The sequence below is a fragment of the Parasteatoda tepidariorum genome, chromosome 4 (assembly GCF_043381705.1).
Source record: "Parasteatoda tepidariorum isolate YZ-2023 chromosome 4, CAS_Ptep_4.0, whole genome shotgun sequence".
In the NCBI taxonomy this organism is placed as follows: Eukaryota; Metazoa; Arthropoda; class Arachnida; order Araneae; family Theridiidae; genus Parasteatoda; species Parasteatoda tepidariorum.
This window is the reverse complement of record NC_092207.1, coordinates 90,889,927-90,953,431: the sequence shown is the minus strand read 5'-3', so window position 1 is coordinate 90,953,431 and position 63,505 is coordinate 90,889,927. Positions and strand designations below refer to the sequence as shown.

Sequence of the window (63,505 nt, the reverse complement as noted above, 5' to 3'; positions counted from 1 at the left end):
GTGATTTTTAACTTTTGTGCAATTTCTTTATAGTGAAGGTTTGTAATAAATTCTACTTATTTTGATTATTTCTATAAAATATAATATTTATCCCTAATATAGAATATGGATTGCTGGTTAGTATCTACAAAACTTCGTACCAAAAAAGAAAAATGCTTTTAAAAAAATACATTCATTTTTTTATTAGTGGTACACAGCGTTACGAAAAATTTAGAAAGGGTACACAAAAGTCATAAGTTTGGGAAACACTGTCTTAGAGCAACTCAAAATCAAGAACGATTAAATGGACTCGCATTATTAAACATTCACCGAGAAAATGATTTGGATGTTGAAAAAATCATTTACAGATTTGCCGAAGTTTGTAAAAAACGCATCACATTTATAAAAAAGTAGTCTGGGAGAAATGTTTGAAAAATGATTTTTTTTTGCATCAATTTAATATTAACAATTATTATAATTAAAATTGTAAATGAATCTGTTTAATACTCTATCGAACTTTCTTTAGAGTTAATTTTTTTACAAGTTCAGTAAATGACGTCAACGGCATCAGTGCTATGTTATCAAATTAGCCTTTCTAAAGTTATCTGAAACCATGCGGTTTATTTTGTTAATAGTTCTGCGAAAATAATAAGGCACAATTTTTTTTCTAAGACGTAAGAAACAAAAGAATTTAAAAATTCTTAATTTTTTTTTATGGATCACCATGAAAAAATAATAAATAAAATATTGTGTGTTACTTATAAAAATAGTTTATAATTCTCAGGAAATTTTTTGAGTATTAAGTGCAGACGATATTTTAAGTTACAAATTCAAGATACAAAAATGTACTTTAGCTGAATAAACATACCTTTTTTTCGACGCATTGGGACCCGCAAAACATAGGGAGTAGCTGCAATTTCGGAAATGTGGTCTCAGTAGTTTGGTTAGGAAAGCGGAAAGTTAGGACCCTTGAATGTTAATTTCACTTTCTTGTTTATTTCACTATATCGCAAGAACTATTGAGCGAATTGAAAACTTTCTCCACGTAACTATAAAATTCATAAATCAAAATATAACTTTAAGTATATATTTAGTATAACAGGGGTGATTGTGAACCCCAAGTCAAAATTCCGGAAAATTTTTTGAGTTTAAAAAAAAAAAAAGTTTAAATTGAAAAACATTTAAACAAGGTTTTTTTTCTCAGTTTACTTAAAATATATATTTAAACTTTTACACATACCTATACCATTTATACATACCTATGATGACCTGGAGAAGTAATTAAAATTTACAAATATGTCTTTCTTTCTTGAGTTTATGATTATAACAACTATTTACTGATAAAAAATTAATATTAATCATGAATATAAGTTTATAAAGTATCTCTCTGGCTCTCCCTTACAAACAAATAAAATAAACTGTGTTTTTAAGTTCCCCCTTTGAAAATTTGATTTCCCGAAACTTCTGTGATCAATGAATTTTTGAAACGTCTGGACCTTCAATTTCCGGATCACTGTTAGCAAAAATTCCGGAAATCCGGAGCACAATCAGCCCTGTTATAATTTATTTAATAGTTGAAAAACTATTGAATTGTAAGGTACACAGTTTTTTACATCATTTTAAAGAATGCAATTTTAAATGACAAAATTTGGAAGAAATCAGTCGCATATTTCTAAGAAATCGAATTTTGGAAAAATTCTTTTCTTAATCTTCTCTCTTACTTTTTAAAATTCGATTTCTCGGGAACTATTTGACAGATTTCAATTTCATTTTGCCATTTGAAATTGCATTCTTTAACATGATGTAAAAAATTGTGTACCTTACAATTGAAATTTTCTTCGACTGTTAATAAATTAAAAAATAGTAAATACTCACTAAATTTTATTTTCTGCATGCAGGGTTCACACTCTTTTAACAAAGCAAAAATCAAGGATTTTTTTTTTTGAAAATATGAAGGACTTTTTTGAAAATTAAGGACCTTAAAAATAATATGATTGTTTATCATAGAATATACATATGCAATCAGCGACAATGTCAATTATTTACCTTTCTTAAAAAAGATATTTAAAAAGTTATAAAAAATTATTTTTACATTCAATAAAAAAACAATTTCATTATAATGCAAGTACCGATATAATTGTATAAATTAACAGTGTTCGTCAAAGTAGGAACAGGTAACTTTTGCATACATAAAAATATTTTCAGATTGCTAAGAGTTAACGATTTGTATGAAAAACTAATCCGCATTCCATTTCTAATGATTTCATTCAAATTAAATTGTAAAATTAAAGTGCAGAAATTAAGATTCACATTTTTTTTTTTCCGTATATGAAAAAAAAAAAGAAATAAAGAAATTTGGAAAAAACACTGAAAAAAATTATTACAAGTTTTTATATTTTACTGTGTCACAATTTCAGTTGTGAGCAATTTTGCTTAATATTCAGTTATGCCAAAAAAATTCTTTCTTTTCTATTAATAGAATGTTACATGGGTATATATGAAAAGATTTAATACTAAAAAGTTCAATTAGAGTTACGAATGAAAGTAGTTTTCTTAACTATGTCATGTATAATTAAGTCCCATTTCAAATAAATACAGGCCTCACCAATATCTAAGCACCTTCCACTATTTTTCCATTAGGCTTTTATATTCATTGTAATCAATATTTTATAAAATTTTTTATAGAATAAAAGCACAATTATGCTTGAAAAGATTTATAATTTTTAAACCAATATGCTTTTTATATTAGTTTTCGGTGGAATACATAAATAAAAGGGTCGAAACGATTCTTCAAAGTTATCAACACATTCTTATGACCAGAAAATTGCTAAGGTTTCTAATTAACAAATACTGATAAATTATTTATTTTTTCATCATTTACAGATATTTATTTGTAATATTTCTTTATCATCCTCTATCATTCTTAATATTATTCTCGACTATTATTAGGATTTGATATTTTATTTATACCCTAAATTAACAGTTTAAAACTGAAAGTTGTATTCTTTTATTATAAAGTAATCCGGAAATATCACCTTATCAGGTAATGTTAGTAAAAACAATAATGAAAAGTTAGGAAAAACATTTTGAAAACAGTATGTAACTTAAACATTTTAAAATTATTACTAAACAGCAAATGCTTTATATTTACTTTCATTATGAGCTTTACATAAAATTTATTCCAGCCCAGACTGTTATTTTGAAATTAAGAGTTAACTTTACATATTACTAAACAATCTAACAAGAAACATGGTCTAATTTTAAAGGAACCCAAAATTGCAAGAATTTAAAAAACAGTATATTAAGTTGCAATGTTAAATGAGCAAAATGATTAAAAAAATCTAAATTTAATTCTAATAGACATTAATAGCAAGAAGTTTGGGATCTTTTAATTGATTAGATTTACATTTTTATGTAACTATCTGCTTAGTTTTTGTTTTGGATTCCAGTTTAAACATTGTTTCTGATACTTCTTATCTTAGGGCTCTATGTTGTTCTTATAAGCACCTGCGCTACCAGCAAAACCGAATTTCTTGAATTCTGTTGATTTTAAAGGTTGATGTGGGTCTTCTACTTAGAACTAACTGCCCTCCCCCACAAAAAAAAGGCATGATTCCATGTGCAGTATCCCCCTTGTCCACACACTATTATTTTATTTTGGAATGCTTCACTCTCCTCATAGAGTATCATTCTAGTCAAAAGGAATAATATATTAATGAAAGGATATGTTTTCTTGCCTGTAACTCCCTCACACACATTCCTTCTAGCCTCTCTAAAATGCTCTACTCTCGATGCTGGTTAAATTCTCGGTGATAAAAGAACAACTTTTTGTTTTAAATATTTTTGTAAGACCGAAAAATTGTTCCTGTCAATTACAGTGATGCTGAAAAATTAAGCACTTTTAAAAACCTTGTACCAAAATTAAGTACTTTTAAGGGCCAAAATAAAATTTTCCAAAATAAAAATTAAGCAGTTTTTAAGGACTTTTAGGGACGGTGGGAACACTGATTTGGAATTCTCTTTGGCTAAACGAATCTTATTATTGTGTGTAAAAATATTTCAATTCGTTTCAAATTTTCAGGAGATATTTCAAAATAAGCAAAAAGTAAAATTAACATTCAAGGGTCCAAAGTTTGGTCCGTTTTCCTGACAAAACTATTGGGACCATATTTTCCAGATTGCAGATACCCTCGATGTTTTGGGCCTCTGAAATCAGAGACCGTCAAAGAAGGGGATGCTTGTTCAGTGAAAGCGCGTTTTTGTATTGTATTTCATAACTTAAAATATCGTCTGCATTAATCGATTAACATATTTGAAGTCACCCCTTCAAACCATTAAGATTGAGTCCTAGAACATGAGGATCCGATCATTAGATCAAATTTTATTTTGGTAGCTGTTTATTTTTTACTGTACTGTACATACAAATAAGATGATACAAATGTAACAAAAAGTAAAATGAGACTTACTCATTAACACAACACATGCAATTTTTTAGAATGATAAAAATACAATACTTATATAATATTGGAACAATAATAAGAGATAAAAATTGCACAGTATAAAACAACTATGACAGAATTAATAACAAATATAATTCCAAAATTGGAAGAAAAAATGGATATTTTATTCTTGTATAGAAATTTATACAAGGATGAAATTCCACATTGGTTGCAACATATGAAATTCAAAACTAAAAAACATTTCAATTTTGTCAAAGAGAAAATATTTGAAACTTATATAATTATTAATGTGTTGTGATGCACACAATTTAAAAACTACAACTTAATATAAGTTTTATTTGAGCAAATAAGCAACAATTACAATTTAACAAAATTGTATTAGCTTAAAATACATAATTATAATAGTCTTTAACAAGAAAAAATTATGAATAAACATGATGAACATGATAAACATAACATTATGAAAAAATTATGAACAGAACATGAAATAAGTTCAGTAAAGTACAAATATGCCTTTATGCTATCAAAAGGATTATTGTTTATAAGACGGTTGCACAATCTATGGTTCACAGGCTGAAACTGGCCCCTTAAGTGTGTACCTTAGTCCCGGAACAAGTTTAGATGTTAAAAATATATAAGCTACTTAAAAATCTGTCATGTGATTGTTGGGAGAAATTATCTGAATTCTTTTTTTAAAATGTGTATTTTTTTTCTTTTTGTACGAAAGATAAAAAAAAGAGAGATGTAATTTTTATGCACAAAAGTAACATTTATAAAATTTAAAAAATAATTATTTTTTTATCGAATAAATTTTTTCCCCTCATAAACACAGCAAAGAATTAAAAAAAAATATATTGAAAAAAATAACATATTTTACAAATTTCGAGGTTTGGGAGTAGTCATGGCGTTTAAAAAGAAAATTAAAGGTCCTGAAATTCACATCAATAAATGATAAAAGAAGAAAGATGTTAATTAACCGTACCTTTCAAGATTCCTGTGATGCAATAAATAATATCATATTAGAAATACAGAGTATTTAAAAAACCAGGGGTTAATTACCAAAAAATTGACTGAACAATATAATTACCAAATCAAATAGTGAATTGAATTTCACCTATCATAATATCAGGATTATAACAAGAATGATAACTGCGAAAAAAAGCATTCATTGAATTTTGCAATTACAATTTCCAGTTTCTTTATATTTTAGTATGAAAATATCGGAATAACCATGTGGATATGAGCAATAACTAATAAAATGTTGACGAAAAAGTGACTAATAAATACACAAATGAAATTTTGAGTGCAATAATAATGCATAAAAAATTGAGGAGTTTTAAAAATATATTGAGAAAATTTGTAGCAATAACGATGGAAACTTAGCACTTAGCGTCTCGACACGAATTGTACACATCAAAAAGTGATTACTCAACTGCGAGATTTAAATTTTGTATGCCGTAACAATATTAGAATTTTTTAACAAAATGTGAGAAAATTAATTGCATTAACCGCACAAGGAAAAAAAAATCGAACACGGATTTACCATCATATTGGGTGATTACAGAAAATAGAGGTTCACAATTTCCTTGACACAAATTTATTAAATAATTATGTAGTTGAGAGACGGAATTTTCAATAAAATTGCTACTTACTAAAATAAAAGTTTAGAAAAAAAAAGAGAAAAAACACCCTTTTTTTCTAGTGAAAGATATTTGGATATTCACAATTACTTCTTAGATAATCAATTTTATACTTTTGAGTTTGCCTCAGTAGTTTGCTCAGCAATTGCGTTTTCCTATAACAAATTTGCGTAAAAAAAAGTCATAGCTTGTGAATAAGATCTCAGGAGAATGAAAAGAGGAATAGATGTCTCGCTAACGAGATTCTGTCTGAGTAACAAAACTTAAATTTTAGATCATCGGAATGCCGACATAGTCAGAATAAGAATTATTGATTTACAGAAGTCCACAAATCAACTGTCTCGAGATATGAATAATTTCATGAATTAGAGAAAGAATCACATGACTGAAAAGAAAAAAATAAGCAATTTTTTTTCCACCTTGGAAAAAAGAAAATTAATTTGTTTTAATTAATTTTTTTTTTAACTTGTCATCCTGGGTTTTTATTTATTTATTCACTCAATGCAACTTTGAACTTTTATGAAAACAATTTCTTTTTACAAGTTTTATTTATGGCTATTTTACAAGTACAGTTATACGTTACTCATGTTGGCAATCAACATTGCACTTTTTTTATAGTTTCTGTGGTCTGCTATCAGAAAAAGTTTGTGCAAACATAGCTTACAGTTCATAATGCATCTCACACGCACAAATATTTATTACATTAATTACATAGTTTTGTACTTAGGAAAAATATTTCTGAATGAAAAAATGAATGAAAAAACACAACAGACTGATTTCAAATTGAAATTTCCATTCACTCAATAAATGCATAGAAATAGCTGATTATGGAAAATGAGAAGCAAGTTAACAAAAATCAAGCAAGACAACAGAGCAAAAATTAGGAAATAGACAGCTGTACTAAAATATGTTATCAAATATTCAGCCTCAACTATGGATTTTATGAAGCGGTAGTCTGTAGAAATATCCTTCAATCAAAACAGATATGATTTTAAATAATAAAATTAAAATTGAAAATAATACACTTGATAATGAGCAAGTTTAATTTTTTTTAAACAATAAATGAAGGTTACAATTATCAATATGCAGTTAACTTTCTCAAAGAAGGAATTAATTGGAGTTAGAAGAAAATTCTACTTTAAGACTTATTCAAATAATCTCATTAAAAATAAGTAATGTTTATGGTGTATGAAATAATATAGAAAATCTATTTTTTATGAAGGATACTTTACGCATAATACTACTCGAATGTATAACTTTTTTATTTGGTAGTATCAAATAAAAAAGTTATACATTTCCCCCATAAATAACTATAGTGATTTGTTTTTGGTACAATAGAAAAGAATCAGTTAAATAAAAAAAAAAAAAAAAAAAAAAAAAAAAAAAAAACAGTTTCTCTTTTATATTTGTATTACAATCAAAAGTTTAATTTTAAAACTTTAAGAGGGGAAACACAATACAACACTCAATTAAATATTTGGACAATGTAAAACTATTCAAATAATCTGATTAAAAATAAGAAATGTTTATGATGCCTGAGATAATGACATAACAATGGCACAATGGAAGAGACAAATAAAAAAAAAAGTGATTCGTTATCCTCATAAAAAACACCTAACTCTTTTGATTCGTTTTCAGTTTAATATACCTGATGAATTGATTTGTATCTTCATCAACATCGTTCACGTCAGTATCATTTGCATCCAAAAATATTTTTTCCATGAGCACAAATGTGTTAAATGATTGTTCAGGATATGAAATGTTAAAGATGAAATAGGAAGAGAGTAAACAGAGAATTGCCTCAGGAAAGTTAGAAGCCTCACAAAGTATGAGTCCTTCAACAATAATTTTGTAAGTAATTACGTCTTCAAATATTTCAGACACTTCACAGGGAGCTTCAATGCGAGGGTAGTTATTTTTTTCACAAGGCTGTAAAATACAAATATGTAAGCATAAAATTAGGAAACATAATCGAAATGTAAAAAAAATATATATACATTATTATGCGTGTGTACACAGGGTGTCCTTGAATAGACAGGGTGTACATAATAAACACAGGGTGTCCCTGAATTCATGAGACTAAATTTAAGGGCAGGTAGGGGCACCACGAGAGCTGAGAATTTCTAAGCGAACCACGATTGGAAATATAAATGAGATGCAGGGCTAACCGTGGGAGGTTTTCATGATTTTCATTTCCATGTAACACAAATGTGGGTTAGTTCCAGTATAATGTCTTCGGCAAAGGCTATTTCGTCTCAATGCTTAATCCAGGTATTCTGTTATTCTGAATTTAGTTCAAAATTACAAGATTACAGAGATGAACATTGATAGTTGCATACCTATGAATGGGTTCTTTATTGCTGAATATAAAATAAAATGGATATTTGTCTGCATTAGAACTGGTATTTTTATTCATTTTGATTTTATATTTGCTAATGATTAATCTCAAAAACTGTATTTAAAATAAAAAGAACAAAAAAAACCTGTTTCAATGTAATTTAATGATTTGGCAACCAAATATATCACCAAGTCCTTAAATATAGTTGAAACGTGCATTTTTGTGATATCAAAGCAATTTTGACACTTATCGTTAGTTACAATCAGTAATATACATATTAAATGTTTTGCAATTCTCAATCCTAATGATGCACCTTATCTACATTTAAAGCTTGGCCTATGTATTCATATTCAGAAAAACACTTTTATGGAAAGTAAGAAAAAAAAAATGTTTTGAATCAATACGCAGCTTTTTATGGAAATTCTTATTTATGTTGAAACTTTTAGATATTTTAAAAGATTATGAACATTATGATTAGTACCATCTGTATCTACAGAAAATTCATACTAACTATAGCAATTAAAAGATTTTCAAAACTTTATTAAAAATATTAACGGTAATTGTAAAAATATTGGATTTATTCGCAAATTAAAAACTTATTGGCAAAAATTACTTGATAAATATGAACAAAAATATTTGCACACTATGCATATTGTTTTAAAAAGATGTTTCTCAGATTTGTGAAGTAAAAAATTTTGAAATTGTTGAAATTAGAAAAAAAAAGAGTAATTTTTAACTTTCTCATCTAAGTATTGCTAGCAAAGCTTTTGCATGGGTATTAATACCACTTTTGTCAACAAAAAAAACAATTGTTAAAACATAAAAGCTTAATTCCTAATTTTTGAGAAATAGTTCAAATTTATGAATACAAGTTCTTTGCCGAAAAAAATAAATAAATAAACAATAGCAATAAAATAAAATAAATTATAAGTCAATGAAATATTTTACTTCGTCCTCAGTATGCAGAAAAGTTCGTCGCTCTCTCACAACATTAGAAATTGCAAGTAAAGATCCTACTTGTCGTGCATCTGCAATCAGAAAGTACCATCATAAATACTTGTTTTTTTCCTCATGACATTTCAGAATATTTATATAATATCAATTGTGTAAAAAATGGGCAACAACATGTGTAAAACATTAATTTAGTCTACCATTTTTTTGAAAAGTATGAAATACTCAATTAGATTAACATATTCTGATAAAACCAGACTAAGTTTTTAAACCATAAGAATTGAAAAAAATTTCCTTTTTTGAAAATTATTGACCAATTTGTTAAAATTTTGTATATTGTCAGTTAAAATTATTTAATTTAAAATTTTGTCTCACAATCCAAAATTTCTCAAGTATTTTTAAATAAAATAAAAAATAATTATTAAAAATTACATTTTAAAAGAAACTATCTTTGCATTAAAGAAATTTTGTAATGCTTTACCCGTTTTCAGCCAAATGTGCGTAAACATACTTTTCAATAAACATATTTTTTAACACTATGATGCTTATTTTTCATTAATTTTACTTTTCTACTATTTTAAGAGTTCTGAAGATATCAATAAAATATTAGTAATTCAATTAGAGTAAATACTTTTGTTTGAAATTTTTTTAAACAATGCTAGTTTTTTAACTTGAAACAGTTATTGACAAATTCAACTTTTTCAACAAACAAACAAAAAAAAAAAAAAAAAAAAAAAAAAAAAAAAAAAAAAAAAAAAAAAANTTTATATTTTTTATGAGGGATTATAGTTTAAGTTCTGTAAATAAAATAAAATGAATGTCACAAAAAAAAGGAGAGATTAACTAAATAAATTGTTCATTTATTATGTCAATAGTGCACATATGCACCATTTTATTTCTTAAATAAAGTATTATTTTTCATGCACAAAACCTTTTTTAAGTTTTCATGAAAATTTAAGCATATTTCAATGAAAATAATACATTTTTATGCATGACCTAAAATGGGTTAATTGATTTTAGAGATATGACAAAAATGCAAACAAAGTAAATTAACTTTAAGGAATCCCAAGCATTTGGCCCATTGTCTGAATGAACCTATTGAGATTACTTTTCTCACAGATAATTTCTGCATTCCATATTTTGCAGAGTTAAAAATCCAAATCTGTGATATAAAAAAATAAAATAAATAAAGGGTATGTCTATTCAGAGAAAATAGTTTTTCTATCAGATTCTATAACTTAATCTAATTTTTACAACTACTAAAAATGGTAATGAATACATAAAAATCGGATTATCAGAACAAAAGTCATTTAGAGATAATTTTTCTTTATTTGACTCACTGTACTCTACATGCTGTTCTGTAACACAGCCAAGATATGAAATTAAAAGTTTGACCTAGAGGTGAAATGGGTTACTGGTTTAAACTACCATGGACTGGTTTATTTGAATTAAGGCAACAAACAACAAACATATGGGTGAGAAAAAAAAACAATTAAGTAACAAATTCTCGGTAAAGATTAGAAAAGGGGCGTTTGGCTCAAGTAAGTTGTAGCAAGAGCTGAATCAACTAAAGAAGGGTTAAATTAAAGAGCCTATTTCTAGATGTGATTGAAGCATGTAGATCGGTGTTTCCCAACCAGGGTGCGATAATGCTCCTCAGAGAAGTGAGAATACTCAGATGGGCAATGAGTATTCAAAAGAAAAATATTTGTAATTAATGATAATGAAAAAAAGCCAAGGAATGGCTCCTCATCTGGGTTCCATCAACATATTTAGTAGAAGAAGATTTAGTTCGGTCATCCAGCTTCTCACAAAACAAAGAAGTTGAATGTACATTTGCTTCAAAGGAGACCCATGTTCAAATCTGACTAACAAAAAGCCTGATATTCTTGTTTTGAATGAAATCCACCAAGCACAAGTCAGTCACTGCATAGGTAAAAATAAACAATTGAGATTTCAAATTTTAAGTTTTTTTTTCTCACTTTTTAGTTGTTGATGTTTTCAATTTTTCTAGATTACATTAAAAAATAAATTTAAAAAATTTACTCCTGTTTCAATTATTTCGCTTCCTAACATTGCATCTTTTTTTCTTATAAAAAAGGGAAAGAAATACAATATTTTTTTTTGAACTTTCTGAAGAGACTGGATAAAAATGCTTCATTATTTACATTTACTTTAGATTAAAATCAGGTATAACTTAGCATACAATAGCAACAATGTAAGGTTTTTTATTCAATAAAAAAAGGGGGTGTGAAATGTCAGTCAACATTTAGAGGGGGGAGGTGGGCAACAAGCAGTTAGGAACAACTGATGTAGACTGATATTTATTTAACACATATGATTGGTCAAATACAAAAGTGGCTGAAAATTTTCTTTAAATTTATTTATACCCATTTATTAGGTTATATGTTACATCCTATAACCATACAACGCATAGTGAGATAAAAAAAATAAACTATGGTGTACACAATTATAAAGTATCAGCAATATATATTTACTTTGCTCCCACAGATTTGGACAATTCTTGAAAATTAAAAAAATTGTAAAAAAATAAAAATATTTATTGGAAAGTTATAAAAGATTTGAAAATTATTACTTTTTATATATTTTTGGAAAACATAGAGTTTAAATGTAACAAGAATGCTATGAATTATAAGCAGAATGCAAAACTTATTCTACCTTTGCCTTCTGTGGAAAGAATTAGTTTTGCACACTCTACAAATTAAATTGCGTAACTACGAATTGCAATGAATGATTTTAAAATTGGGTGAATACGAATTGATGTGTGATTTTTAAATAACATGAATTTGAACCATCATATTTAGTTAAGTTATGTGAATACTGTTAGAAATATGATTGATAATCGTGTCAAATCAGTGGAATCTATGCCTGTTGTTTACCTCTAGTTAAGCCATAAAATGACATTCTAAAAGTTTGACGCCAGGGCTCATCGTGACTGGTAACAAACCACACCAGTGAGACAATGTTTTCTTCGCAGGAGAAGCCAGTTACTACTCAACTCTTCACCTACTTTTAAAATATTTGATGCAAAATGCTCAGTAGCTAGCAACTAATCAATGATGCTGAATTTTGATGTTTAAAAAGTCATGACTTAAACTTAATGCTCACTCCCGTTGATTGAAAAACTACTATCATGTAAGATTCTTCTGGGAAATCGGGACTCGGTTATGTGCAGTTCTAACTACGTTAACTTTTTCATCTAATCATTTGTAATTTAATTCAGTTTTCTGAGTTCAGTCGCTGCATGAATCAGCCTATTTATTTATTGATTGCTGTCAGGGAAAGAAGGGTCATACTCATCTATCAAATATGAATATTATTTTTTAAATCTCCTAAATATGATAATTAATGTTTGGCATTAAAATCGTGTGAAGCTGAATCATTAAATTGAATTTTAAGAAAATGTCAATACAAATTTGGAATTTAGATTTTTAAATAGCGTAAATAAAAATTTTAATGTGTGATTTTTAAACCGCATAAATATGAATCATGAAGATTGATTTTGAAATCAGTTGAATTGATGATGATTGAAATGATGAGTAATTTTCAAACTGAGGAAATATGAATCGGGATTTGATTTTTTATATTGTGTGGAAACTACCAACATTGTGATTCATAAAACACAAATCCTGTTTTTTATAAGTTGCCTTATGTTTTTACCCATCGAGGGTATTAAGGAATTTGTGTTTTTTTTATGGAAAAAGAACAATATAATTTTTTAAAGAATTATCATTTTTCTTAAAAATAGTGAAATTTGGGTACTTTATAGGAACCCAGTCCAGTTATATTATTTATGTCACACCTGCAGTCAAGAGGGTGAACTTTTACAGTGTAGTAGGAAGAGAGAGGGATAGGGGTGATTCTTAATGCTCTTATCGAAGTTAAAGTGGCGAAGTGGAAAAACAATCCGCTTCCACTACATCTGCTACCAACAGACGAGAAATACATTCATCGCCTCAAAAATTTACGAAATATTACTAATTTGGAAGAAAAAAATTAGATTTTGAATTTATAGGATAAATTTGGCAGATTCCGTGCAGTCTTGAATATTCAAAATGACAAAAATCGCCAAACTAAAAGAATCATATTAGCGGGTCGCTGCCAATTAACAAAAGAAAGAATCACATTTATGAGGAGATCTTTTAAACACATAAAGATTAAAAAATGAATTAAATTATAATTGGGGAGCATTAATCTCTACCCCATGGATAACAACTGGTTGCTGCTTGAGTGATTCACTTTCATCGAGTGATTTAAATCATGCTTCTGTGTTGTCAAAATAAAATGGGAAATACTTACAACTCTTTTGACTAACTGTACTTGCTTTATCATTTGCCTCCTTAATAGTTTTTGCTAAAGGATGATTTTCCTCGACAAGATTTATTATCGTTGTGCTGTACTTTTTAATGTTAGACAAAAATTCTTCAGCTTTCTTATCGTAAAAGATACGATTGAGTTCATTGATAACCTAAAATTAAGATGAAGATTTATAAATATTTCTATAATTTAATTTTTTATTAAATTCATTCATTTTTTTATTAATACATTGTGTATAAAAACAAAAAGAATGGAAATGAGCAGGATAAGTATTAAATTTTAATCTGAGTTAAAATGTTCAACGATTGAGCTTTATACACAATCTACTGTATTTTGCAACAAAAATATATCTTAATATATTTTCAACCCATTTCATCAATAATAATATAAAGAGTTTGTATTTCAATCTGAGTGTCTCTCTTATAAGCCCCGGAAATGCTTGAGCTAGTGTCCTGAAATTTAGACAGCAGGTTCAAGGGGCAAAATTTCAATTAGTACATTTGGAAGAGACACGTTAAAAAAAAAAAAAATTCATTGTAGGTTTAACCTGATGCATTTTAAAAAACGATTTTATTTTTTAAATTTGCACTTAAAAGAGAATGCCAGTGACGTTTACTAGATTACAGCTCTACTAAATTAGATTTTAGAGAAAAGGAAAACATGTTCACAAAATGCACACAACTCAAATTACTAACTTATGTTATATCATGAGGGGCAAAAGAAAATTTAGAATTTGTATTCTGTATTATTAGTATTTCAGAATTAATTAAAAAATACTAATATGATTATTTAAAAATTTTCCTTTTTCTTTCAGTATTTAAAAGATGAAAGGGCAAAATATTGAATACAAAAGAGGTGGCTTGCATGTAAAATTATAAAATTTGGTCAATAGTTGAAAAAGTCAAGGCTAAGTTTAAGATATGACAAAAATGNAAAGGATGATTTTCCTCTACAAGATTTATTATCGTTGTGCTGTACTTTTTAATGTTTGACAAAAATTCTTCAGCTTTCTTATCGTAAAAGATACGATTGAGTTCATTGATAACCTAAAATTAAGATGAAGATTTATAAATATTTCTATAATTTAATTTTTTATTAAATTCATTCATTTTTTATTAATACATTGTGTATAAAAACAAAAAGAATGGAAATGAGCAGGATAAGTATTAAATTTTAATCTGAGTTTAGGGACCGTTCAAAAAGTATGTACATCACGAAAGGGGGGAGGGGATTTACTATTTTGTACGGTTTTGTACGATGGGGAGGGGGGCAGGTATTATTCAAAGTACGTACATTATAAGAATACACCAAATTTAAATTTGACTTTTTCCTACACATGTATTCTACATATGTTTGCTTTTGCATTTTTTTTCACACGGCGACCACTAGTTAGAATGAGTTCTCAAAAAAAGTTGTCTCCCAAAATAAAAAATTGCAAACACCAAACTTTCCCTGATTGGTGGTATTTCCCCGTTGGGTGTTATTGTTTAAACAATTTAAATGAATAAATTATTTTAAATAAATATTTAATTTCATTAAAAACATAATTATTTTAACTTTTATCAAAAAGGGGGGTAGACTAATAAAATGTAGGTACTCTAAGGGGGGGGGGGGGGANAAGACCTTATGTACGGTAATGTACGAAGGGGGGAGGAGGGGTTTAAAATTTCTCCATTTTTGTGTACGTACTTTTTGAACGGCCCCTTAAATGTTCAACTATTGAGCTTTATACACAATCTAATGTATTTTACTTATAACAAAAACACATTTTAATATATTTTCAACCCATTTCATCAATAATATAAAGAGTTTGTATTTCTGTCTGAGTGTCTCTCTCATAACCCCCAGAAATGCTTGAGCTAGTGTCCTGAAATTTAGACAGCAGGTTCAAGGGGCTACTTTAGTTCCGTTCAAAATTCAATCAAAAATTTCAATTAGCACATTTGGAAGAGACAGGTTAAAAAAAAAAAATTTCCCTCGTAGGTTTAACCTCATGCATTTTAAAAAACGATTTTATTTTTTAAGTTTGTACTTAAAAGAGAATGCCAGTGACGTTTACTAGCTTACAGCTCTACTAAATTAAATTTTAGAGAAAAAAGCAAACATGTTCACAAAATGCACAACTCATATTACTAACTTATGTTATATCATGAGGGGCAAAAGAAAATTTAGAATTTGTATTCTATATTATTAGTAAAACAGAATTAAAAAAAAAATACTAAGCATGGTTATTTAAAAATTTTCCTTTTTCTTTCAGTATTTAAAAGATGAAAGGACAAAATATTGAACACAAAAGAGGTGGCTTACATTCAAAATTTTAAAATCGTTTTAAATTTGGTCAAGAGTTGAAAAAGTTAAGGCAAAGTTTAAATTAACTTAATAATTTAATAATATTCTTCACAACTAGAATCTCCGAGAAACACTCTTCACAAAAATGAAGGAAAAAAAAATCAAACTTTACCTCGTCTGTTGAAAACAATAAGGGATATTTTTCTTTGACCAGGTGTAGAATAGGATTTTTAAGTAGAATGAAATGCCTCCTTTCCTCAAATGTTTTATCCATCAATGAACGAACTTTTACGGCATCTTTTTTTTCTGAACGTGCTAAACGCTTACTTTCGGTAATCAAGTCTTTACTAGTTGATGGTTCAGGTGGGTTATTGAATATCCCCTGATCTAAAAATAAAAAAAAAAATATTAAGATCAGGAAGCAGTAGAGCATTTAAAAATTTAGAATGCGTATAGAACTGATCTAAATTTTTTTATATTATTTTAAAAATATTTAGTGAATGAATGACATTTCTTTCATCATATCGTTTCATCAATATTTGTCTTCAAATTGATTAAATTCACAGCCCTTAATTTGATTTTAATGCATGCATAAACTGAAAACGAACTGAAATAAGGTTTGAATTATAATAAAAATGGAAAAAGGAAGGAAATAACTGCAGAGAATGTTTATAAAAAAAAATATATACTTCTTCATTGTTGAATGTGGTTATTTATATTCAATGCAAAACACTAACAGAATTTTTCCTAAATGCATATCCTTTCCATAATTCATTCACTATATTGTTATTAGAAGAACATTGTTCTGATATTTGTTTCTTTGCTAGCATTTCCATTAAATAATATTGTAAATAATGGAAATTATAAAAATAAAGGAAATATTAAATAAATAATAGATTATTAATTAGATATAAATTTAAATACAGGTTTTGAAAATCATAAATAGTTTAAAAAAATTCCTAGCTCTAGGAACCCCTGTCGTCCTTCCACGTAACTCCAGGGATCTGCGGAACACCATTTAGAAACTGCTGGTCTAAGTAATATTATTTTTAAATATATACCCTTAAAAAAACAGCAAATAAACTAATAAAGAAATGCCCTTTCTAGTGGTAAAATATCCAAATTTAATATTGCTACAAAATATATCAGGATGTAACTTAAGTTTCCGGCCACAATGTAACTCTCTCTCTATGTAACACAAAGAACTTGGGGAAGAAAATCCACATTTAACAACCCGAGAGCAAGCTAAGGAGTAAGATGTTAGTGCCATATCCATTAATTGCACTCCACATCACACAAACTCGACATACAAGTTCACTCATTGTGCGAGACATGAGCAAACACAAGCAGGTAAGAACAGTTGGGTCCAGACTGTATTAATCTACTGTAATATCAACACAAGGACAGCATTCTGGACCAGATGCAACTAGTGATGAAAACTGGATTAACTTCAACACAAGCTGGAAAATGGTTGGTCTTTGCTTGCTTAACACAGCTGCAAAGTCGTAAAGCACAATTTGACCAACGATAAAATCAAAGATCTTTGTATATAGTGGTATTGCTAAGATATTACTCACTAATAGCATTTGTGAAAATGTAAAGTCATTGACAGTAAGGTATACAACAAGATGCTAGTCCATGTTGACGTTGCTATCAAGGCAGAACGTCAAAGCTGAGTTCTGGCGCTAGAAGATACTGCTCCACCAAGATCATGGGATTGCCAAGATATTATCGACAAATAGTATCTGTAATGAGGTGACTCAGGTTTGAATGCCATTGATGGCAGATCGATTCGAATTCTTTACTGACCACAGCCCTGGCGTAAAATATCCTCAGTGGTAGACGGATCATGAGTAGAGCCCCCCTTGCCGCTAGGCTAACCGTGGGAGGTTTACCTCTCTATGTAACACAAACGCAGGTTAGTTTCATAAAAAAAAAACCCTCAATGAAGGCAAATTTTTCTGAATACTTGATCCAGGAGTTCCCTTGTCTTCTGGATTGAGGTTAAAATTACAAGGCTATGGAGTTGAAGGCTGTTCACCGACGACGCAAATAAAATAGTATCTGAGAAAAGGTAAAATCACTGACAGTTAGGTATACAGCAAGAAGATAGTTCATGTTGACGCTGCTTTATGCTTGCATTTAAACTCGAACAGGATCTTTTGTTATACCCTTATACCCCATCAGCGCTTCTTTGTACTTCTACTTTTTTTCACAGTATCTTGCTTCTGCTATCTTCGACTCAAAACAGGATTTGAAAAATGAGGTTGATCTATTCTTTGATTTGCAGCCACCAAGTTCATGGGCTTAAAGCCTGGGAAAACTACCAAAATGTTGGCAGAAAATTATAAACTTGGGAGCGGATTACAACTTGCACTAAAGGTACTGCTCTCATGTTTTTTCTAATTTTAATAAGAACTTTTTTTGGCAGAAAACTTTAGTTACATCCTAATACATATTTATTTTTGCAGTAAATAACAGAAAAATAATGATATAAAAACTACACATTCAAATCTGCGTGGTTTGCTAGCAACCTAAGAGAAAACATAGATTTTTCCGAAATATATAAAGCAGATTTTTATGTTTAAGCAACTGATTATGTTTTAAATGGATTTTAAAACTATTTTGACTGCCACGAGAGGCAAATAATTTAATGATAAATAAATATCTAAAATTAGAGACTGTCGGAAGACAAAGATAGAAAGAAAAACTAATACTAAAATATTCTTGAAAAAAAAAGTTAAATAATTGTGTTAAATGATAAATAATTTTCATGTCAAATAATATTAAATAAAACATATAAGCATATTGAACCAGAGCTTTAATTAGTAAAAGTTAAAAAAAAAAAACTATCTTTACAATCTAAGAAAAATTTATATCTTGATTATTGCCATAATAGGGTTCCCACTCTTTCAACAAAGCAAAAATTAAGCACTTTTAAGGACTTTTTTTTGTTGAAAAAATTAAGGGCTTTTCTGAAAAATTAAGGACCTTAAAAAATAGTATGATTGTTTATCATCGAATATCCATATACCACCAGTACCAATTATTTACCTTTCTCTAAAAAAAAAGTCAATGAATAAAAAAAATAATAAAAGACAATTTTATTATAATGTAAGCACTGATATAATTGTATTAATTAACAGGACTTTTTTAAAAAAATATTTTCAGATTGTTAAGGGTTAACGGCAAGTATGAAACTAATCCGTATTCCATATTTAATTATTTCATTAAAATTGCATTGTAAAATTAAGCACAGCAATTTTTTTCACAAAAAAGACTGAATAAAGAAATTTGGGAAAACATTGAAATAATTATTACAAGTTTTTATATTTCGCTTCTAGACATGCATCAAATATTTAGTTGTGGGCCAATCTTGCTAAATACTCAGTTGCGCCAAAAAAATTCTTTTCTATAATTAAAATGTTTCATTTATAAGGGTACATATTAAAGGAATGAATACTAAAAAGTCGAATTAGAGTTGTGCATAAGAATAGTTTCTTAACTATGTCATGTTAAATTAGTTCTATTTCATGTAAAACAGGCCATACTAATATCTAAGCACCTTAATTCATTCCACTTTTTTTTCTTCTTAAGATAAACTTAATATATATTTTTTTAAATTCATTGCAATAAATATGTTAATAAAAATTTTTATAGAATAAAAATAAAATTATGTTTGAGAAGATTTATAAATTTCAGACCAACATGCTTTTTATTATATCTAGATGATAAAAGAACGATTTTTTTTGTTTTAAAAAATTTAACTGAAAAATTGTTCATATGAACTATACCGATGCAGAAAAATTAAGGACTTTTAAAAACCTTGTACCAAAATAAAGTACTTTTAAGGGCCCTTATTTTCCAAAATAAAAATTAAGCAGTTTTTAAGGATTTTTAAGGACCGTGGGAACCATGCATAATTTTTTATTTATTTAAATAACCCAGATAAAACCTTAGTACTATTAAATATTATTCTCCGCACAATATACATAAAAAATGTGTATGTCTTAAATAGAAATGATATTTTTTAAACTATATATTAAATATAAATAAGTTTATAACAAGCAAAAGAAATACCTGTTTGGGTGTAGGTAGAAGTTATCTGAGGTGTAGCTTGGAGTTTTTTGTTTACCTTTTCTACAGCTTCTTCGGGCCCTCTTTTTCGCTTACGACTTGTCGAAGCTATGCTGAAATTTTAATTTGTGTTTTTTTAACATTAATCTCGGTGATTTTAATATATTTAAATAGTTTAAGAATTCTTAGCATTTAATAGATCACAAAGCTTTTATATAAGTCATAAGAATTTGATCAATATTTATGAAGATAATGATGGAAGTCTGAATATTTTCTGATATTTTGTACAATAAGAAATAGTTTGTTTAGTAGCATTCTTTTTACTTCACCTGGTTAATAGCTTTGTAGCTTTGGTTTTATCGAAAATGTAGTAAGCATTTAGTTTCATTTAAACTTACTTACAGTACAGGCTCTACTATCTGGGATGTGCAGGAAATTATCTAATTTTGAATGTGTGAAAATTTCAGATACTTGAAAGAAGAAAATTTAAATTTTTTACATAACCTTGTTTTCTGCACACACACATACAAAAATGCTGTGCCAAAAATGTATACATATATTTATACATCACAATCAACACTGATAAAAAAATGATAAAGGGTGGAGAAATATAAAAATTGATGAAAAAAATTAAATAGTTATCTTTAAAGAAATAAATACTAAAATTGCAAAATGGGAACAAAGTACAAGAGAGGAGCGTTAAAAAATCATGCCATCTATATTTATTACTAAATGCATTCAGCATTATGAATTACAATATGTACTTGAAAAAAATGCTGCACCACAATAAGAAAGTCTATAGTCTTTACTAAATAATAAAAGTCAATAATAAAACACAAAGGAATATCAGAATCCCTGCAGAACAGGGCTGAAAAAAATCTATTTTTTTCTTTTCTTCCAAGATTATTATTGTAAGATTTTGTTGCAAGAGTATAGTTGTCAAACTTGTTTTTATACTAAGATTATTTAGTAAATAATCATATATATNTGAAATGAAGCTATTGTTTAAAATTTCTTTGAAAAATAAAATATATATATTGACGTTAAATACAATGCGATATATATATATATATATATATATAATAACAGGGCTACATCCCTGTTATCATTGTTGTATTCATCTTTAATAATGCAGGTAAAAGCCATAAAAAGTTCTAAAAAGGTTTGTTTAAAGTAAGGCTGGTGGTTATAACAGTTCACATCCCCACTCCACAAGGGAGGCTGTGTGGAAAAGACTCCGGATGGTTCCAGCAGTTGTTTATTGGAACACATTATTCAGCAAGAGACATGCGAAAACCTTCGGTCTCGAATTTAATACTAACAGAGAATGATGTAATTAGGTTCCAGTCCTACATACCATTGTAACTCTACGCATTATAGAAAATCATTTATTGCTTCCAAATATGGAAGTGAAAGAGGGACAAGATTCTAAAAATAACTTCTCCTTTGAAATGTAAATCTAATTATGATTCAATGGTATGTTTTCAGCCTTGAAGTCCCAAAATAGAATTTCAACACCTATTCTTTACCAAAGACATTTAATGAAAGCGAAAGAGTTTTAATGTTGTTATTAATGCAAAAGTATTTACAATTTTTGTATTACATATATATATGCAGTGTATAAAATATACTAATATAATGTTGTGTGTACTCAGTGCTAATATATTGTTGTTTATGTAATGTCGCTAACATATTGCGTGATGTACTCAGTGTCATATATTTAATTCATGGAAATATTAAAAAAAATTTTTCACAGCTTTAGATTAATGTAAGAACCAATTTGACAATCTTAGTAACAATTGAAAAAAATATATATTAAAAAGAGTCCATAACCATGTGGAAATAAAATTGACTTTCTAAATTGTTGCATATTTTTGGCTTACAAATAAAATACACAATTGAGCAATTTTATTTTGAGATATCTGTAAGAAGTAAAAAAAAAGAAAATATTTTTTAATTTTATGAAATACAAAAACAAATTTGCATTCAATTAAATTTGAATAAATGACTTGATAATGAAGGTTTTATAACATTTTAGATCAGAAAAACCAAAAAACATCTTGACTTAATGTGTTTTAATTGTAAGTCAGCAACCTTCTTACCTGTCTGAAAATTCATCAACCACATGAAGCAGAAATTTCCTTTCTGGACCAGACAACACCCTATTTTCTGTTAGCTTTCGTTTTAATTCTACTATATCAGGGACTTTGACTGGATCTTGATCTGTTAACTGTTCAGCTACATCAGGGATATTGACTGACTCAAATCTTGTTCTTTCTGGCCTTTAAAAAGACAATAAAATTTACATGACAGTCAAAATTATTCGCAAAATCACAGGCAAGATTAGTCCTATTTCCATTATAAAACTAATGAAACTACTCAAAACTGAACAAAATAATCAGAATAGCTGACAAGTAATATTTTTACAAGAATATTTTGTTTAGATTATTTATTATTTTTCAACAGCAACCATATACATTAAGATTTTCAAATGGCTATAGCTTGCAACAGCTTTATTTCATAGTGTGCATCAAGGTCATGTGTAAATTTGTGGTTTATAATTAAGTAAATAGCAAATCAGTAGATTATGATCAAAATATGTCTCGCTATATTGAAAAAAGTTACACTCAATGTTAATATTTTTTTAAAAATTATATTAAGATATTTTCAACTGAGATAGAAATTAAGAAAATATAATAAGTGTTTAAAGAGAACTACAAAAATATATCACTGCCCTACACAGTTGGCTTGTTTAAACCTAATAGTTTTTTTTAATTAAAAAAAATCAAGCCAATTTTTTTTATAAAGTGATCTTTTTAAAAGTTTTATATGAATAGTTTTAGGTTAAATAGAGCCAAATGGAAAAAATATTAAGCTTTCTTATAAAAATTTTCAACTTTTAAGTTTAACTACTAATGGAAATCTACATTCTTTAAATAAGCATACACATATAATTTTCAAATGTTTAAATACAGCTTTCCTGCAAAGATATTTATAAAAAAAAAAATTGATGCAATAAAATAGTTTTAAAAATGCTTAAAATAAATAGCATCACCAAATCAATTTTTTTTTCCAGATTATTTTTAAAATTAGTTAAATGAAGTAAATATTGAACAAGTTAAAATAAGAAGGAGAAACTTTTTTTTAATCTTCCTTAAGACACAATGCGCTTGTTACAGTCAAAAGCATAAATGGAAATGAAGTGCTTATCTAAGCTTTTTTATACTTTACTTTTCATTTTATATTTAGAAAATTTTCTACAATCATTGTAAACAAATTTGTATTGAATCATGGTTTTATTCATTTTTGTAGCATTTTCAAAATACTTTTGTATTAACAGAATAATTCTGAAAAATATTTAGAATTCATTTATAATATTATCATCGTTTATTTCCTTTGGTACAGTATACATGTATCAGATAACACTAAAAAAGGACAAAAAAACAAACTAAAAAAAGTATAATTTGCTCTACTTTAGTACAATAAAAGCAAATTTGTGTTGAATCATGGTTTTATTCATTTTTGTAGCATTTTCAAAATACTTTTGTATTAAAAGAATAATTCTGAAAAATATTTAGAATTCATTTATAATATTATCATCGTTTATTTCCTTTGGTACAGTATACATGTATCAGATAACACTAAAAAAGGACAAAAAAACAAACCAAAAAAAGTATAATTTGCTCTACTTTAGTACAATAAAAGCAAATTTTATTGCGAAATAATAAAAAAAAAGGATAAAATATACGATTATTAATTCCCTTGAGATTTATTCCGAATAAAAAAAATTTTTTTAACAATTTTTCCAGTAGAATTCTATTAATGGAGTACTAAGCAACTTATAATAGTTTAAGATCGATATTTAGGAAATTTCAATGATACTATTAAATCATTGAATTAGACAAATTATCAGTACTAATAAGTTAAAATTCCTTCCTACCAATATTTATTTAAAATTCGCAATAAAGTTTACGACTTCTTTAATTGCATATTTTCAAGTGGGAGTTCCATAATTTCAAAACGAAAACACAGTGAATATACATCTTAGCGTTTGTTTTCAAAGTAACTTTCTAAGTGAACTATTAATTAAAACAAAGAGATATTTGATCAAAAATCCAAATCTCTCACCACTCAGCTCAAATCAATTATTTTAAGTATTGCATTAGTATTTGTAGAAAATGAGATGTCGTGAAACCACACAAAAATCAACATTAGGACAAAAAGCTAAAAAAATAAGGACGAAATATTTTTTTATTAGGAAAATTAGAAATTTCAGGACAACTACAAAATCCGATATAATTATAATTACAGTTCCATTATGTTAAAATAAATGAACAAAAGTAGTTATATTTTATTTATTTTATTATGAAACCTTTAGTTCTAAAACTATTACTATTTTTTATGCAACCCATGTCTCGTTTGTACTTTTTCATTCCATTATTTTCAAGTATTTTTAATTATTAATACAGTGAAACCTCCAGGAAATCTATTTACGACGGTTTTTGGGAGGCACATAATTTTTTCTCATACAATCTGTGTTGAAGAAAACTATAAGAAGAGACCATTAAAACCTCTCCCATCGACTGGCCAAACATCTGCCCTACATGCGGAAAAAGTCAAATAAGGAAACAGGAAAAATATTAAAACAAATAGGTAGATAAAAATGCATTCAAAATATTTCTGTGAAGCTCTTTTTGATGATACAACCTCATGTTGCAGTCAGAATGCATTAATGACGATGCTATCAATGATTTACTTTATTTGACCCTTATTAGAAAAAACATATTAGAAAAACAAAATAGAAAAAAAGTCAGTTTAGAAAAAACAAGCATCTCAAACAAACAAACCTCTTCCCATCTTTTAAAGCTAAGTAATTTTTCGGATATAAAATTAAATGCAAATTTAAACAAAGAACATATTTATTTATTTAAAATTGCTTTATCGTTCATAATTGGTAAATTTGTTTTTACACGTAATTATATCAATTGGGATAATTTTTACTGATGCTAAATTTAATTCATCTATCCGTCTTTCCACACCAAGAAAATAACACTGACTAAAATTAAAATTGTTTGCAAAAAATCATGTACCTTCGATAACGATTTTGAAGAACGATCCTCTAAGAACGACAATTTTACGGTGGAAAGGAGAGTGGTCGCTCCCGACAGGTTTCATTGTAATATAAAATGTATAACAATATATTCCCTTAAACATAATAAAATTAGTGTTCATTCAATTTATATAAAATAAGAAATGCGCATTTCATAAAATTTGATTTCTACTATTATAAATTGTATACCGCTCAATAGTGAAATTAAATAAATAATACGAAAGCAGTAATCGTTTATTTATGTCGCAGTAGAGCTTTATTACTTGCTTGGACTTTTGTCGAAGTACAACATTTTTATATTATAGATAAGCAAGTGGAGAAATCACTCTTAAGCATATATTATTAAAATAAAATTTCAATGTTAAGTGCTTAAATAATAAAATTTGCATGTTAAGTGGAGTTGTAAAGTAATATAAAAACGTACTTAAAGTAATTAGATTTTTTTTCTATTATTATCTTAGCATAGTTAAGGAACAAAAGAGATTATTGAAAAGACATTATTGATTAAGGAATTGATTATTGAAAACATTAATTAAATACGTAAATGGAATATAGTTAAATACTATGAGATATTTTGTAATGGTGTAGTTCATTTTAATTAAGGGCTTTTAAACATTATTCAACATATTGTTTTAACCCCTCCCCTCCAAAAAAAAGGTTCAAACCAAGAAAACCAGAGGGGGAAAAAAAAGAACTGGTTCTGTACTCATTTTTACAGATAACAAGTTTAACTAAATTTTCACGATAAAATCTCTTTTGAAAAAAAAAAAGAATTAAATTATGATGAAATAGTATATTTTGTGATAAAAACAAAAAACCCAAGATAAAAACAGCATACCTTTCAATCGCTGGTCAAACAGAGCACTGATAATTTCCTTTATGGTTATCCAAGTCAAATTGTAGAGCAATAATTAGTGGAAGAAAAAAAAAACTGTTTGGTTTACCATGTTTCAGGAAACATCAGTACTTTTATATGTTTTTAATACTCAATATATGAAAAATCATAAAAAAAAGCTTAATTTAACTGTAGATAAAAAAAAAGGAACTCAATTCTATTTCCTCAAAACGATGCAAAACATTTGGAAGGCCAAAAGAATACTCAGCTACACATTCATTTACTACAATCTCATTACTACCATAAAAGGATTTACCAAGGGTAATAATTAAGAAATTTAGTCTGAGGAAGCAAATAAAAGTTTAATGAAAATTAAAGATTTTGACAGCTAATATAAGTCAATTAACAATTAAATAGATTTTAAAATAAATAAATAGATTTTAAAATAAATAAATAGATTTTAAAATAAATAAATACAGTCAAACTAGCTCATAACGAACGTGAACGTAGGGACTGCTATATGTGCTCATTACAGAAAGCTCGTAAAAAACGAGTTCATGAAAAAGCATAAAAGTTCATACATACTTAATTTGCTACGTCCTACTTACACTGTACTTTTTTTTCTTTAAATTCTTTAACAGTGCAAAAGAAACGAGTTTATTTGCTTTGAATTGTTTTATTGTCGCTTAGTTGTGCAATTGCTCTTTGAATAAAACTCATTGCTCGAAAAACATAATTGCATGAAAAAGCATATTCTTCAACTTGAAAAACATAAAAATATATAGATTTTGTAGAAGATATTATCTAAGCTGGAAAGGTGACTTTAAGTTAAAAATTTTATGAAATACTAAAGTACTGCACGTTAAAATCGGGGTTACTCGTTAAAAAAAAGCTTAGCTTCAATAGAATTAACATTCTACCAACCTAGTATATTTCTTAGTTATATCCGGGTTCTTGTTAAATACGGGCTCATTATAAGCGAGTTTGACTGTATGCACTTGTTAAGTGCAGTTTGTTCCTTACCTTTCTCCATTAGTTTCAGAAGTTGATTTAATACCATTTTTTCTTAATTCCAACTTCATTTTGTCTTTTAAATCGTTTATTGTTATGGGATTTCGAGAACCTCTACTGACTTCAAGCAGCTGCATCTCAGAGCGATCTAAGCCAAAAAACCGTGCCACTTTTGATCCAAATTCTCTTCTAGATGAGCAGGAGAACAGCTTTGTGTGATCTCCATAAGTTACAAAAATGTTGAAGTTACTCATATTTTTCACCTGGAAAATTAAATGCTATGCTACAAAAATTTTTGTAAGGCAATTTCCTTTTTAGCTGTTAATTTAGATATTCACATTTACCAAAAAAGTTCTAAAATTAACCGACGATTTCTCAAAAGGCACCCAGAATTAGTTTAATCTGAAGCACATGAATCAAATTTTGCCAAAAAATATCACATTCAAAGTTACATTACCATGTATAATTCTTTTTTAGATATTTGATAAGCATTAAACCTTAATGACCAATAAATATGAGATAAAAAAAAAGAAGCTGATAAGGCATATCTCTCATTGCATTGCTTAAGTTGCCAATGAAAATTTTCCATTTTCCGTTGGCAACTTTATGTTTTTTTTAATTTCAGATAATTTTTGTTTGGCTACATTCATGTCTAGCAAGTCTTAAAAACTGGCGCCTATCATTGAAGCAAATGAAGTTTTTAATCAGGTAGAAGATTCAGTTTTTTTTAGGTCTTACAGCTTTAGTTTCTTGGGATTATTTATTTAAATTGAAATCTAATCAGGATGAGTGAGTTATAGGTAAAAGAGGTTCAGGCAGTCAAAATTGTAATACAGTTAAACCTCAATCCACAATTCCTGCACAGTTTGTTTTCTTGTATATATCGCCTTGTTTAACTGGTTCCATCACAAATGCTATTCGTATTATGTTAATAAAACCTGTTAAGATCATTCTCGAAACTTAAATACTTTTGTGGGTACTGTTCATAAATTTTATCTGGCATTAGGAAAAAAAAAAGCTTTTATGTCATTTTGTTTTGAGAAGAAAAACATAATATGTATTAATAATGAAAAAGAAAGTGAGATACTTCAGAGTAAACACCACAAGCATCCCATTTTGATGTTTATGCATCAGTTGATGAAAATGTTAAAACTTGTGGTGTAGTGTCGGTTGAAAAAAGTATTGCAGAAACGGAAGTGAAAAATGATACAGATGAAATGTAATCACAACTAGTGCAAATATTTGCAGAAGGCCTAGAAATAATGAGAAACTTTCATATTCACATTAATTTACAGGGGAAAAAGATAGGAATTTTTGAAGAATATTGAAAATTTATTGTTTGCATTGAAAAAAAAGTGTTCAACTCAAAATTTCACCATATTTTCATTAATAAATATGTTTGCTCATCTTTCTTTAGCATTATAAATACTTTTGCAGTAAGTACATATTTTTTTTCAAAAATTTTTTTTTATACTTACTAAGATGCCATTAAAAGAATTATATATTTTTCTACATTATTTTTCTACATTAATTAAAACATTTTATAAAAAGTGAATATAAATACTTTTATTCTTTTCTTAAAAAATAATGTAACGGCTAACTTTTTAATTCAATACAAATGTTCAAATAACTCATTAATTTAGTGGTTCAACAAACCAAATATCAAAATCTAGGGTGAGTATCCTGATCTGTGCCAGAATAGTTGCCAAGTTTTGGAAACTTCTGGGCAGTGGACAAGGGAGAAACTAAATAAAAAAATCACAGAAAGGGACCAACTCGAAAGGTATAACTCGTAGCCACCCCCGGGCAAACNTTTAACATTGGAGACATTTTATTAGATACTAAATGCCGCACTACACTTCCATTATATACTATTATAATTATGATTTATATTATATATTATACTTAGAAAATGTCGCAAAAATTATTGAAAATGGTTTCTTTGGCTATTCTGATTAACTAATCTTCCCTAATATCTGTTCGTCATTTAACACTAAATAGAAGGATGTTAGTCTGCAACTAGTGTCAAGTGATTTCGTAAAAATAACAGCAGTAGTTAAATGCCAGGTGTTACTCAACTCTTTCTCTCATAGTAATTCATCAGCCAGTGAGATTTATGTAAAATATTGTTGAAGGTTTTTCACCATTTAAAGCTTATCCAAATTTTAAAATTACAGACTTAACGACGGTTGGATTTTTGATGTCAAAAACTGTGATAAACCTGGGCAAGTTCAATTTTTTAGATACTAAATCATGAACAATACTCGCACTATATACTACAACAATTATGATTCATTTTTTTAATACATAAAGATGAAAAAAAAACATATATCGAAAACATTTAACACTTCCTCATTTTGAACTAAAATTGCTAATTGAGATATAAATTTTAGAACAAATCGGAGGAAGTAGAAAAAAATATCAGAGAAGAAAGATGCAACTTTCGGATACAATACCTTACGGAAAAATATTAATCAGCAGTATTAATTAAATAAAGTAAAAGTTGTATAATCAGATGCCAAATTTGTTTACGTTTAGTGCGATTTTTAAATCGGTCATCAGGACTGCCGTTGCCAAAGAAATTTTGTGATATTTGTTTAATTCCTCAATAAAAATAGGAGATATTCGAACTGAAGCGTTGTAAATTTAAAGCCTCATTTGCAATGAAGCATTGAACATGCCCTGGGAAGCAAGTTTCAAAGATTTTGTATTTTATCTTTTAAAGCATTATAAAGTTATAAATTAACTATGAAACACTTATTTTGCATTTATATAATTTTTTTTATTTCAAATTTATCAAGTTATGCTTTAATATATACTTTTAATTTAAATTTTAGTAACAAAATTATATATATTTTTTAAATTCAACATTTCAATTTAGTGATAACGTTTATAATTTAGTGACGATTACGAGGAATTTTAACTTCGCATAAACAACTCTAGTGTTTTATTTTTAATTTAATAAAATGACAAAAAGAATTTATTCTAGTTTTTTTATTTTATTTCTTTTACAAAAAAATTATGAATAAAGCTTAACAAAAATGCTTGATTTAAAATATTTTAATTTCGGTAAAGAACTGTCCTAAGCAATTGAAGAAAAATATCAATTTCTAAACATGTAAAAACTAGAAGTTTTGACTATCTATATCTATTTCTTTTTTTTAAGTTAAAAATGGAATTATTCAAATTGTATTAAGTTCTTAATTTTTAAAATTATTTTAATTTTAGGAGCAAATTACGTTAATATTAAACTAAAAATAATTTTTACTCATAAACACATATATATGAAGTAAGTCTTTTTTTTTACATCTTTACTTTGTTTAGTATTGATTTGTTTAGCATAAAGTTGATATGTAAACTCTGAAAAATTTTAGAATTTACTATTATTTCAAATAAAAAGAAAATTTTATTCTAATGAAAAAATTTTTTTTACCTCACCCTTTACGAATAATACTTTGGAAAAGAGAAATTTGTAACACTTTTACAATGATTTAAATTAGCAAATTATTCTCTTTAAATTTTAACAGTAACTTCTGATTTGTCATCACAGAGGATTAATGTACAATTTTAAACTAGCGAAAAAATAACTTAATAAGAAAAAAATTCTTTTCTATCTATAAACACAGAGTCTTCTTGAAAAAAATTAGGAAAATTTACATGCTATTTGCAATAAAAACTAGTTTTTTTATACAATACTTTCTCTTAGTTTATTATAATAATCATTACTAGAAGACAGCGCCAGTAACAAAATCGGTAATTTTGTATACTTATTATTGATTCTAATTGAAGATTTCGGTCAGCATATATACTGCTAATATGCTTTTATTCGCATGTTAAGAGAGGAATAAAGAAAAAAAAGTATAATTGCTGAAGGCGGTTAGATTAAAAAAAAATATCATAGCCTATTTGAATGTCAGATGAAGCTTCAATTGTTAATAATAATTAATTATTTATTTATAACAATTATTTATTTATAATAATTATTATTCATAATAAATATTTATGTAATAAATAGTAATATTAATGTAATATAAATAGTAATATCAAATGTTACAGCAAATTATTCAAGTACAAATTTTTTTCTGTTTGAAGATTTAATAACAGAGAGTAAATTTTTTTCCCTTCATCATAAAGGATTTATTTTACTATTTCTAATTTGAAAAAAAAAGAAAAAAAAAGATTAATATTTTGCTTTGTTTTTCATAAATTAAAAATTAAAAATTTTTTAATGGCGCGTGAGTCACATGAAAAGCAAATTTACGACACTAAAGGAAAAAAAATGAGAATTCTTTTTATGTCTCATACATCTCACTAGATGGCAGAATCATTAGATGTAGTCGTTATCATTTCAAACTAAGATACGTTTTCAAACCGAAGGTGGAGCCTCTTTCTGTATTCCTCTCCGGTCTGTATTTTAATTTGGTCTTCAGCAGGACTGGTATTGCCAAAGAAATTTCAAGATATTTTCTTCATTCCTAAATTAAATTAATCGGTGCTCAGACTGTAGCGTTTTGAATATAAAGCCACATTTGTGTAAGAAACAAAGTGTGAAAAAAAAAAGAAATGCGTGAAAAAAATAAAGAAAAGTTAAAAAAGAAAATAACCCTTCTTAATTTCGCATCAGAAGTTGAGATCAACTTTAAAACAATCCTAGGCGTGACTGTTTTGAAAACTTTTCAGTTTTATGATTTTTTCAAAACACTTTTTGTAATTTTTTTCTAATAGAAAATGTGTTGCAGAGGAAAAATATTTATGAAAATTATAGTAATTCTTATTCACATTATTTGCGATATAGTTATTAAACTAATTTTATTTATTTATCATTCTTATTTATCATATATATATATATATTTCTCTTTCACGGCGACAAAAACAAGCCTCATTAAAATTCCCCGAATGGCAACGCTGGAAAATCAACCAATGATTGCCGCTAAAAATGTCACATGCCAAATCTACCTGAGGTGGCTCAACATATAGCGCTTTTAAAAACAGAAACTGAAATAACCAGAGAGAGCATTCTCACCAAATGTCAGCTATCACACTTACACTATCACGCTGCGGCAATCTCATACTATTAAGCTTGTAAAAAGCGCTTTTTTTCACGAATTTATATATTAAAAATTTATTTGACGATTAATTATTGCCAAAATTTTAACCTTCTTAAAGATATATCAGTTTTAGAAATTTTATCTTAAGATTTTATACTATAGCACATTTCTAATAGGTTTAACGAATTACATGTCATTTGTTTGAATTCAAATTTATTTTAATGACTTAGTATTCACTAAAAAGATGCAATTTTTTCTTTAAAAAAAGTTATTATATGGATTTGAATGATTGTTTTGAATTCTTAGAATTTTCTGCATTTGCAATGTAGCACCTAAGTTAGTAGCGAGCGAAGCGAGCTTGGTTTGCGAAGCAAACCATATAAGATTGCGTAGCAATTTTCGGGGGTTGGCGAGAGTTAGCGAGCAGGGGGCGCAGCCCACTAGTACTAATTTAAAACTCACCTATATTTTATTCTCAGAAAAGCACGAATTTAGTGTAAAAACAGGAATAACTGCGAAGCATTTTTTTATTAAATATTCTGAAAATATTTAAAAGTAGCTAAAGTAAAATTTAATAAAAATTATACAAAAATTATATAGATGTCTGCATAAGAGTCCACAATAATTTGGATCACTAAAATTTTCCGTTTCATTTTAAAATTCGTTGTGCAAGAAGCTAATTAATGGTGCGTTTATAGGAAACAATAAATATGTATGCGAAAAATTATGTTTGTTAAATCTATTCCTAAAATAAATGGAAAAATGCTCATAAATTATCTGTAAAATCAGAAATTTAATTCAATCCCAACGTTAAAAGCATCCTTTTCGAAGGTTCTAAACACTTTCACTAGCAAATTGATAGGTGAAAGGCATCCGATAGTAGGGAGAGAAGTTCGCGTATACGATTTCCCGCATATGTGTTTCTTAATTAATTTTTATTTAATTGAAGTAAATTAGTTACACTTGCTCTTAATATGATCTGTATTTTCTTATAAATTTTAAAAATTGGGCAAATTTAAACTTTTCCAAGTTAATAATGTTTGAAGTAAAAAAAAAAAAAAAAAAAAAAAAAAAAAAAAAAAAAACGGCAAATTTAAACTTTTCCAAGTTAATAATGTTTGAAGTTTTCAAAAAAAAATTTTAAAAACTGGACAAATTTTAACTTTTCCAAGTTAATAATGTTTAAAGTTTTCAACAAAAAAAAAATTAAAAATTGGGCAAATTTAAACTTTTCCAAGTTAATAATTGTTGCGGCAAACACTTACTCCAATTAGTTGGCGCCACCAAAAGTATTCAGAATATGTAGGTTACTCTGAGTATGGCAAGAGAAAAAAGAGAGAACTGAAAATATCGTTGAATTGGCTTTTTTAAATATCTTTGGAACGCTGTGTTTTGTTTTGTTTTTTGTTGTTTTTTATTTAAAATAAATGTTTTGTTTTGCCTGTTTTTAAACGNAAAAAAAAAAAGAAACTGTAAGAGTTCCCAGGGAAATCCTTCAAAAATGAAAGGAATCATGAACTATCGGCAAAATCATAAACAATGTTTATAGTTGCATTGTTTTAAACATTGTTTTAAACAATGTTTAAAACAATGTTTATAGCAATTTTAAAATACAATTTAGATTTTCTTAAAGCAAAAAGTATGGTTTGAAACAGATTAACTTTTAAGGCCAACAGATGGCGCTCANAAATCCTTCAAAAATTAAAGGAATCATGAACTATCGGCAAAATCATAAACAATGTTTATAGTTGCATTGTTTTAAACATTGTTTTAAAGAATGTTTAAAACAATGTTTATAGCAATTTTAAAATATAATTTAGATTTTCTTAAAGCAAAAAGTATGGTTAAAGTATCGTCTGCTCTAATTAATTAGCATCTTTAAGGATAGGTTGTCGTCAATCATTAGATCAAGGGTAATTCGGGATGGCCGATTTTTAAGACTTATAAAAGTTCCCTGCAAAATTCAGATAAATTAAAAAAAATATTTACAAATTACCACCGATTCAAATTTAGCTAAGTTAAAAAAAAGCTAAGGTTTTTTTTTCCTTTACAAAATAATTATCATCCCACTGGCAATGAAATGATTTTTTCTAAAATTTGAAATCATGGGAGCAATTTTAATTGCCTATTTAATCTAATCTCTCCCTCCCCCCTCAAGAAATTATGCTAGAGATGCTCACGACCTTCTTATTGATCTACTTTCTACCCTTACTAGTGTAAAAACTAGTTCGTAAGAAATGTATGTAGCTTTCTAACTTTTTAATAACTTTTAACTTTTCTCACTTTTTGAGTAAATAAAATTGCACAAGAAAATTGATATTTAGTTAGCTGACTTGTCACTTTTTTTATTAAAATAGAAAACGAGTTTATTTCACTTTTTTGGAGATTGCTTATTTCAGCACTCATTACTATTAGGGGTTACACATCATCCAATCATGGCAAAGCACCTACTAAAACTGTTTTCCATCGCTTGTATCTTTTAACAGCCATCATGTTAGGAATGCCATGCAATTATGTTCCCGATTCAACGACGAAGACAGTGCCTGAGCTTATACTCATTTTCCTAACTCTCACACCACAAGCTATGAAAAAACTTTCAATTCACGACGGATTTAACTTGCTCCTTGCTACGCATACATGCAGATTGTTTAATCGGCTGCCAGGATTAAACTTACGACTTTTCAATGCCTTAACCGACTGCCAACAGAACTCCCTATTAGGGAGCAAGATCAGTACAGTTTAAAAAGCTGTTGTTAGATCAATTGTTCAGAGGGTTCTCAACCGACCCATCTTTATTTAAAATATTCACTGTTGCATAAACTGTAATAAAAGTTTGAGTTTACAAAATTAAATAAATAAATAAATGCGTGTAAATTATAATAGAAATCATTTATAATCATGTAGGTTTGATAACCTACATAACAATCAGGTATTTGCCTTCCCTATTAAGCTTATACGATTGTTTATTTTTATTTAATTAATTCATAATTAACATTAAATTTGATTTCTCTTCCTTTCTTTTTCTTTCATTTTTTTTAAAAAAAAAGGAAGAGAAGCTTTGATTTTAATTTCCGTAGAACTCCTTGGTGTACCTTTTTGAAGACACCTGGGTGCATAGTTATAACCCCTGAACCTCACGTAAACTAGTATTTGCTTACATAAAATATAGATAGATGGCAGCACCACAGAAATTCAGATGTATTCACTGCTCTTTCATAATATTTTAATTGAGTGAATCATTTTCTCTCTTATCTTCTTTATATTTTGAGACGCCGCAGGTTCTTTTAAAACAAGTTTTTTGATTTGAGAAAAAAATGTATGAAAAATGAGATAATATAGAAAAGTATTTTTGTCATATTTATTTTAATTCTATAAATAGTTTATAAATGTAGCATCATTTTGTATTAGTTCTTACACTGTAAAATACGATGCATGCAAACAGCTATTTTTGTTCTTGAATTGTTTGAAATGTAGTCTGTGGCATTTTCCCCAGCCCAGATTCTTCTTATTTGATGTCTAAACTTTTTTTTTTCATTTATAGTAACTTGTGTACAAAATAATATTGAAGACGGTGTTGCTTATTTTCTCCCTGTATCAGCTTTTTTTAAATTTTTCTTTACTCATACTTACAGCAGATTACTAATTTGTAACTCAAATAGTGTTTTATAATAAATAAAATTAATAAAAAATAAAATAATTATTTTTCAATGAAATGAGATAATCTAAACTATGTTAGTAGAAAATAATTTCTCGCCTACAGTTTTTGGTAAGTGAAACATTTAAAAACAAATACTCACAAAATTTTTTATTGAATGATTTTTTATTTTATAAGTCGTTGAACGGTCGACAAAATTTTGAGTTTACGTTAGAGTTATATTTGACACTATAGCCTTGTAATTTTGGACCTGATCCAGAAGACAAGAAAATTAAGGGGATGACTCTTTGAAGAAAGTAACCCGCATTCGCCTTACATGGGAGGAATAACCACGAAAACTTTCTTAGATTTGCTTGGCTGCATGGGTACTCCAGCCTATGAGCCATCTACCACTGAGAATATTTTTACGTGTTCGACGTGAGGCAGGTGCGGAATTCGTATCGACCAGACATGGCTGGGATTCGAACCCGGTTCACTTCATAGGAAGGCTAATGCTCTATCTCCTTCCCCCCTATTGCTCTCACAATGGGGGCTATTGGCAACGGTCTGGGAAACATCCCTGAGGATGATCCGAATCATGCCATTGTTATCGTCTCATTTAACGTTTATTGCATGAAAATAAAAATACTCATCATAAATAAAAAAAAAAAAAAAAAAAAAAAAAAAAAAAAAAAAAAAAAAAAAAAACTAACAACTGTTTACTATTTAAATATCTTTCAAAAACTGTTGATTACGGAATTGTATTGTCATAATTTTGCGAGAAAAAATTAATAAAGAATATTTAAATACTGCAAGTTTTATATGTCATTCTGTTTGGGTGGTTGCCTCATATTTTACATGCATTGAAAGATAGAGCCAAATATGGTAAATTTCCACTATAAGTTTATTTAAGAAAATCAAATGAAAAGGATTAAAAGCATACTTAGAATTTCCCCTACCCGTTTCCACCCCTTTGACAGTTGAATTTGGTCGAGTAAGGAAGGGTCTCTTAAACATTGAGTCCCGGAGGCTCAAATATTACGTGTGCATACCGTTAAATAAGGTTAAGCAAATAATTTATTAGCAATTAGTTATAACCTTTATTAATTTGATGCTGATGACAACCAAAGATACCTGGTTCTTCTTTAATTATAAATAATCATGTGTTTTTCCTATCTGGTGTAATAGGGGAGAGGGGGGCACATGTGAACAGGGGGCACATGTGAACATGGTATGTTTTACCAACATGATTTGAAATAAAAAATCNCCAATACCGCACACCCTCGGTCCCTACGCAGACTGATCCAAGTGGTCACCCCCCCCACACTGACCGTAGTCAGTGATGCTTGACTTCGGTGATCTGCTGGGAACCGTGTCTTAACGATCTGCGGGATAAATGTCGAATGAAGTTACATTATCTAGGATTTGGTGTGAAAAAGAAGAAGAAAAGGAGATCAAAAATATTAAAACATGAAATGATGATTAAGCATGCCCACATATTTTATTCACTTGAGAAGCAATAGGTACCCAAGAAATGCAAGTCCTTTCAATCTGCATCAAGATTTCAAAATTATATTAAAGAAAACCAGAATATGATCTCTATGAAAGCGATCTCTAAATCTTTTTTCCTCCCTCTGTTCTGACATGATAATTTTCTTCTACAAAAATGTTCAATAAGAGCGAATTATTTACTTTTTTTCTGATGATGACCGTTCGTTTTCTTAACTAATTCAAAATCGACGTATATGTTGCAGACTGTTGTTTTGGGATTGAAATGTATCGGAAAAGCTGCTTTTTCGTTCGCATACAGAAATACGAATCCCTTGTCATAAAAATTTATTGATAAAATCTATTTTATTTTTTTGTGTTGTACCCGGCGTTGAACAGCCGACCCAATTCTGAGTTTGCGACTATCACTTTTCCACTCCGTAGCCTTGAATCTTGATCCCAACCCAGAAGACAAGGGATCAAGCGTTTGGACAAACTAGTTTTCTTGGAGGACTTTTTAATGGAGCTAACCCGTATTTGCAATATATGGAGAAGTTCGAAATGAAGACAAGACAAAGAAAAAGTATAAACATATGAAAAAAAAGGGGGGGGGGGAAATAATAAGTAAAAAAATAACAAACGACAGTTTAAAAAAAATAAATAAAAAAGGATGAAATTTTATTTAAAAAAAAAACGAAAAAAAAAGATATAATCTTTTCATCAGCCCACACGATTATATCCGCAAAATAGAGTGCTTTCTGATATTGTATTAATAAAGCCAAAGCAAAATATATTAATAGTGTGAGGAGCACTCAAAAATTCTTTTTACAAAAATTACAGCAAATTAAATAGAACACAAGAAGTAAAAATAAGTAAAAATAACATGTAAGAACAGAAAATAAAATAAAATAAAATAAAAAGAAAAAACAGAAAAGAAAAAAAAAATTTTTCTGCGAAAGCATTTTTAAATCATTCTTGAAAAATTCCCCGTCCATGTAAGTAGATCTGATTTCGCTACTCGCTTTATAGTCCATTTCTATACTGTTTTTTCTTTTTCTTTAATTTTATTTTCTGTTTTTACATGTTAATTTAATACTTATTGTGTTCTATTTTATTTGTTGTAATTTTTGTAAAAAAGTTTTTTGAGTGCTCCTCACACTATTGTATTAATATATTTTGCTTTGGCTTTATTGATACNGTGAACAATTGAAGTCATTTTTCTAAAATATTATAAAGTAAAGAAATATTTTATTGAAAAATCTCAAAAAATTCCACAAGACAAAGAAAATACTATTTAAACATATGGACTTTTTTACTATGAAAAATTGATGATATTTTTCGAAAAGTGAAGAAATAAAAAAATTTGTTCACATGTGCCCCCCTCTCCCCTACATGTAATGGGACGTAGTGCGGGTATATCGATCCTGATTCGTTGTCAAAACGTGGCATTTGTTTACGTTAGCAATTTTTCTTTCCATTCTATTTTGAGTTAACCAAGTCCGTCTAGTGCCAATTCTCTTAAGTGACACATTCTATATTCTTACGCAAAGATTTCAATTCTTACACAATATATTTTTTAACACAAAGATAGGCAAGAAGCCATGTGAAGCATAAACTAACTAATTATGCATCGAAGTTGCCAGTTACACAAATCAAAAATATATCACAATTACAATAATATAATACATAAATAATAAATCTAAGTTAAGTAAAAGACGTAGACGAGAAAGAATTATATTTCAACAAATTCGACGGTTGTTGTTGTTGTTGACGTATACCTGTTTAGGCAGAGGGGGTGCGACTGTTCTTGTTTTCCAGTGGCGCCATCTATGACCAATGATTCTACTTCTGCCACAAAATACGTCGCACCCGTTTATAGGCGGACCCATTCATACATCCACAGATCGTAATTTTGACCTGAATCAGACAACGATCGATCTCCAATCCAGTACCCCCAAAGGTATTGATTTGTTATGGAGGACTTTTGCGACTCCACAGATTTGACGTGCATCAGTCACTTTACTACACGGGGAATCACCGGCTGGTGGGATTGTTCGAACCCACGAACTCTCGGACATGGGCCCAGTGCCCTACCAACCAAGCTATCCCGGTGATACGGTGCTGTATTTAATTAACCTAACGGTAATTAACATTTTAACTTATGTGCAGAAACTTAGCCCAACATTAACATGCCATTTTGCTTATAAGCGATCAGCTGGAGCTGACTTCATAGGTCTACATGTGTGGGTATCCGTGATCTTCTTCTTAAAGCGTAACCCAATTATCCAATAAAATTTTTATCCAATGTAATTCATGCAAATCAATTTTAAACACTTATCTTTTCATGCATTCTTGAGATTTCTTTCCACGCCACAAACATGCGGCGTCTTATTTAGTAATAATACCCTTTAAAAGCTAAAATTCGTTTTAGCTTTGTTTCCATGCATTGTCCTTGATTTCTTTCTTCGTAAATTTGACAAAATAAAAACTCAGACATTTTTTAAAGTTTAACTTAATCATTGTAAAGAAATAGTTAACAAATGCAAGTGCTGATATTATTGGGCAGTACTGAAGCAGAAATATTAAATTTATTTTAACAAAAGAAGTGTTTCTTAATCTGCACGGATAAGATTTATAACCGTAAGATTTAATCTTTCTTTTAAATCCCATTTCCCGTTATTTTTCAATTTTCTACAGTAAATCTACTCCAGAAAGTTAAAAAAAAATTTTTTTTGCTAGAGAAGTATACAAACAGAAAAAAAAATATAAATAAATGGAAGAAAAACATTTTAAATCGTAGAAAAGCTTTTGTCACAGTATTCTATCAATCTTTATATTGAGACACGCGCTCTTGAGATCGTCTGAGGGTGTCTTGGTTACTATAGCAACAAGTTTTTTTTTTCAAGGAGTGGAAATTTTTTCGTTGTGGAAAAAGTTTACTGAAAATTTAATGAGAAAACGGGCTTGAAGATTACTTTAAAAAGAGAATTTTTTTCTTCTTTTATGAACAATTTAAAGATTGCTAAACAAATATTTTAATTCAAGAAAAAAGTTTCCAAAAATTAGTTTTAAATGGGTTAATTCTTTACAAATTTTAAAACATATTTTTCTTCAGGAATTTTTTGTAATGTTTTTCAAAATCTAATTTAAATAATGATTTAATCTTTTCAAAACTTAATTTGCAAATTATTTTATGAATTAGATTTTTAAAAGTAAGATATTTAGTTTGAACAAATGTAAGCTATTTTAAATTAGAAAAATTGCTAGTGGAAGTAAAAATATTTAAAAAAAATCCGATATTTAAACTTAATATAATTCAGAAGAGTAAATTGTATCACCAAACTTACAATTTGGAAATGAAATAAATACCATTATTGCTATAAATATATGAAAATAAATATTATCGAATAATAAGGGTTCTTAGAATAAAATGACTACCAATTCAAGTGTGCTTGGCTTTCCTTAGAATGTATAAAAAAGTTAGTAGTATTATTACAGTTTGCCAAAAAGGTCAGGAAAGTAGGGATCTTTTAAGAAATAATCAAAATAAGGAAGCGACGCGCTTGGCGTATGTAACATGTTGAGAGAGTATCATTATTTTTTTAACCCTTTAAATGTTTAATAAAAAGGATAGGATAACAAATGAACAAATAACAAAATAATATCGAATTATAAAGTTGTTTTTTTCAGGATATATTAAGACATATTACAAATATTGTAATTATCATATTTATTATTCCTCTATTATAAATGTTCATCTCATAAGATACGATTAGAACTTTTATTTGTTTTACCATTATTATTAACAAGGAATAGAATATTTCAACAGGAAAATAGTTTGTTGAGATATTTTTTTTATGAATAATAATAAAAAAAAGATTTTGAAACAAATTAAGGAATTAAAATTTAGGTCATCTAAAATTTAAACATTCCTTACATTTAAGAAAAAAATGTATATTTCTTTGTAAATATTATATTATTACCTATAGCTTAATTTTCTAATACATTTACATAAAAATAAACCTAAAATATGCATTTAAATTTTATAGATTATTTTTTTAATTACCAGCGTTGAACGGCTGACCCAATTCTAAGTTTAGGACTATCAATGTTTAACTCCGTAACCTTGTAATTTAGAACCAAACTAAGATGACAATTGGAACTCTTGAATTAAGAATTTGGACAAACTAGCTAACGTAGAGGACTTTTTAATGGAACTAATCTGCATTTCCGTTTAATGGAAAGGAAAACCACGAAGGACATCCACGGATCACCCGACGTCTAAGGGATAGTTTGCGTCAGCACTGTGGACGGTGCGAGCGGTAAGTAAAATTCGTATCGACCAGCCATCCCTGAGATTCGAACCCAGGTTCACCTCATTGGGAGGCGAACGCTCTATCCCCTGACCCATCACGGCTCTATTTAGGGTATTCCGTGATAACTGTCCTTAATATGCTTTTTTTTAAAAATCTTTGTTAAAATGTAGTTAAAAAGGTATACACATAAGAAGTCGCTAATCGATATTTAAGGGAGAGAAAAAATGCAAACAACTTTGAAATCTGATGCTACACTATTGAGGAATTTCGAGACTTAAAAATCAGTATGTTTGATTGGTGGACAAAGTATTGAGAGGCGGAAGAGTAATTATTAGAAATATCACCTGGTTTCATCCAGCAATCAAATTGATTTTGATATTTTTGTCCTAGCTTTCTTATTATTGATTCGACTGATTTCGCTAAAATTTTTCTTTCATTATTACTTGAATATTAATTCACGATCACCAGCGCGCATATTATTTTACTATATTTTTTGCAAGCATTTTAAACTTTTCATGGAATTTAGGGATTGCCTTTGCTACCAGCAAAAAACAAACTCAGCCTTTTTTGCTAGGTTATGTTAGAGACTTATAAAAATATATTATAATTTCTTAATTCATATCTTTTAAGTGGGTAACACGAGCCTTTAAACAGTGAGTTATGTAAGAAAAATTTAAGTATTGCATAAGAATTTTTATCAAAACATATAAAATACTTTTTCTTATGTCCTTACAAAACCATATAAAACCTTTTTAAATTTTTAATCCTCAAAAGTTGTCATTCAAATACTGCCTTAAAGTCGATTTTTATTTCATTATACTGAATTAGTTAGATGCCCTTCTAGTGGGTTGAGCATTCAAATTGCATATTTAATTTAAAATGCATTTATATGACCTTTATTGTTAATTATGTTCTTACATATATTTAACGGTAATTTGCTTTGAAATCACGATACGAAGCATAATATCATAATAAATTATACTAAAATGACCATTTTTGTAATGCCGCACAATTTCAGAAACGGACAAAATTGAAAACCAGAGTGAGCCTTTTTAAAATATAATTTATTACCGAGTAAACTTTTCAAAAAGTTTACTCAGGTTACTAAAAAATGTATTAAATAATGAAAATTCTAAATTTAAGTTCATATTTTGCAAATATGTTATACCCAAATGTTGCACATAAATAAAAGCTAATAAATATTTAACAATCTGAATCCCCTCACTCTTTAATTTACACACCTTATGCAATTTTAAATGCTAACTTTTTATTCTAAAATTTCATTTTTAATTACAAAATAAGTCACTTAAGCATGTCTTGATATGGCCACGTTTGTAAATGAAATCCTAGAGTAAACAATAAGTGACATTTAACTAACCTACGTGAATTTTTTGAATTCATTATTTAAACACTCTAGTTTTTTCTTAATTTTAATTCAATAAAAGTTGAAGATCTGTTTCTTTCCCAAAGCACTCTAAGAAATTTGATGACTTTATGCCTTCATTTCATGATTTTTTATAGCCAAGAAGCACATCAGCTCTTCGATTTCGCATTTTGCCTGGTAATTTTAGGGTAAATGTTACTAGTTTAAAAATATAACACGCTTCTTCAGTTTTTAATATTAAGAAACGAAACTAGTTAATCGTTTCACATAAAATCATAAGATTTTTGTAGCGATTAAAAGAGAAAAATAAATCTCTCATTTAATTTATGCAAAGATTTAAGAAAAAAAATATTTTAGAAAAAAAAAAGATGAGAGGGGGCTGGAAAATACAATTTAGATATCAACGATTTTTTGAAGATGGGTTTTGAAGGGGAGAAAGTTTAGTTCTTATTATTCCACATCGATTATCCGATTTAAAACTCATTCCCATAGAAAAGTCGACTTCATTTTCTTTTCTACTCATTCCATTTTCAACCCCTTTACCATCTTTTCAGTTTTGATTGAAAGAATGGAAAATGGAACCCCACGTGACATACGGAAAGGTAATAAGAAGATAAGCCGTTTTTTTCTTGGTTTTCTTTTGTTTTTAACCGTACTTACACGCACTCAGTATCCAGCAATGAAATATGAAGAAAATATAAAAAATAGAAATATTGATATTCTTCTTAAGAAAATTATAGGCGCAACGTTTTTGAAGAAACGTAAAAACTTGTTTTGTTTGTCACGGATTTGGCTTCACTCGCTCGCCAAATCCGTGGGTCATTTGAGCAATTCTTTTCAGACAATTTCGCTCGCTCATTGCATTTGAAAATCTCAGTATTCATTATTTTTAATTGAATTTGCTCAAATTCTAACTTACAAATTCAAATTGGAAGATAATGTTAAGAAAACTATTAGATAAAAGTAAAAATACGGAAGCTGCCATTTGTTTTTTCTGAAGCTGTAGTTCATTTTTCTTAGAAGGATGTATTTATAGGTGGAAAAAATTAGCCAATCCTGCATTTGCGAAAATTTTATGGAGCAACACAAACCACAAACACGGAGGAAAAAAAATTGTTAAAATTACCGTACTGCATGGCCATTTCCATTTTGCCAATGACATTTACCGAGTTTTTTTTACTTTCCAACAAGTTTTTACGTTTCTCCACCACCTTTTCCTTAATTTTACCCTTCAATACATAACTATTTTTTTTCCATTTCAATTACCGTTGATTCTGAATTACTTATTTTTATAGAAAAATGCCTCAAAAGAATTACTGTAAGCAAAATAAACATGTGGTTTCAGTTAATTTTAGGAATACCAATTTGGTAACGTAGTCCTCCCATGCTGCCCTGTTAACGTTGTTCACTGAATTTATCTGACATAGCAAGAAAAATAACAACTAAATATTGCAGTACGTGTAAAAATCTCATTTTTTGATCAAATAAAGCTATAAGCTAGCAATTATAATTGACGTTATCGTTGAAATTTTTTGAACAAATAGACTCGTTTAGAGTTTAAAAGTATGGCTAACGCTTAACCAATCAGAAAATTTCGTTTTGTTTTTCACTCGTTCCCTCAAACGGATCCTAGTAGAATGATTTAATGTCGATAGTGACCTTCCCCGCACTTCAAACTATCTGCATACCGAATTTCATCACACTCGATCGGATGGTTTGGGAGTCCATAAATGACTGACAGTCATTCATATTTCTATATATATTGCATTTAATTGTAATATTTTAATTCTGCTTCTCTCAAATAGAAAACAATAAAGAACTATTGAAAGTTAATTTATAAAGTTATAATAATGTGCAAAGCATTAAATTTTTCTTTATTCATAGTTCTACTTTTTTTTTGAATATATTAAACGATTATCTTGATCAAAGAACTTTATTTCCATTTCATTTTTTTTCACGAATTGATAAAATGATTATCCATTCCAAAGTAATTCGCATTTTTACTTTTTGTCTAATTGTTTAAATGATTATCCAGATCGAATAATTTTATCAGCATTTTCATTTTTCCTTGAAATAATCAAATAATTATCTTGATCAAACAATTTTATTTGCATTTCTCCTTTTTCCTGAATTGACTTTTCAATATTTTCCTTTTACTATTTTCGATAATAATTTTTTGCACTTAAAGTAATCGATATATGCTTAAATAAAGCAGAAAACATTTTTTTACGTCACAGTTTCAGCGATAAGTTTCTTAGATTTCGTGAATATATTTTATACATTCAAGAAATCTAAAGCAATCTATCTCAAGCTATCAAAAATCCTAATAATACTTCTCTCACTTTTCAGAATATTGAAGTTAAAAATAAAATCTTTTATTAGGAGACGTTCCCCTAATATCTAATTTTTGAAAAGGGGAGGAAGAAAAAAAAATTCAAGTACGATTTTACTTACTTGAGCATTTATTTTCCTATTTGAAAACTTTAGCCTCAGGGTTTTTCCTGGTGAATGTGAATCATTCTTTCCCGGAATATTTGGAAAATTCTCATGGGGCGTTTTAAAGATGTCTCGTCTACATATTTTTAAATTATGTTCAGGGTATAATAATAAATAAGAAATCCTTGAACTAAATGACAGAAACAAATTCATGTCCATTTCTGTTTTGGTTTGAGAATCTTATGTTAAAACACTTTTATTGTGGCATAAACAATTGTATTTAAAAACTTACTAAAAATATTAAAGGCTTACAAGTTTTGGCTGTAGGAACTTTTTTAAAAGCTTTCAAAATTAAATTAGCTTATAAAAATAGTATTTATTATGATTTAATTCTTTATTAAAACACAGTATACTTAAAACACAGTATACTTATAAACGCAGTACTGTATGATACTTAGAAATCCGTTTACAGAAATAAAACATAAAACAGTATAATTGAGACAAAAAATGTTTTAATGCAATTTTTTTTAAACATTTAGATACATAAAGAAATATCCAAATTTTTAGATAGTATGTAAAGGAGACGCCATGAGTAAGCCGCTTGAGGTCTGAATTAGTCAGACATATTTCAAGAATTGGCATTTTAAATACGTAAGATATCCATATAAATAATGCTTTTATCATGCTTTTATCATTGAATTTAAACTAATTTTAATTTTTAATTTAAGTTAACCTTAAAGCAACTAAGAAAATTAAAAAAAAATTAGACCTAAATCAGTTAAGAATAAGCAATTAAAAAATTATTGTGTACTAATTATTGAGACGTGCTTGAATTTCCTTTCAAATTGAAAAATAATTCATCTCTTACCTTTAGTTCGAACTAGAGCTAAGGTGTCGGATTCGAAAAGATTTGCCCGACTCCGACTCCAGTTAGATGAAACTCAGTCTTGTAGACTAAAATAGGGAAACAATTGAGTCTCAGGAAAATTATTTAGACACTAAGGGGCTCAGCCCCCTATTCGCTGCTGCTCTCAACCCCGATGATTGCTTCAACATAATGTTGTTTCTTAACGTAAAGCAGTTTTTTCTGCTAATGTTGAAATTATTTTTAAAAATTCTGAGTACGATAAAGAATTCTGTTTGCTTACGCTTGCCCTCGCACTTCCCACATCCAATATTCATTTCCTTAAATTAAATGTTTATTTTGAATCTAATTTAATTGTTAAAAAATATGAAAGATCTCGTATGATTATATTTCCTTTATGATTTTATTAACAACTATGAGTGAACATAAATAATTTTGCTTAGTAATCATTTTAACTTTTAAAATAAAATTTATAATATTATAAAAAATTTGGTGAGTTTATAAAAATAACTAATATGCAATATAATAACTTAATTTAATGAGTTTATAACAGTAACCAATATGCAATATAATAGCTTAATTTAATGAGTTTATAATCGTTATTTAATCAGTTCGGTTGGCTCACCAACCAGGCCGATATATTAAATAGAATTGGTGCACGCATCATATTGTGCATGAAGCTGCTGATCATTAAGTTCTAAACCATTTAACGAGCCTCTTTATAAGATAATTTATAATGCCATATTAACGTAACTTACACCAAAAATATAATAATTGCAAAATGATGTATAAGTTTAGACACTGAATCAGAAAAGTTTTTTTTCTTAAATGTAGCGTAATAAGGAAATATCATAAAATTACATTATAATTAAAAAGTAACATAACATAATATAGAAACATTAAGTAACATAGTAGGTTTAACTCTAAATTTAGAAAACAATCAAAATCAAAAACGTAATAGTCAAATACGAAAAATAAGGATAACTGGTAAATACCTTTAAAGCTGGAATACAAGAAATATTTTACTAGGAAATGACAATATTATGACTCTAATTGATGAATATTTTACTACTTTTATTAATTTTCTACCGATGAAAATAAAATAAAATATGGAAAATAATGTGGAAAAACTGGATTCTATCACTTGGTTTTCCAGCTAATAAAAATTTACAGACTATAATGGAAAACTGCGACTTCTATGTATATGAACTAGGATCGCTTTGCTCACCATCAGTGATTGCTTCTCATTCATCATTGAAGGGGAAAAGAGCAGTTTATATTCCTTTCTTACAAAAATTAGGATTGGATTGTCCTCTGCTGCATTATTTTTAGGATGACTAAATTTTTGGCAAAAACAGCAATATGGAAAATCGGTACCTCCGCTCTTACCGAGAGTTATTACTCAGTGAAAGTAGGCTGTGCTTAAGAAAATCAGTTCTTGCCCATGCGAAAATTCATTTTTCTCAGAATAAGCTTTAATGGATATTAACCGTTTTGCCATATTAATCTTCTCGAAAGATTTTTTCTTAAAAATCGATAAAAAAATTATTTTGTTTAGAAAATACGTAATTATCATAATTTCATTTAAACACATTTTTATAAATATTTTAATCGTAACGAAGTGAAAGGAGAGCTAGATTTGAAAAAATAATTAAATGTACCTGAAAAAAAAAGTTATACTTGGGAATTCAGAATATGCGACGTAAAAAGTTGTAATAAATGATAAGTAATTTTTTTTTTTTTTTTTTTTTGTAATTTTTTTCACTGTTTGTTTAATTAATAAATGTATAAAATTACGAGTGATTGGTATGTGAATGAATGTGTATATTTAAATATGTAGCCAAAATTACCTACAATTTTCATTCAGGCGATTCCTTAATCTTAAAAAAGCATCAGTAAAGTGAAATTTACTTGCAATTTTATCCCAGGCGATTGCANGAAAAAAAAAGAGATCACAATTTTAAATTAAAATTATGGTGTGCTAATTGAAACTTTGTGTTACTAGTTAAAGTAGTATTCTTTAAATTATCTATTTTATCTTGTCTTTTAATTTCAATCATGCCCTTGTATCAAAATGGTCGCTATGCATTATAATGAAAAATTATTTTAGTAAGTTAGAGCTTCTAAAATATTGTTATAATATAGTTTTAATATTAATTTAATTTTGATTAAACATTTATAAGGTTTTTTTAATCATAAATTAAAGCTCTTATAGTGTTTTTGAATAGAAGTCAGAAAAATCTGATTTAAATCAAAAAAATCCGATTTAAATCAAAATAATCCGATTTTTTTGATTTTTTTTAAGAAAGTCAAAAAAATCACGAACCCTGATCTGAATTAATCAGACATATTTCATGAATTGGCATTTTAAATACGTCAGATATCCATCCAAATAATATTAGTTTATATTTTATGCGTTTATCATAGAATTTAAACTAATTTTAATTTAAGTTAACCTTAAAGCAACTAAGAAAATTGAAAAAAAAATTAGACCTAAAGCAGTTAAGAATAAGCAATTAAAAAATTATTGTATACTAATTATTGAGACGTGCTTGAATTTCCTTTCAAATTGAAAAATAATTCATCTCTTACCTTTAGTTCCAACTAGAGCTAAGGTGTCGGATTCGAAAAGATTTGCCCGACTCCAGTTAGATGAAACTCAGTCTTGTAGACTAAAATAGGGAAAAAATTGAGTCTCAGGAAAATTATTTAGACACTAAGGGGCTCAGCCCCCTATTCGCTGTTGCTCTCCAACCCCGGTGATTGCTTTAACATAATGTTGTTTCTTAACGTAAAGCAGTTTTTTCAGCTAATGTTAACATTTTTTTTTAAAAATCTGAGTACGATAAAGAATTCTGTTTGATTACGCTTGCCCTCGCACTTCCCAAATCCAATATTCATTTCTTTAAATCAAATGTTTATTTTGAGTCAGAAATTTAATTGTTAAATAATATGAAAGATCTCGTATGATCATATTTCCTTTATGATTTTATTAACAACTATGAGTGAACATAAATAACTTTGCTTAGTAATCATCTTAACTTTTAAAATAAAATTTATAATATTATAAAAATTTTGGTGAGTTTCTAACAATAACTAATATGCAATATAATAACTTAATTTAATGAGTTTATAACAGTAACTAATATGCAGTATAATAGCTTAATTTAATGAGTTTATAATCGTTATTTAATCAGTCCGGTTGACTTACCAACCAGGCCGATCTTTTAAATAGAATTGGTGCACGCATCATATTGTGCATGAAGCAGCTGATCATTAAGTTCTAAACCATTTAGCGAACCTCTTCATGAGATAATTTATAATGCCATATTAACGTAACTTACACCAAAAAAATAATAATTGCGAAACGATTTATAAGTTTAGACACTGAATCAAAAAAAGTTTTTTTTCTTAAATGCAGCGTAATAAGGAAATATCATAAAATTACATTATGATTAAAAAGTAACATAACATAATATAGTAACATAAAGTAACATAGTAGGTTTAACTCTAAATTTAGAAAACAATCAAAATCAAAAACGTAATAGTCAAATACGAAAAATAAGGGTAACTGGTAAATACCTTTAAAGCTGGAATACAAGAAATATTTTACTGGGAAATGACAATATTATGACTCTAATTGCTGAATATTTCACTACTTTAAAAATTTTCTACCGATGAAAGTAACATAAAATATGCAAAATAATGTGGGAAAACTGAATTCTATCACTTGCTTTTCCAGCTAATAAAAATTTACAGACTATAATGGAAAACTGCGATTTCTATATATATGAACTAGGATCGCTTTGCTCACCATAAAGGATTGCTTCTCATTCATCATTGAAGTTCAAGGGGGGAAAGAGCAGTTTATGTTCATTTCTTACAAAAATAATGATTGGATTGTCCTCTGCAGCATTATTTTTAGGATGACTTAATTTTGGCAAAACAGCAATATGGAAAATCGGTACCTCGGCTCTTACCGAGAGTTATTACTCAGTGAAATTGAAGCTGTGCTTACGATAATCAGTTCTTGCCCAAGCGAAAATTCATTTTTCTCAGAATAAGCTTTAATATATATTAACAGTTTTGCCACATTAATCTTCTGGAAAGATTTTGTCTTAAAAGTCGGAGAAAAGATAATTTTGTTTAGAAAATACATAATTATCATAATTTTATTCAAGAGCATTTTTTATTAATATTTTAATCGTAACGAAATGAAAGGAGAGCTGGATTTGAAAAAATAATTAAATGTACTTAAAAAAAAAGGAATTCAGAATATGCGACGTAAAAAGTTGTAATAAAAAATAAGTAATTTGTTTTTTTTTGTTAACAATATACACATACCGATTGACTTATAACATATAACAGTTCTCATTGAAAACAGTTTTTATCGCTCTTCTACTGCTTTTATATATTAGAAAATTTCGATATAAATGTTAAGACTTATTATGTTATGTTAACGATATATGTTAATGCTAACGATATATCTGGCGACCTAATGTTAACCTTAATGTAACGATCTAACTTTTCTCTTCAGTTTCATTTATCCTATTTTTTGTTACTTTCGGCATCAAGTCAAGCAGGAGCTTATAAGATTAAAATTTTAAATGAGAGTTAAACTTTTCTTCAACAATAGATAAGTAATTATCCTTTATGAAAAAAACTGCAAAAAAAAAAAAANAAAAAAAAAAAAAAAAAAAAAAAAAAAAAAAAAACACCCCACTTTATAATTGCAATAACTTTCAAACAAATAGGAATTTCTAAAAAAACGAAAAAAAAGAAAAAAAAACAATCAACAACTCTTGTTTAAGTTATAATTTAAAATGGTCCTACCAGCACGTTATATTTCAAGTCTGTAGTTGTATTTCAGCAGACATCATATCAACCGGCAAGGTTCTTTTACAACAAGTTTAACTGTTAATAATTCTTAAACAAATAATTAAATCGTAATTTTTTATTTCATCGAAATCCTTGTACATTATTTTGCACACATTTTTAATTTCAAGTTTCTAAGGCTTATGGGTTTTGCGCAGCAACGAAAAAAATATTACGCAAAACAAAAATAATTGAGAAGAAATTCGCAAAAAACACTTAAAATTGCAGTAACTTTTGAATATATCAGAATTTGGAAAAAAAATGTGTTAAGTTCATAAACAATTATGGCCCTTTCAGCATGCCAAATTTTTACTCTGTAGTTACCTGCCTGCGGCCTGTAGAGGGGCCCGTATGGTATTTTTTCCAGCATTAGTTTAGCAGTTAATAAGACTAGAACTAATTCTCAAATGCTCATTCTTTTAGTGCGCCTTAATCTTTGTACACTTTTCTATACACGTTATTAATTTCATGTTTCTAATTTTTAGTGATTCTGCGCAGAAAAACAGAATGTAACGTTTTGGTTAACACTCAAAACGGAACAGAGTGGCCGTTACGATTTGTTAGTATAGAAAGATAATGCAAACAAAATTATTTCTCGAAAGACTGTTATGAAAGATATTTAAATTGTTACTTATAAAAACTTAATTACATTTGAACGTGTTTGAGCTTAAAAGAATTCTGAAAAAAAAAACTATAGAAAATCATTGAACTTTTTAAAAAGTCATAAACAATAAATGATATGATAAAATACTTTTTAATTTGTAAATTCTAAAACCAAATTTATTTAGCTAATTTGAAGTTGATAAAGAAATATGTGAATGAATTTAATGCATCATTTGCAACAGTTTCCTAAATTCATGAATATTCATTAAACAATTTTTTTTCCTTCGTAATAAGCTTAAGTGTAAGCATGAGTGTAAGTTATATGTAGTTCTTTTCTATTAATGGTTTCGAACAGTTTCAATATTTTGCATAAATATATTTTTTAGAACTCGTTTATTCAACTGTTCTGTTGTAGCAAAATGTAGTTTTAAATAAAGCGCCTTTTAATTTAATCGTACATAAAAATTCGAAATATTTAATTTGAAATGAAGAATTACTTTATAATATTATTATTTTCTTGGACTAGTAGAAGTCGAGCTCTAAAGAACGTTTGAAGTCGAAGACGGATATTTCAACTACATTGTAAAAAATTCCGTATCAAATTAAGTACCGACCCTCAGAGTGCCGGTACTCGTTACCGTAAAATTCACTTTTACCGGAACAAAATATCTGATATACCGCAATTTTTCATTATTTACGGTAATTAATAATTACCATAAAATCACTGAATCATTCCAACTAAATAAATATTACAGTAAAAATTACGGTTTTATATTTTACGGAAAAATTAGATTTTACATTAAATTAGTTTTTACGGAGGATGTACCCATACTACCGGTACTTTATAACGTAATTTTATCCAGAATATTTTCAGTGTGCACCGAAGCACGTTTTAAGCTCAAGAATAATCAAGAGTATTCTTTTTCTTTCTCTTTTTTTTAAAAAACTTCTGATTGAGTACGAGGATGATGGATATAAACATTTTGTTAAGCTTGTGATTTAATCATAAAAACTACATAATTACGCATCTTCATATGATTAATAAATACAAAATTTTGATACATTGTCAAAAAAAATTAATTACCTTAAAATGACTCAAATTAAATAAATATTGCTGTAAAGATTATGCTTTAATATTTTACGGTAAAAATGAATTTTACGGTAAACAGGATTTTATGGATGATGCTCCCAAAGGTCCGGTACTTTATACCGTGATTTAATTCGAAACTTTTTACAGTGTACTGACTATAAGACTCTGGTTCAATCAAAAACTACTTAGACCCTACATTTCTGTTTTTAAATATTAGACAATTAATTTAATTAAGTAAACCAAGCAATCGCCGAAAAATGGAATTTACTTATTCGTGACTTTTAACCTCTGTCTGGTAAGCATCTGCATTGGAACCTTTTCTAAAGCAGATCCGGAATATACAGTGTGGGCAATTTGTGTCTTTGCACGTGTGACGCAGACCGTGGAATGAAAATAAACTATGAAAAAAAGGTTTTCAGCCCTTTCTGAATCAACATCACTGACGTTAGAAGTTAGATCGATATATCCCTCGAACTCTTAACGGTCGTAGTACGCTTAATAAGCAAGCAAATGCATTGAGGGTGGAGATAACGTGCACGGTAAAAACCCAGGCAGGCGCCAGCTAAACCGCTTTCTATTGCTAAGTGGACCTAACGACTGGACCAGGTGGACAGCCCTCTATTAAAGCAGCAGCACGGAAATGGAGAGATGGCTCTGTTGGATACCTCTTCCAGTGTATTTTTCCAGTTATTACTTTTTATTTATATCATTCTGATTGAATCTTTTGATAAAGTGAGAAAGTAAAAATTTTTTTTTGATTCGGAAGCATTGATAAAGACATTAATGGAGAATACCTGAAAATATTACAGTGTGCTGTGTTTTTAAAATGTGTAACATTTATGTGCGTGGATTGTGTGTGATTTATTGAAAACAAAAATATGCTTCTGGATTAATGTTGACGTTGAAATATAAATTTGAGAAATAATTGGATTTATCCTAATTTGATTCAAGTTTTCTAGAGTTGCAATATCAGAGAATTTTATGGCGTTTATAAACTGTTACATTATTTAAAACTTGATGTTGAAAAATAACGAGAAATTTTTAAAAAATTATTTGGAGAGATATATGTGTACATATTTATAAACTTTAATTGCCTTATCAGATGAACATAATCTTTATATGAAAATACAAGTCTTTTTTATATTTTAAATAGTCGAAGTTTCCAAAATTTGACATCATTTGATTTCTTAAGAACTTAGGAATTCATTCTATATTTCTTAAGAAGATTACTATTGAAGAGACATTTTAGAACTTTTAAAAAAGATATTTTGTTTCTAGTTTTTAAAAATAAATATTGAGAACACGTATTTTTAGGATATTTAAAACTAATAACAAAGAACCAATTTAGAAAGTTGTAGAATAGATAAGTGATTCTTTTTTCACATATATTTAAAATTGGAACTGAAGCATTATTAGTGTTCCACACGACACGATTTTTCAAACTTTATTCAATGTACCGATTGTATCGTGATAAATTGTTTTACAATTCTTTACAAAGAGAACAATTTCTTAAGAAATTTCTTTTCTGTTTATTTAATAAAACTCTTCCTCAATAATGCATTGAGAATCTTGTTCTACCTACATTCATTGATGGAATATTCTGGAAACATACTATGTGACCACCGTAAGGATATTTGATTGATGGTCCTTGATAAAAATTGGATAAGAGAACAAAACCAGAGAATTCCACTCACCGCATCCATTGCTTAAGAAGCACCTTTTTCGTCTTACCGTTTCTTGTCTTGTCCATTATGAGATTATTTGTGTGTTGCTTTTTTCTGATTCTGAGGAAAACTTATCTTGGTTAGGATTCTTGTAAGATAGAAAGGTTTTAGTTGATAAAATCAACTAATATTGGCAACTGCAGAAGATAAATTCAAGTTTGTGAGCTGATTGAAGTGTTTTTTTTTTTTAAAATGTATATTCAGACGATTTTCTATATCAAATGATTTAAAAAATCGTTTGGAAAAGCACAAATTGTTTTCTAAAAATAATAGTTTTCGCATTAAAAATTATTTTTTTAATTTCATTTTTTAAATGAAATAATGGAATATTCCAATCTTTTGAGAAATTTAATTCGTTTTATTCAAGTAATGTTAACTCCACTCACGAAAAGCAACAAAAATATTCAAGTAAATAAAGCACAAATTGTTTTATAAAAATAATCGTTTGCGCATTAAAAATCAATTTTTCAATTACATTTTCAAAATAAAATAATGGAATTCCTCAATTTTTTCATAAACTAATTTAATTTTACTCAAGTAATATTGCTTCAAAAGAGATTTTTGATGATATATTCTTTTGTTTGTTACTTTTTTTTCCTAGCAAGATAATTAATAGATGTCATGTTATTTTTAAATCCGAGTAAACTTTAGTTACGATAGAAAAAATAAGTTGGTAATCTATCTATTTATTTACTTTCTTTCAAATAAGAAACAATCGATTTCATTTCATGAATTTACTTTGGTAGAAATGATTGAAGTAATCGGACGAACAGAATCGCATGAAGATAATAGTTTGAATCATGATCAAGTTGGATACATCAAAAACTTAGTTAGCGAAGGTTATTTTGTTGTTATTTGCATTCAGTTTTTTGGAAATCCTAATTTCTTGGCACTAGTTAGAGATCTGTGGCAAAATAAACTGAATCATAACAATCTTTCCCGAAAAACGTCTTACTGTTCTATCCGAGAATATTTGCTTTCATTAACTATTCAGAACACTCAGGATTATTTGTTTATCATGGATAAAAAATTAATGAATGTAAGTGGTGCGGCAACTGGCTCCTGTGATTATGATAGAGACAGAAAGCTTCTAGCTTCTTCGAAAAATTCCCATTTATACCAGAATTCTTTGCCGATTGCAAAAAAGGTAAGCTAAATATCGTTTACATATCATTTTTGTTATTTTACTGCTGCATATTTTGTTAAAAAATAGTTTTATTCGTAAAACTTTGTCATAAACTGCTCTTTTTTAGTTTTTAAATTGGCACAATATGTTACTTGATTCAAAACTTCATTTGCGTCAAAAATATGCAGATTGGAAATAACAGTAAGAGAAATCACCAGTTGCTACAAATTGGTGGAATCTTGGACATAAATTTAATTTCGACGATGCCAAAATTTTATTCACCCTTGTCACATCAGCACATCTTGATGTCCGGTAATCTTTTTTTATTCATATGAATGCTGAATCCCTTGTTGATGAAGTTTTTCACCACTGCTCCATATCACATGGAAATGCATTTTGCCCTGCTTTGCCCCTCTCAGCAGCTGTGGTTTTTCTTGTTTTGTTTTTCATCTTTTTTCTCTCTCTCGGCTACTGTGGTTTCTCTACTATTGTTTCTCACCTTTACTTTTACATTTTTCGTTGGCAACTTTATGTTTCATATTTTAAATCACTTCCATTCTTTCTTATTCATGCCTGTCAAGTCTTGAAAACGGGCGCCTACTTTTGAGCACTTGAAACATGTAGAATGTTGTTTCCCTTTGTGTATTTTTGAAGCGAATGAAGTTTTTAATCAAATAGTTAATATCTTACCGCTTCAGTTTCTCGGGATTATTTTTTATATAATACAATTTGTGTGTATTTTTTAATGCTTTGATCTCAATTAACTCAAGAGAATGAGAATTTTGAGATATTAAATGAAACGAAATTTTCAAATAATTAAAATATGATTTGCTCGTGCGCAAATTTGGTAAAGGTACGTAAAATGCAATTTTGAACTTATAAATTCTTCTTTTATTGCCTATTTAAGATCTTTATACTAGCGGAAAATTTTCGCTGCATTTATATAAATACTTGTTATTGCCTATTTCGGGTATAGGGATTTTAAATCTGAAATAAGTTTTGCTCTTTGAGCTATACATTTTTTTAAAATGTCATTTTTATTCTATTTTTGTAAAAATGTACAAATTTGAAACATTACAAATAATAGGAGATCGTATAAATGCTGAGACGAACTTCTAGGAGGATTAGGACACATCATCAGGATTAAAACTGCATAGGGACCAATGTATGGAAATGTCGTTGGACGTGGTTAGGGGGGATTACCCATTATGACCTATTCAGAATCACACGAAGAAACATTTCATACTAGGGAAAACCCCAGTGGCATAGGATAACATTTCCGGGCTTGTGTTCTTATGTAATTTTAATCCTGATGATGTGCATAAGCACCCCTAAAAATTCGTATTATATACTGTGCCCAGGAAAAGTATATACTTATTCTAAAATTTCTTACTTTGTTTAAGATATCAAAGGTAAGTTACGTTAAAAAATATTAGTGCAAAAATAAAATATAGAATGCTCATAATTTGTGAATTTAGATGTTCTTCTTAGTGAGATGAAATAGTGCAACACATCAATAGAAATTTTAAAGTAATAATAAAATTCTGCTATAGAAAAACACTAGTTAATTCAATGAATACGTGTTTCTGAAACTAGCAGTTTAAGGGGTATTAAACGACTTAATATAGTTATTAAAAAAATTGTTAAAAAAATACTTGAAAAAACAAACAGAATTATCAATGCAAGAAATAAAAAAAAAGTGATCTTAAATAATTTGTTAAAAAATTATTTACGGTTGAAAAAATGATGTGTATGTAAGTGTGATGCTAGATGGATTATTTATTTATTGAATACAAAGTAAATGTTTTTTGTAATTAATAATTTTATCCAAAATGAATTCATTCTATCTTATTTATAGCAGCAGTTTTAAACGCTGTAGTAAATATTCTGCTTTTAACGAAAATATATTTCAATTTCATTTTTCAAAAAAGAATGTACATAATTTGATTCAAATCCTTTCAGTTTACATTAAACATTTTCTCGTAATAACAATAAGTGCGTAAGATAAGTAATCTTGCATAGTATGCGAAAGTTAAAAGTGAGTAATTGAATTAGTTTCGATCTTATAGGGTTTCAATTTGCCAACTAATTTCTGCACACAAGTTTATAAAGAAATAAAGAAAAAAAGCGTAATACGTTAAAACGTTTAAAGTTGAAAATTATTCAAAAATTTGTAGATTATTTTTGATTTTAAATTTGAACGTACGAAAAGCTGAAGTTTGTCTTATACACATTAGATTTATTTCATTTATCATGATAATAGATACTTTACTCTGTAGCAGAAATCCCCTGCACGGCAGAGGGCGCTGCAGAATATCACAGCATCAGCAGATTAATTTTTACTTTAGATTTTTTAAAAAAAATAATGAATCGAGAAAAAATTGCGAGCCGAAAAAACCACGAGCAAGTAAAAATTAAACATAAAGAAAGATATTTATTAAGGAATAGTTTTTCTTCCTTAAGGATGCCGAAAAAGAGATACCGAAAAAGAGAGTGTTCAATATTCTGTTTTTTGTTTAATTCGCCTTCAAAGAATCTACGGTGTGGTAATGAATTTCATTTGAAGAACTCTTAAATAGAACGCCATACATTACAATTCTGTAATTCCTTTAAAGTGAAAAGATTTTATTTTAATATAAATGATTGCAAGTTTAACCTTTCTGATTTCATTATTTGGCTTTGTATAAGCATCTGTTATTTTTCCTTTTGAGCAAAGCTAGCACATAAAATTTAAATTAAATTTAAACAACGTAACAACACTTGAGTATAACTTAATAAGGTTTAATATTTGAAAATTGTGCTAGATATATGTCAGAGTAAGCTTAATTTTTGCAACATGAATCTCTGCCTGAGAGTATTGAAGATGTACACAAATTTGAATATTTGAAAATAGTACTGTAGTTTGATTTAGAAAATTTTGCTACACTTTAAAAAATTTAGTATCATAATGCGGTAAGAAGTACTAGCACTCAGCGTGCCGGTATTTTTTACCCCGTGAAATCCTTATATACCGGAACAAAAAACCTGAAATTACCGGGATGGATCTGTTATGGAAAAAAATATCTGAATCTACCGAAACGAATCTGTTACGGAACAAAAAAATTGATACACGATAGTTTTTATAGTAATAACTACCGTAAATTTATTAAATCACACTAATTAAATAAATAATACTGTAAAAATTACGGAATATTATTTTGCAGTAAAAACGAATTTTATGGATGATGCACCTTAAGTCCCGAAACTTAACACCGTAATTTGGTCCGGAACTTTATACAGTGTACTGGAATATGTTATAAATGTTCTATTATGCATAATCGTTATTATAGTGACTAAAGGGGCTGATTTTGGCATAATATAGCGTACTAACACTCTACTCTTAATGCAATGCACTTAAATTATATCTTTTGCATTTTGCTCAGCACCCCACATTTTTTTGCGGTATTAAAATGTAAACATGGTAGAAGAAATTAATTTCTAAGATTTTGTGATGTGATTCGTTGTATTTTACAGAAAAGCTTTAATCACGAGTGATTTGTATTAAATAGTTGTCTTCATTCAAAAATATAAACAAATTGAAAACTATCCAATATCCGAAGACGCAAATCAATCTTAATTCGAATTTTTTTAGATTATTTTTAATTATTATTAGATTTACTGAAATTACATCAGTGTAAAAGTAAAAATTTCTAAGAAACTCTGAATAAAAAAAAGAAAATCTTATAATTTAATTATTAATAAAATCCAGTTTACAATAATGAAGCAAGACATGCACTACCAACTTTACCAAAAATAAATATTAAGATTTTGGTATAGAAGGATTTTGCTAAGAGTTACACAGAAACACCATTACAGAATAAAACATTTTAAAGGATTAACGTTACTTTTAAACAAATTCCAACTACAAAAATCTAAAGCAAAAAAAAAAAATTAAAAGCTATTCGAAAAACAAAAACGAATTTGAAAACAAAACATAACTTTTCCATTTTCTTGAATAAAAACTCTTCGAATTCTTTTTCCTTCTGAGATGAATGCTGTTCCCATATTGCTAACATCACTTGACTGTTTTCTAGTTTTTATCTAAGTTATTTTTTAGTAGTGAAAGGAAAAAAATCTTTTCGCTAAGAGAAGAAAGCTTTAGAGAAGGATTTTTTTTTCTTTGCAGCATAGCCATTCTAAGCTCTTAACAAAGACATTGGAAGTGCACTTTGCGTTATCAGGTGAATGTTTATGGCATGGTGAGGCATATTCGGAATGACCTTTATAACCTGCTCGGAGGTAGGCACAGCATGAGAATGTTCAGGCGTAAATATTTTATGTTTATGATTGCTGTAAAGTCATCATTTGTTGTTCTCGCACTCATGAGAATTTTTTCGGTGGCTTTTTTCATTATTTTTTAAAAAGAAATAAAACAGCATTTTACACATTATTGTTGGATGATGCAATCGGGAAATTTTCCTGCAGTCATTCACAAGTTTTGAGCTTCAAGATTAATATTTCTAGGCAATGATAATAGTCCAGAAATATTATAAATTTAATAATCTTTTCATGTAATAAAATAAATAATAATTCAAAATAATTTTCCAAAATAAATAAATAAGTAAATATGATATAAAAATAAATATATTATGCAAATAAATTATATTAAATGAATAAAATGAAATTAACAATTTATCGATCTAAATTTACCAAAACACGTTTCATTTACATTAAAATTGAAACAGTTTTCCGAATGAAAACTGCACTGTAAAAAATTCCAGATCAAATTACGGAGAAAAGTACTGACACTTTGGGTACATCATCCATAAAATCTATTTTTGCCGTAAATTATTATACCGCAATTTTGACAGTAATATTTACTTAACTACAGTAACTCATTAATTTTACGGTAATCATTACTATAAAATTTATTGTATGTCAGATGTTTTGTTCCGTAACATGTTCTGGTAAAAAGGGATTTTAACGAAAAAGTACGGACACCCTGAGAGTCGGTACTTTTTACCTTAATTTGATCTATAATTTTTTACCGGGCACATTAAACCTTAGTTCTTTGATGAAATATCAGAAAGTATTTATGAGATCACAAATACCTAGTTCAGAGATGTTTGCTTGAAATCGATTACAAACATAGCATAGATTAGAAACTAGAATAGATAACAAACATATACATAGGTTTTGAAATCAAGGAGCACTGATATGGGATAATAAAATAATATGACCGTATTTATGAGAATGGGACATTTTCTTCACTAATGTTTCCTGCTTATAATGCTGTATTTATGCCAGCTTCATTTATAAAGCTTCGTAGTCTATGCTTTGTTTACTGATAACGAATAATGTGTTCTTCCGGTACAGATTTTTAAAAGTAGTCTAATAAAAGTAAATACTTTTCTCTAATCATTGGAAAAATGTCTTGTTATAAAAAAAATTGTAAACAGTCTAGCATCATTTGTTGCGGAATTTGAAGGGAAGAAAATGAAGGTATTTCTCCCTTTTTTGTTTTATTTTCATTTCCATTGCTCTTGCTATTCATCATTCTGTCAATTGATTGAGTAATCCCAGTAGAGATGAATCGGAAATAGATGACCAATTCTCTGGATATTGCTAGCCAACTGCTGCCTTTTTGGCCAATCAATCAGCAATCTTTTTCTTTTACCATGAATATTTGCATACGTTGCTCACAATAAATATATGTATCTAGTATCTATTAAATCATCTAATGAACTAAGTACATTTGTTACTGTTAATGGTAATTTATTTAAGTATGTATAGTAAGTAATGGTATAATATACATAAAAGCTAACGGATTGTTCAAATAAAGAAAGGAAATGCTTTGTGTACAGATGAATAAAGCTAAGCAACCCGAAAAAACAGAAAGAATGGCACTCAGTATGAAGAAGCAGTATAGGTTCTTATAGAAATGAAAGAACGCAGTATAGAAACGAAACTATTTATGTCTTTTTGCGCTAATATTTGTGTTATTTATCACGTTGTTTATCTTTACAAGATAATTATTTTCTGTGATAAAATGTTTGAAATTTTGTTTTTGTAATTAATATCCTTTGAAAATATCCTAAGTATTTTTTAACACAATATCCGATACGAATGTCTAAATTAGTACTATATATTCAATAACATTTAATGATTTAAATATTCTTTTTAATGGATTAGATGAAATATATAAATGCATGGGTTATTATTATTATGATTTAAACCAGTCAAGTAAATACAATAAAATTTATTAAACTACAAGCGCAAGCATTCAGAAAATGCACTCTAGTATTGAAAATATGTTATTTTAAATTAAGCTTTTCAATTAGTATTCTTCGAAAAAATTTATCGAGAGAGTTAAAAGAAGCGCAGTCTTTGTATAAAAAAAACATCCGATAGTCCAAATTTTAAAACTTTTAACTTAGAATTTTTCTATTTGGATTTATGTGCGCATTATACACTAACGAACGGTACGAATAAAAAGAAAAAAATTGAAATTTTTTTCAGAAAATATGGTTAGAAAACTTCTCAAAAAGCAAAACATTTATCTCTTTTCAAAACACGCATTGGTCATAATATTAGTATTTACAAATATTTTAAAGCGAATATTGAAATTTATTTTGCTAAAAAATTGCCATTAGTTATTTTTATTTCAGTTGCAAAACATAAAATAATATTTTTATCAACTAATTCGCGGTCTGTTCCTTAAACATACGTGAAAATATTAATGCAAAATTTCAAGTAAATCAAACTAAAACATTTTGAGATATGGCATTCAAAATGAAGGAAAATTAGTTTTGAGGAAGAAGACAGAAAAGGTATAATTATCAATGTAAAAACCAAAATAATTAATTTCTTAAATCATTATAATATCTGTTTGATTCGACGAATAAACAAAACTCAATTAGTCTTTTAAAGATAAAAGTTCATAATTTGAATTTATATGAAAAAAAACAGAAAAATTATATCTTTAGTGAAAATTTGATTAAAAATATAGTCGGACACCTTAAATAAAAGTAGAAAGATTATATTTATAATTTACAAAATCGGTTTGTAATGTAGTGTTTTATGTATTAAAATATATATTTCAATTAATAAGTGTGGAAAATTAAAAAACAGTTTTGAAAATTCTAAAATATGAATGCCACATTTCGATTAAAATCTGTTTTATTTACATCAAAATAATTCTTTAAAACTAGCATAACCACTAAAATTAAGATTTGTTTTCCAAAATTTGCAACAAAAACTTTTTTCATAATGTGAACCAAATATGATATTTCGAATGCTTTGGAAGTCAATCTATTTTTTGAGGATATACTTGGTACATACGTGCTTCTTATCAATGTCATAGTTTGGAGGAAGAAAAAAAATAATTCTACGAATCGTACAGGCAATACCACACCAAACAAACTTAAAGAAAACTTCACCGGAATTTTCTGTGAAAAACCAAGCTTACATTTAATCCTTGTAGCGGGTGATGGGCCTCTTGATATCAAGCGAAAAGAAAATCCCCTGGTCCCAGCTCTGTCGTTTGTATTCTTAGGCCTATCTCCGAGGTATAGGAAAAAGACAGAATGCTTAAAATAGATGGAAAGAAGAAGAGCTTTTTAAATTCAGACAAGGTTTTCCACCATACTCATCATATCTGAGTGTCATCGTCACCTTTTGAGTGACTGGCGTTGAAAGCAAGATCTTCTGAAGGACAATTTAAGGATTTAAGTGAGTTTCAACTCGAAGAAAAGGCTCCATTTGTTTTCAAGCAATTTTCCTGCAATGATTTGGGGGACTTTAACTTTCCTTGCTGCGCTCGACAACCCCTTGTTGAACCATTTTATTGCACTCCTTGAACTTGATTACATGCGCTGTAAAAAATAACTGCAAATTCTAAAGAAAAAAA

At 28.0% G+C, this 63,505-nt stretch overlaps 1 protein-coding gene across 2 annotated transcripts; it reads right to left on the bottom strand.

The window, feature by feature from the left end:
* Positions 1–4,340: 4,340 nt before the first annotated feature.
* Positions 4,341–29,685, bottom strand: LOC107443655 (uncharacterized). Of its 2 annotated transcripts, XM_021147467.3 has the most exons (9): positions 29,485–29,608; positions 27,373–27,430; positions 27,041–27,291; positions 22,175–22,354; positions 20,076–20,185; positions 16,168–16,382; positions 13,689–13,857; positions 9,366–9,445; positions 4,341–8,008 (listed from the first exon to the last, which is right to left on the bottom strand). In XM_021147467.3, the coding sequence occupies exons 3-9, from the start codon at positions 27,280–27,282 to the stop codon at positions 7,694–7,696; spliced, it is 1,311 nt and encodes a 436-aa protein (XP_021003126.2). In that variant the 5' UTR covers positions 27,283–27,291; positions 27,373–27,430; positions 29,485–29,608; the 3' UTR covers positions 4,341–7,693. The 2 variants fall into 2 exon arrangements, with proteins under 2 accessions (XP_021003126.2, XP_021003125.2); XM_021147466.3 differs by lacking the exon at positions 27,373–27,430 and having other exon boundaries at positions 29,485–29,685.
* Between the last annotated feature and the right edge of the window lie 33,820 nt (positions 29,686–63,505).

Excerpts from the sequence above, each read along its gene's own strand:
- LOC107443655 (XM_021147466.3), bottom strand. The coding sequence starts at position 27,282 with ATGAGTAACTTCAACATTTTTGTAACTTATGGAGATCACACAAAGCTG. Across the intron at positions 16,383-20,075 it reads TTCTACCTACACCCAAACAG|ATCAGGGGATATTCAATAAC; the intron begins GTATTTCTTTTG and ends TTTTATTTTTAG. Across the intron at positions 9,446-13,688 it reads TACAGTTAGTCAAAAGAGTT|ATGCACGACAAGTAGGATCT; the intron begins GTAAGTATTTCC and ends TTCTGATTGCAG.